The 72,089-nt window shown below is 44.7% G+C and overlaps 1 protein-coding gene across 3 annotated transcripts; it reads left to right on the top strand.

The window, feature by feature from the left end:
• The first annotated feature begins 23,505 nt into the window (after positions 1 to 23,505).
• Positions 23,506 to 65,987, top strand: arl11 (ADP-ribosylation factor-like 11). Of its 3 annotated transcripts, XM_034179909.1 has the most exons (6): positions 23,526 to 23,626; positions 23,818 to 23,883; positions 34,455 to 34,570; positions 38,657 to 38,663; positions 38,698 to 38,868; positions 59,382 to 59,906. In XM_034179909.1, exons 1-6 carry the CDS (start codon positions 23,588 to 23,590, stop codon positions 59,508 to 59,510), a joined length of 528 nt encoding a protein of 175 aa, XP_034035800.1. In that variant the 5' UTR covers positions 23,526 to 23,587; the 3' UTR covers positions 59,511 to 59,906. The 3 variants fall into 3 exon arrangements, with proteins under 3 accessions (XP_034035808.1, XP_034035800.1, XP_034035789.1); XM_034179917.1 differs by lacking the exons at positions 38,657 to 38,663; positions 59,382 to 59,906 and adding an exon at positions 65,249 to 65,987 and having other exon boundaries at positions 23,506 to 23,626; positions 38,691 to 38,868; XM_034179898.1 differs by lacking the exon at positions 38,657 to 38,663 and having other exon boundaries at positions 23,529 to 23,626; positions 38,691 to 38,868; positions 59,382 to 59,905.
• The last annotated feature ends 6,102 nt before the right edge of the window (positions 65,988 to 72,089 follow it).

The following is a 72,089-nucleotide window of genomic DNA, read 5'->3' as shown; positions in this document are numbered from 1 at the left end:
CACAACATTAAATTGTTACTTTTTGGCTTATCCATTGTCCGTTCATTAACGCCCCCTGTTGTGGGTCCGTGTCACGTCACTTTCACAACAGGATTTCTCGGCCAGCGTCATGGATCCCAAGGGGCGTCAACCATCGCTTGAACAGCCAATGGGAGAGCGAGGTGCACAGGCAGGAGGCGTGTTGGGTGAGCTGCAGCACATCTTAACCGCCTTCGCCACTCGGTTGGACTTAGTTGCCGAGCAGAGCAGTGTTCTCAATCGCAGGATAGAGGCTCTCACCGCCCAGGTGGAAGCGCGTGCTCAGGGCGCTGCTGCAGCACCTCCTCCTGCTGATCGTGTGCCAGAAACAGACATTCCGCTGGTCGTTCAACGACCCCCCCCACCTTCCCCTGAAGCATACATAAGCCCTCCGGAGCCGTACGGAGGCTGTGTGGAGACGTGCGCGGACTTCTTGATGCAGTGCTCGCTCGTCTTTTCACAGCGTTCCGTCATGTACGCGGCAGACGCCAGCCGGGTGGCTTACGTTATAAATTTGCTTCGAGGAGAGGCACGCGCCTGGGCTACGGCGCTTTGGGAGCAGAATTCACGGCTCCTAACGGTTTATACTGAGTTTGTGAGGGAGTTCAGACAGGTGTTCGATCACCCTCATAGAGGCGAGACCGCTTCAAGTGTGCTGCTGTCGATACGGCAGGGGCGTCGGAGCGCAGCTAAGTATGCAGTCGACTTCCGCATCGCGGCAGCGCGAGCTGGCTGGAATGCTGTTGCGCTCCGCGCGGAACGGACTGTCTCTGGTTCTTAAGGAGCACCTGGTGGCGAAGGACGAGCCGCGGGATTTAGACGGGCTTATCGACCTGGTTATACGGTTAGACAACCGATTAACAGAACACCGACGGGAGCGAGACGAAGGGCGTGGTCAGGCACAAGCCGTCCCTCTTCCTCCCGGGTCTGAAAGGGAGCCGACTTCCCCACGCTCCACTGCCAGGGCTCTCCACGTGACAACAGCTCCCCCTGCTGACGTTGCTATGGAAACGAGCAGGGCCAAAAAACGATCAGATCAGAGACAAAGGAGGCTGATCCGTGGAGAGTGTTTTCTCTGCAGCTCTACTGAGCACACACAGAGAGAATGCCCCAAACGATCAAAACAGCAGCACTCGTCCTTAGAGACTGGGCTAAGGGTGGGTCACAATACCCACGCAGGGAGACCCCGTAAATCTGCACGAATCCCAGTCACGATCCTGAGTGAGGATTTAACCCTTCACGCCCCAGCACTGGTGGACACGGGGTCGGAGGGAAATCTGCTGGATAGCAGATGGGCAAAGGAAGTTGGGCTCCCTCTAGTGGCCTTACCGTCACCATTGTCGGTGCGGGCACTAGATGGCACCCTTCTTCCACTAATCACACACCAGACTCAGCCAGTGACATTGGTGGTGTCTGGGAATCACAGGGAGGAGATTGTGTTTTATGTAACACCTTCTACCTCCCGAGTGATTTTGGGTTTTCCATGGGTGTTAAAACACAATCCCCGGATTGATTGGCCGTCTGGGGTTGTGGTTCAGTGGAGCGAAACCTGCCACCGGGAGTGTTTAGGATCCTCGGTTCCACCCAGTGTGACAGCTAAGGAGGAGGTTTTAGTCCCCCCCAGTCTGGCGGCGGTGCCAGCCGAGTACCATGACCTTGCTGACGTCTTCAGCAAGGATCTGGCACTCACGCTGCCCCCGCACCGTCCGTACGATTGTGCCATTGATTTGATACCGGGCGCTGAGTACCCGTCCAGCAGGCTGTACAACCTCTCACGTCCGGAACGCGAATCAATGGAGACCTACATCCGGGACTCGTTAGCTGCCGGGTTGATCCGGAACTCCACCTCCCCGATGGGTGCTGGTTTCTTTTTTGTGGGCAAGAAGGACGGCGGACTCCGTCCATGCATTGATTACAGAGGGCTGAACGAGATCACGGTTCGCAACCGATACCCGTTACCTCTGTTGGATTCAGTGTTCACGCCCCTGTATGGAGCCCAAATTTTTACAAAATTGGATCTTAGGAATGCTTATCACCTGGTTCGGATCCGGGAGGGAGACGAGTGGAAGACGGCATTTAACACCCCGTTAGGTCACTTTGAGTACCTGGTCATGCCGTTCGGCCTCACCAATGCGCCCGCGACATTCCAAGCATTGGTTAATGACGTCTTGCGGGACTTCCTGCATCGGTTTGTCTTCGTATATCTAGACGATATACTCATCTTTTCTCCGGATCCTGAGACCCATGTTAAGCATGTACATCAGGTCCTACAGCGGTTGTTGGAGAACCGGCTGTTTGTGAAGGGCGAGAAGTGTGAGTTCCACCGCACTTCTTTGTCCTTCTTGGGGTTCATAATCTCCTCCAACTCCGTCGCCCCTGATCCGGCCAAGGTTGCGGCGGTGAGAGATTGGCCCCAACCAACGAACCGTAGGAAACTACAACAGTTCCTCGGTTTTGCAAATTTCTACCGGAGGTTCATCAAGGGCTACAGTCAGGTAGTTAGCCCCCTGACAGCCCTGACCTCCACAAAAGTCCCCTTCACCTGGTCGGATCGGTGCGAAGCCGCGTTTAGGGAGTTGAAACGCCGGTTCTCGACTGCACCGGTTCTGGTGCAGCCCGATCCCAAGCGCCAGTTTGTTGTTGAAGTGGATGCCTCTGACTCAGGGATAGGAGCCGTGCTATCCCAGAGCGGGGAGTCTGACAAGGTTCTACATCCATGTGCCTACTTTTCCCGCAGGTTGACCCCAGCTGAACGGAACTATGACGTCGGCAATCGGGAACTTCTTGCGGTGAAGGAGGCTCTTGAAGAGTGGAGACACCTGTTGGAGGGAGCATCGGTACCATTTACAGTTTTCACGGACCATCGGAACCTGGAGTACACCCGGACCGCGAAGCGTCTGAACCCCAGGCAAGCCCGCTGGTCGCTGTTCTTCGGGCGTTTTGACTTCCGGATCACCTACCGCCCCGGGACAAAGAACCAACGATCTGATGCCCTGTCCCGGGTGCACGAAGAGGAGGTCAAGACCGAGCTGTCAGACCCCCCTGAAACCATCATCCCCGAGTCCACTGTCGTGGCCGCCCTTACCTGGGACGTGGAGAAGACCGTCCGGGAGGCCCTGACACGGAGCCCGGACCCGGGGACCGGTCCGAAGAACAAACTGTACGTCCCACCAGAGGCCAGGGCTGCGGTCCTTGACTTCTGTCACGGTTCCAAGCTCTCCTGTCACCCAGGGGTGCGAAGAACCATGGCAGTGGTCCGGCAGCGCTTCTGGTGGGTGTCTATGGAAGCCGACGTCCGGGAGTATGTCCAGGCCTGCACCACCTGCGCCAGGGGCAAAGCTGACCATCACAAGGCCCAAGGCCTCCTCCAGCCTCTGCCAGTGCCTCGTCGCCCCTGGTCTCATATCGGCCTGGACTTTGTCACGGGCCTCCCGCCGTCTCAAGGAAACACCACCATCCTAACGATAGTGGACCGGTTCTCCAAGGCGGCCCACTTCGTGGCCCTCCCGAAGCTCCCGACGGCCCAGGAGACTGCAGACCTCCTGGTCCACCACGTCGTGCATCTGCATGGGATTCCATCAGACATTGTCTCGGATCGTGGTCCTCAGTTCTCCTCCCAGGTCTGGCGGAGTTTCTGTAGGGAACTGGGGGCCACTGTCAGTCTCTCGTCTGGGTACCACCCCCAGACGAACGGGCAGGCAGAGCGGACAAACCAGGAACTGGAGCAGGCCCTCAGTTGCGTGACCTCCGCGCACCCGACGGCCTGGAGTGACCATCTGGCCTGGATCGAGTACGCTCATAACAGCCAAGTCTCGTCTGCCACCGGCCTCTCCCCATTTGAAGTGTGTTTGGGGTACCAGCCCCCATTGTTCCCGCTAGTGGAGGGAGAAGTCGGGGTGCCCTCGGTCCAGGCCCATCTGAGAAGGTGCCGTCGGGTGTTTCGTACCGCCCGCTCTGCCCTGCTCAAAGCCCGGACGAGGGCCAAGAACCATGCAGACCGCCGGCGTGCCCCGGCCCCTGCGTACCAGCCTGGGCATGAGGTTTGGCTTTCCACAAAGGACATTCCCCTGCAAGTGGAATCCCAAAAGTTGAAGGACAGATACATCGGACCTTTCCCCATCCTCAAGGTCCTCAGTCCAGCCGCAGTGAAGCTGAAGCTTCAGCTTCACTGCGGATCCACCCGGTTTTCCATGTGTCCCACATCAAACCTCACCAAGTATCACCCCTCTGTACCCCCGGACCGGCGCCGCCTCCTGCCCGGATCATCGACGGGGAGCCGGCTTGGACCGTGCGCCGGCTCCTGGACGTCCGTCGGAAGGGCCGGGGGTTCCAGTATTTGGTGGACTGGGAGGGGTATGGACCCGAAGAACGCTCCTGGGTGAAGAGGAGCTTCATCCTGGACCCGGCCCTCCTGGCCGACTTCTACCGGCGGCACCCGGACAAGCCTGGTCGGGCGCCAGGAGGCGCCCGTTGAGGGGGGGTCCTGTTGTGTGGGCCGCTGAAGAGGAGGTACTGCTGGCCCACCACCACAAGATGGCGCCCTGCTTGAAGTGCAGGCTTCAAGCACGAGAGGGCGTCGGCTTTGCTGGAGGTGACAGCTGTCGACAATCAACACAAGCTGTCACCCATCATCACCACTACAAAGACCGGACTGCAACTCCACCTCCTCGCCGAGAAATCAACTACCATTCAGGTAATTTCTCTGCTGCCTGACACTGTGTGTGTTTAACCTGAACTTCTATTTGCAGCCGTTTTCCTGGAGTGTTTCCTTATCTGGAGGATTGGCGTTTGGTGTGACAGCGACGGCTTCGCCTCACACCCCAACTCAGATAAGTGGTTGACCAGGAGCTGCACGAGTGTGTGTGATTGGAGGTGGAGGTTTTCCCTCCTTTACTTAAGACAGACTGTGGATTACTGAGTGTGCGAACTCACACTCATCTGGACTGTCTTTGTTCTCTGCCAGCAGTACTGGGTCTGACTGCTGAAGACAGCGGCCACCTGGGGCGCAGGGCTTGGCGGCTCCGGTGTTCTTCAGCTCCGTTGGTGGTGGAAGCTGTGTGGGGATCCGGCTCTTCTCTCTCCAGGCGTCTTCTATCGTCGAGCCTGCCCACACGTCACCTGGTGTATGATTGACAGTCACCATATTGTTATTGTCTGTACGTTGTTGTGCGATTCACAACATTAAATTGTTACTTTTTGGCTTATCCAGTGTCCGTTCATTAACGCCCCCTGTTGTGGGTCCGTGTCACATCACTTTCACAACATTAATTCTAGAATAGAATTTAAAATTCTTCTTCTTACTTATAAGGTTTTGAATAATCAGGTCCCATCTTATCTTAGGGACCTCATAGTACCATATCACCCCAATAGAGCGCTTCGCTCTCAGACTGCAGGCTTACTTGTAGTTCCTAGGGTTTGTAAGAGTAGAATGGGAGGCAGAGCCTTCAGCTTTCAGGCTCCTCTCCTGTGGAACCAGCTCCCAATTCAGATCAGGGAGACAGACACCCTCTCTACTTTTAAGATTAGGCTTAAAACTTTCCTTTTTGCTAAAGCTTATAGTTAGGGCTGGATCAGGTGACCCTGAACCATCCCTTAGTTATGCTGCTATAGACTTAGACTGCTGGGGGGTTCCCATGATGCACTGAGTGTTTCTTTCTCTTTTTGCTCTGTATGCACGACTCTGCATTTAATCATTAGTGATTGATCTCTGCTCTCTTCCACAGCATGTCTTTTTCCTGGTTCTCTCCCTCAGCCCCAACCAGTCCCAGCAGAAGACTGCCCCTCCCTGAGCCTGGTTCTGCTGGAGGTTTCCTCCTGTTAAAAGGGAGTTTTTCCTTCCCACTGTCACCAAGTGCTTGCTCACAGGGGGTTGTTTTGACCGTTGGGGTTTTTACGTAATTATTGTATGGCCTTGCCTAACAATATAAAGCGCCTTGGGGCCACTGTTTGTTGTGATTTGGCGCTATATAAATAAAATTGATTGATTGATTGATATACGGTCAACATAGTCACTGGTCTGCTTTTGAGCAGTTTCATGAGGCGATGACACAATGTCACCTGTCCTTTCATCCAGTTCCAACTCTGCTGCTGCTGACTCCAGAATTTCAGCTTCTGCTGTGGCTGCTGCAACTACTTTTTCATGCTGCAGCTTGTGTAGCTCTGCTTCCAATCTGGCCTTTTCTAGTATTACCTCAGTCTGTCTCTTTACGAGTGTGGCGCATGCTTTTGCAGCTTCTGCTTTTGCACACGCTCTAGCTGCTTCCATGATCGCTGAGGTCTTTCTTGAACTTGATGAACGGCTGGATAAGACTGACTTGGTTTCCAGATGATGAGAGGAGTTGGTGGATCTCACCTCTGTATTCTCTTCCATCTTAGCTTTGTCACAAAGGGACATGATATAAGACTGAAGAGGGGGGAGGATGAGAGATAGCAGTAGTCTTCCTTTATCAAATCAAATCAATTTTATTTATATAGCGCCAAATCATAACAAACAGTTGCCCCAAGGCGCTTTATATTGTAAGGCAAAAGCCAAACAATAATTACAGAAAAACCCCAAAGGTCAAAACGACCCCCTGTGAGCAAGCACTTGGCGACAGTGGGAAGGAAAAACTCCCTTTTAACAGGAAGAAACCTCCAGCAGAACCAGGCTCAGGGAGGGGCAGTCTTCTGCTGGGACTGGTTGGGGCTGAGGGAGAGAACCAGGAAAAAGACATGCTGTGGAGGGGAGCAGAGATCAATCACTAATGATTAAATGCAGAGTGGTGCATACAGAGCAAAAAGAGAAAGAAACACTCAATTCATCATGGGAACCCCCCAGCAGTCTACGTCTATAGCAGCATAACTAAGGGATGGTTCAGGGTCACCTGATCCAGCCCTAACTATAAGCTTTAGCAAAAAGGAAAGTTTTAAGCCTAATCTTAAAAGTAGAGAGGGTGTCTGTCTCCCTGATCTGAACTGGGAGCTGGTTCCACAGGACAGGAGCCTGAAAGCTGAAGGCTCTGCCTCCCATTCTACTCTTACAAACCCTAGGAACTACAAGTAAGCCTGCAGTCTGAGAGCGAAGCGCTCTATTGGGGTGATATGGTACTATGAGGTCCCTAAGATAAGATGGGACCTGATTATTCAAAACCTTATAAGTAAGAAGAAGAATTTTAAATTCTATTCTAGAATTAACAGGAAGCCAATGAAGAGAAGCCAATATGGGTGAGATATGCTCTCTCCTTCTAGTCCCCGTCAGTACTCTAGCTGCAGCATTTTGAATTAACTGAAGGCTTTTCATGGAACTTTTAGGACAACCTGATAATAATGAATTACAATAGTCCAGCCTAGAGGAAATAAATGCATGAATTAGTTTTTCAGCATCACTCTGAGAACAGACCTTTCAAATTTTAGAGATATTGCGCAAATGCAAAAAAAGCAGTCGTACATATTTGTTTAATATGCGCATTGAAGGACATATCCTGATCAAAAATGACTCCAAGATTTCTCACAGTATTACTAGAGGTCAGGGTAATGCCATCCAGAGTAAGGATCTGGTTAGACACCATGTTTCTAACTTCAGTTTGATCTGAATTTAAAAGCAGGAAATTAGAGGTCATCCATGTCTTTATGTCTGAAAGACAATCCTGCAGTTTAGCTAATTGGTGTGTGTCCTCTGCTTCATGGATAGATAAAGTTGGGTATCATCTGCGTAACAATGAAAATTTAAGCAATACCGTCTAATAATACTGCCTAAGGGAAACATGTATAAAGTGAATAAAATTGGTCCTAGCACAGAACCTTGTGGAACTCCATAATTAACTTTAGTCTGTGAAGAAGATTCCCCATTTACATGAACAAATTGTAATCTATTAGACAAATATGATTCAAACCACCGCAGCGCAGTGCCTTTAATACCTATGGCATGCTCTAATCTCTGTAATAAAATTTTATGGTCAACAGTATCAAAAGCAGCACTGAGGTCTAACAGAACAAGCACAGAGATGAGTCCACTGTCCGAGGCCATAAGAAGATCATTTGTAACCTTCACTAATGCTGTTTCTGTACTATGATGAATTCTAAAACCTGACTGAAACTCTTCAAATAGACCATTCCTCTGCAGATGATCAGTTAGCTGTTTTACAACTACCCTTTCAAGAATTTTTGAGAGAAAAGGAAGGTTGGAGATTGGCCTATAATTAGCTAAGATAGCTGGGTCAAGTGATGGCTTTTTAAGTAATGGTTTAATTACTGCCACCTTAAAAGCCTGTGGTACATAGCCAACTAATAAAGATAGATTGATCATATTTAAGATCAAAGCATTAATTAATGGTAGGGCTTCCTTGAGCAGCCTGGTAGGAATGGGGTCTAATAGACATGTTGATGGTTTGGAGGAAGTGACTAATGAAAATAACTCAGACAGAACAATCGGAGAGAAAGAGATCTTTTATGAGATCTGTTGTTGTATGTAGCCCCCTGTGTTGCTGCTTTTTCACTATTCTGTCCTCCAACGTGTGTGCCTCCCATGCACGAGTCGACAGATAGCTAAACAGTCAGTAATTGCAGGTTGAATGATGAGCCAGATGAGGGGAATAAAGTTCAGTCTTCTTTACTCTGGAATGTCTTGGACACAGCTTCTGAATTACTGAATCTGTGAAAAAGCAATGCTTCTCAAAGGTGTCAAAGAAGCAAATGGTTCAAGAATGCACAGGTATTAAAATGCTCTCCAGTGTATCTAAACCATGTGGCCGAACAGGATGTTGACTCAAGATCATCTGACCACTCTCAGCCAATGAACTGGCGGTTTCTTACAGGAACTACCTGTGCTGCTATGTTAAAAATGATCACCTGGTGTCACTATAAAACCATGACAAATTTCTTACTGATAAAGATAAAGATAAACTTTATTGATCTCACAGTGGAGAAATTAACATGTTACGTCAGCTCTTAAAAAACACACAAGGTGGGTGCAAGTAGAAGAAAATGTTCATCAAACAGTGTGTACAAGGATAAGCAATAATAATAATACTTGTAACAGTACAATAAAATAAGAAAATGAGGTAGAAATAGAATATGTGTGTATATATACACACACACACACTACACATATGCACACACATACACATATACATATGCATATATACACTCAACAAAAATATAAACGCAACACTTTTGGTTTTGCTCCCATTTTGTATGAGATGAACTCAAAAAAACTCTAAAACTTTTTCCACATACACAATATCACCAATTCCCTCAAATATTGTTCACAAACCAGTCTAAATCTGTGATAGTGAGCACTTCTCCTTTGTTGAGATAATCCATCCCACCTCACAGGTGTGCCATATCAAGATGCTGATTAGACACCATGATTAGTGCACAGGTGTGCCTTAGACTGCCCACAATAAAAGGTCACTCTGAAAGGTGCAGTTTTGTTTTATTGGGGGGGGGGATACCAGTCAGTATCTGGTGTGACCACCATTTGTCTCATGCAGTGCAACACATCTCCTTCGCATAGAGTTGATCAGGTTGTCAATTGTGGCCTGTGGAATGTTGGTCCACTCCTCTTCAATGGCTGTGCGAAGTTGCTGGATATTGGCAGGAACTGGTACACGCTGTCATATACGCCGGTCCAGAGCATCCCAAACATGCTCAATGGGTGACATGTCCGGTGAGTATGCCGGCCATGCAAGAACTGGGACATTTTCAGCTTCCAAGAATTGTGTACAGATCCTTGCAACATGGGGCCGTGCATTATCCTGCTGCAACATGAGGTGATGTTCTTGGATGTATGGCACAACAATGGGCCTCAGGATCTCGTCACGGTATCTCTGTGCATTCAAAATGCCATCAATAAAATGCACCTGTGTTCTTCGTCCATAACAGACGCCTGCCCATACCATAACCCCACCACCACCATGGGCCACTCGATCCACAACATTGACATCAGAAAACCGCTCACCCACACGACACCACACACACTGTCTGCCATCTACCCTGGACAGTGTGAACCGGGATTCATCCGTGAAGAGAACACCTCTCCAACGTGCCAAACGCCAGCGAATGTGAGCATTTGCCCACTCAAGTTGGTTACGACGACGAACTGGAGTCAGGTCGAGACCCCGATGAGGACGCCGAGCATGTAAATGAGCTTCCCTGAGACGGTTTCTGACAGTTTGTGCAGAAATTCTTTGGTTATGCAAACCGATTGTTTCAGCAGCTGTCCGAGTGGCTGGTGTCAGACGATCTTGGAGGTGAACATGCTGGATGTGGAGGTCCTGGGCTGGTGTGGTTACATGTGGTCTGCGGTTGTGAGGCTGGTTGGATGTACTGCCAAATTCTCTGAAACGCCTTTGGAGACGGCTTATGGTAGAGAAATGAACATTCAATACACGAGCAACAGCTCTGGTTGGCATTCCTGCTGTCAGCATGCCAATTGCACTCTTCCTCAAATCTTGCGACATCTGTGGCATTGTGCTGTGTGATAAAACTGCACCTTTCAGAGTGGCCTTTTATTGTGGGCAGTCTAAGGCACACCTGTGCACTAATCATGGTGTCTAATCAGCATCTTGATATGGCACACCTGTGAGGTGGGATGGATTATCTCAGCAAAGGAGAAGTGCTCACTATCACAGATTTAGACTGGTTTGTGAACAATATTCGAGGGAAATGGTGATATTGTGTATGTGGAAAAAGTTTTAGATCTTTGAGTTCATCTCATACAAAATGGGAGCAAAACCAAAAGTGTTGCGTTTATATTTTTGTTAAGTGTATAAACATGATTGGGATTGAAAAAAAGAGATAGGAGTATCTTCTTTACAATATGTGAAATGGAGTTTAGATGTGATAAGGTGACATTAGTGCAGGGATTTGTAAACGAGTTGTTATTGCACATGATTTGTGGACATATTAATATTGCACATGATTTGTGGACATATTATTGCATGTGGTTATTTCACAGTGTTATTGTACAGTCTGACAGCAGCAGGGAGGAACGACCTGCGGTACCGTTCCTTCTTGCACTGAGGGTGCCTCAGTCTGTCACTGAACGAGCTGCTCAGCTCCACTACAGTCTGGTGCAGAGGGTGAGAGGAGTTGTCCATGATGGATTTGAACTTGGCTAACACCCTCCTCTCAGCCACCTCTTCCAGAGAGTCCAGAGGACAGCCCAGGACAGAGCTGGACTTCCTGACCAGCTTGTTCAGTCTCTTAATCTCCCGCTGTGTGCTGCCCGGGGCCCAACAGTCGACAGCATAGAGGAGAGCAGAGGCTACAACAGAGTTGTAGAAGGTCTTAAGCAGAGGCCTGCTCACTCCAAAGGATCTCAGTCTCCTCAGGAGGTGGAGGCGACTCTGACCTTTTTTGTACAGGGCATCGGTGTTGTGAGTCCAGTCCAGTTTGCTGTTGAGGTGAACACCCAGGTATTTGAAACTGTCCACAGTCTTTATGTCCTCCCCCTGGATGTTCACCGGTGGGTGAGGTGGTGGTTTCCTCCTGAAGTCGATCACCATCTCCTTCGTCTTACTGGTGTTGAGACACAAGTGGTTGCGCTCACACCAGTCCACAAAGTCTGTGATGACCGACCGGTACTCCAGCTCGTTCCCCTCAGACACGTCACCCACAATGGCGGAGTCATCAGAGAACTTCTGGAGGTGGCAGCTGTCTGTGTTGTAGGTGAAGTCCGAGGTGTACAGGGTGAAGAGGAAAGGTGAGAGGACGGTGCCCTGGGGGACCCCGGTGCTGCACCTTACCACCTCAGACTGACAGCCGCGCACGGCTGCATGGATCTTCCACTGGAGCTCCTGTTGGACTCTATGCTGCTCCTCTCTGTGTCCCGAGTTGAAAGCCCTCTTCTTCTGGTTCATCAGGACCTTCAGCTCGGGGGTCACCCAGGGGTGGTTGTTTGGAAAGCACCGTACCCTCCGGGTGGGAACAGTGCCCTCCACACAGAAGTTCATGTAGTCAGTGACACACTGGGTCAGGCCGTTGATGTCTTCACCATAAGAGTTTTGAAACATGCTCCAGTCTGTGGTTCTGAAGCAGTCCCTCAGCCTCTCAGTGGTCTCTTCAAGTCCAGAGTTTCACTGACCTTTTATGTATTGGTTCTTTCCTCACCCTGGGTGTGTATTGGGGGAGCAGATAGATGAGACTGTGATCAGAGCGTCCCAGCGGGGGGTGGAGGTGTAAGCGTCCTCCACATTAGCGTAAAAAACGTCCAGTATTCTATTGTCCCTGGTTTTACATGTGACGTACTGGGTGAACGTGGGCAGGGTAGCGGAGAGGGAGGCATGATTAAAGTCCCCGGTGATGACATCACTAATTGAAGAAAATAAGAACAACCCCAGGTTTCTTTTCAGCACTGTAGCCAGGCTGACAAAGAGTCAGAGTTCTATTGAGCTGAGTATTCCATTAACTTTAACTAGTAATGACTTCATGACTTTCTTTGCTAACAAAATTTTAACTATTAGAGAAAAAATTACTCATAACCATCCCAAAGACGTATCGTTATCTTTGGCTGCTTTCAGTGATGCCGGTATTTGGTTAGACTCTTTCTCTCCGATTGTTCTGTCTGAGTTATTTTCATTAGTTACTTCATCCAAACCATCAACATGTTTATTAGACCCCATTCCTACCAGGCTGCTCAAGGAAGCCCTACCATTATTTAATGCTTCGATCTTAAATATGATCAATCTAGCCACTTGACCCAGCTATCTTAGCTAATTACAGGCCAATCTCCAACCTTCCTTTTCTCTCAAAAATTCTTGAAAGGGTAGTTGTAAAACAGCTAACTGATCATCTGCAGAGGAATGGTCTATTTGAAGAGTTTCAGTCAGGTTTAGAATTCATCATAGTACAGAAACAGCATTAGTGAAGGTTACAAATGATCTTCTTATGGCCTCAGACAGTGGACTCATCTCTGTGCTTGTTCTGTTAGACCTCAGTGCTGCTTTTGATACTGTTGACCATAAAATTTTATTACAGAGATTAGAGCATGCCATAGGTATTAAAGGCACTGCGCTGCGGTGGTTTGAATCATATTTGTCTAATAGATTACAGTTTGTTCATGTAAATGGGGAATCTTCTTCACAGACTAAAGTTAATTATGGAGTTCCACAAGGTTCTGTGCTAGGACCAATTTTATTCACTTTATACATGCTTCCCTTAGGCAGTATTATTAGACGGTATTGTTTAAATTTTCATTGTTACGCAGATGATACCCAGCTTTATCTATCCATGAAGCCAGAGGACACACACCAATTAGCTAAACTGCAGGATTGTCTTACAGACATAAAGACATGGATGACCTCTAATTTCCTGCTTTTAAACTCAGATAAAACTGAAGTTATTGTACTTGGCCCCACAAATCTTAGAAACATGGTGTCTAACCAGATCCTTACTCTGGATGGCATTACCCTGACCTCTAGTAATACTGTGAGAAAGTCATTTTTGATCAGGATATGTCATTCAAAGCGCATATTAAACAAATATGTAGGACTGCTTTTTTGCATTTACGCAATATCTCTAAAATCAGAAAGCTCTTGTCTCAGAGTGATGCTGAAAAACTAATTCATGCATTTATTTCCTCTAGGCTGGACTATTATAATTCATTATTATCAGGTTGTCCTAAAAGTTCCCTAAAAAGCCTTCAGTTAATTCAAAATGCTGCAGCTAGAGTACTGACGGGGACTAGAAGGAGAGAGCATATCTCACCCATATTGGCCTCTCTTCATTGGCTTCCTGTTAATTCTAGAATAGAATTTAAAATTCTTCTTCTTACTTATAAGGTTTTGAATAATCAGGTCCCATCTTATCTTAGGGACCTCATAGTACCATATCACCCCAATAGAGCGCTTCGCTCTCAGACTGCAGGCTTACTTGTAGTTCCTAGGGTTTGTAAGAGTAGAATGGGAGGCAGAGCCTTCAGCTTTCAGGCTCCTCTCCTGTGGAACCAGCTCCCAATTCAGATCAGGGAGACAGACACCCTCTCTACTTTTAAGATTAGGCTTAAAACTTTCCTTTTTGCTAAAGCTTATAGTTAGGGCTGGATCAGGTGACCTGAACCATCCCTTAGTTATGCTGCTATAGATGTAGACTGCTGGGGGGTTCCCATGATGCACTGTTTCTTTCTCTTTTTGCTCTGTATGCACCACTCTGCATTTAATCATTAGTGATTGATCTCTGCTCCCCTCCACAGCATGTCTTTTTCCTGGTTCTCTCCCTCAGCCCCAACCAGTCCCAGCAGAAGACTGCCCCTCCCTGAGCCTGGTTCTGCTGGAGGTTTCTTCCTGTTAAAAGGGAGTTTTTCCTTCCCACTGTAGCCAAGTGCTTGCTCACAGGGGGTCGTTTTGACCGTTGGGGTTTTACATAATTATTGTATGGCCTTGCTTTACAATATAAAGCGCCTTGGGGCAACTGTTTGTTGTGATTTGGCGCTATATAAAAAAATTGATTGATTGATTGATTGATTGATGAGGAGGAGGGCATGGGGGTGTTGTATCTGCAGCCGTGTGACTTTGCTGTGAATCCGCTCACAGGCAGCGGTGGCGTCTGCAGAGGGAGGAATATACGCACAGAGCGTGATCACACTTCCAAACTCCCGTGGGAAATAGTACGGCCTCATGCTCACAGCGAGTAGCTCCACGTCTGAGGAGCAGATCGGATCTTTCACATGAACATGAGCTGCGCTGCACCATCTCTCATTCACATAAACGGCGAGCCCCCCCTCCTGTCTTTTTACCGCTCTCCACCAGCGTTCTGTCTGTGTGGATGAGTGTGAAGCTGTCCATGTTGATTAAAGAGTCCAGTACATGTTCATCCAACCACGTCTCTGTGAAGCACATGAGACTGCAGCCCTTATACAGCCTCTGTATAAGCCTCTGTTAGCGGTGCTAGCTCCTCCGTCTTGTTGCGGAGAGACCTTACATTCCCCGTGACCACAGACAAAATATAAGTCCTTCTCCGCTTTGTCCGGCTGCCCCTGCAGCCCCTAGATTTCTTCCGTATGTCTGCAGGTATGTCCGGGTGCTCAGCATAGTGGTGACCCGGCCCACTGTACATAGAGTCTTAGTCCAAGCAGCTGATCCTGGCTGTAAACAATGGGACGTCTGGAGCCGGAAACAAAGGGATTTCCCCGCGCTGCCTCAAAAAGTACCAAAAGAAGCAGAAAACTAATCACAAGAGTTACAAAAGTGGGTTTCCCATGTGCATACCTGCACAGGGTACCACCCACTGCAAATAAAGACAAATAAGCACCATTAAAAATATTAAAAATAGTGAAAGTAGGAAAAGAGGGGGGAGAGCTGAAATAACAGGCTGCTGCGTCGGCAAGCAGGATTTGCAAATCATTGTATTCTGTTTTTATTGACATTTTACACAACGTCCCAACTTCATTGGAATTGGGGTTGTAAAAAGAGAGACAGAACGCAGCGCAGAGGGACAAAAAGGAAAAAAAGAGAGCGCGATCCCTTCTCATGTCCACAGACAAAGCGAATAAAAATGGGATAAATTGTATTAATTATCAGGTCTTCTTAAAAGGTTCCACTGGGACTATTGATTTCTCGTGGGAACATTTTTGTTCACAGATTTTGTTCACATATTTCCACATACCTAGCGGCGGTTTCCCAGCGTACTGAAGGTCATCAGACTTGCGCAAGTCCAAACATTAAGGGGGAATTCATAGCAACGCGTGGACAGAGAACGAGCAAGAAACCAAAATATATTTTTCTCACCCATCACATATAACTGACTTTTACGCATCAGATGTTCAAAAAGAAACAAACAATTGATTATATATATATATATATATATATATATATATATATATATATATATATATATATATATATATATATATATATACACGTGGTCTGTCCATAAATTAACGGTCCTTTTTATTTTTTTTTAAACTATATGGATTTCATTCATATGTTTTTACATCAGACATGCTTGAACCCTCGTGTGCATGTGTGAGTTTTTCCATGCCTGTCGGTGACGTCATTCGCCTGTGAGCACGCCTTGTGGAAGGAGTGGTCCCGCCCCCTCGTCGGATTTTCATTGTCTGGAAATGGCGGAATGAAAAGGACTTTTTCACCATCAGAATTTTTTCAGAAGCTGTTAGAGACTGGCACCTGGAAACCATTCGAAAAATGTATCTGGCTTTCGGTGAAAATTTTACGGGCTTCAGAGAGAATAAGGACTTTAACTACAGCTTTAAGGACCCCTTTAAGGACGGTCGGTGCGCCGCGCTCCAAGCTGCGACGTCGCAGCACAAACCACTGGATCATTTCTAAGCTGATGGTTCTGTGGATACGAGACCGTCGTGTGCTCTTTCTCTGGTTATCACAAGACCTGGACATCAGCCATTTTCCGGCAGATTTCACTTTTAACAAGAGATTTTGTCATGGAAAGCCGCGCGGAGGCTTCGCTCGTAAAGACCCATTCGCTTTGGAAGCGAGACAAAGGAACACCTCCGTTTCGGAGTGTTAGAGGACAAGTTGGGACATGTCTATCTTGGCTTTCAATGCTTACCAGTCGAGTGAGTATAAAAGACTTGTGGAGAGCTGGACATGTGCGTTTCTCCGTTGCATACAGTTAAGTTTTAACCAGAAAAAAGTGACAGTGTGAATAACTGTAACAGGAGATGATCTATTATTAACTCCAGGGTGATTATAACTTAGAGTTTCTTAATATGACATGTCTCACAATAAAATCATTTTTTTGAGTTATTTCAACTTCAGAGTATGTGATTGCCTTTCGTGTTGTGATCAAGATAGACTAATTATAAAAATGTCTTGACTGCACTTGATTTGAATTTCAATTCAATTTCAGTTTCAATTTATTTTAATTTAAAAACCACCAAATCACAACAAAGTTTCCTCAAGGCACTTCACACAAGTAAGGTCTAACCTTACCAACGCCCAGAACAAGAACACAGGCAACAGTGGTAAGAAAAAACTCCCTCTGAGGAAGAAACCTCAAGCAGACCAGACTCAAAGGGGTGACCCTCTGCGTGGGCCATGATACAGACATAAATTACAGAACAATTCACAAAACGAATATACAGGAAATGTTGGTCCACAGGACGGTAGGGTTACAGAAACAGACACCACACCATCTCTGGATGGAGCTGCACCTCAAACAGAGAAAGACAAGAAATACAGTATAATTTGTCAGCATTAAGCAACAAGAAAAACAGAAGAAATACTAAGGTGATCACCAGCCAGGAGCTCTAAGCTTCACTGAAAGACCCAGAATTTAGATGAAGTTGAGGCTGTGGCACGCTCCAATTACTAATAAAATGAATTAAAAGAGTAAAAAACATAGTAACATACTATACCAGTATGATCAGGGCTGGATCCAGAGTGAAAATCTGACAGATGCATTTTTGCCCAATGATAAAATAAAAATCGTACGCGTCTTGTTATTCAATAATCTTCATTCTTTTATTTGTGTTCAACATACACTGTCACACTTCTTTTAATATATTTATTATACTTCATGGACCATAGTGAACACTTCTTATTTGTATAAATATGATGTCCTAAAAAAACAACACTGTAACAAAAATTGACATGGTGGATCCTTGATCTCTGGACATAAATAGGAATAAACAAAATCTGTAGTTTTTGTCAAACGCATTTCCTTTCTTACATTATTGGCATGAACGTCTTTTCATATATCTGAGCTGAGCTCTTACAGCTGCTGTGCTTCACATCAGGATGTAATTTATAAAGAACGCAGCACGTCTGTATTACGTTTGTAAGAGGTGTCACTTTATTTAAAGCGGCAATTCGTTTTGAAGTTATTAATTCTGACTGGACTCTGTCTCAGCAGAGAGCCGCGCAGCGTTTGAAGCTGTGGCAACGGAACGGAGGACGATTCTCGTTTCTTCACTACAACAAGACAAGAGTCACAGTTAGTGACTTTAATCCACACAAAAGTGACTCACGGTATTTTAATGGCTGTGAGAGGAGTTAAGAAGAGGACTTGCCGTTTCTGAAGAGCAGCGAATCAAAGAACCAACGAGCTTAGTAGATCGAAGCATTGCTTCAATGGTTCAAGTGGAGTCGCACTGCAGAAACGGTTGATTACAGACCCGCTGCAGACCAAACCCTGAATATCCTGAATGTGGGTGTGGAATCCATTTGCGTACCGGGGAAATTAGTGCAGAAAATCCACTATGGTGATAGTGCACTTTATCTGCCAGGGAGAGAAATTGATCAAGTTGACACTGTGGCCTGTTTCCATAGACGTGTCCATAAAAATCATAGAGGGATATGCTTTGCAAACTTAATACCCATTACTACATTGGATGATGTTCAAATTGAGGATGGCCCGTTGGTTGTTCCAGCAATATCAAAGATTTCATGTCTGCTACCTACAACCCACGTGGAATGTCTCAAACCTAAACCTACTTCTAGACATCTTATATATGCTACTCTGGAACCACCCCTAAACCCAAACAGTTCAACTGTCAACCCCACTGAGATCCTTTAGTCTGGGTCTCATTAACATAAGATCACTCTCTTCAAAATCCTTGTTGATTAATGATCTAATTATGGATCATCACTTAGATATGATTGTGTTATGTGAAACCTGGCTTAAACCTACAGCTGTCCTCCCTTTAAATGAGTCCTGCCCACCAGCGTACACATTTAGTCACATCCCTCGTGATGCAAAGCAAGGTGGGGGTGTTGCTCTTATTTATAAATCTAGGTTTAGCTTATTAGCTGTTGGGGGTCACAAATATAACTCGTTTGCACATCTGATTCTCTGCTCTGCCCATGATGCTACATATTGCCAAAGTCAGAAGAATAAAAATCAGCTGTATTACTTTGTCACTGTATATAGGCCTCCTGGCCTATACGCTGAATTCTTAGATGAATTTGGTGCATTTATCTCTAACTTGTCAACTAGTGCAGATAACATTCTGATTATTGGTGACTTTAACGTTCATATAAATAAGCCTTTGATCCCCTCTGCATGTTGGGGTTGGGGTCATTTTGGATGCATCCCTTGTCCCTGTGTCCTTTAGTGTCTTAGTGCTCTCCTGTTCTGTTGTTTTCTGGTTGAAGGTTTGTGAGTGAACATGCCTCTCGCTCTCTCTTCTGTTCATTGTCTGCATTAGTTGTCGTGACTGTGAAGTCGATGCATGTGCTGTATGTGGAGTCTGGTAACTGTGTGTGTGTGTGTGTGTGTGTGTGTGTGTGTGTGTGTGTGTGTGTGTGTGTGTGTGTGTGTGTGTGTGTGTGTGTGTGTGTGTGTGTGTGTGTGCACGCACATGTGCCTTAGTAGGTGTGAATGTGTGCGTGGTTGATCCAGTGTACTGTTATGCGTATGTAAGAATGCGTGTCTATGATGTTCGTGTGTGGCGTGATTCTTACTTGTTTCTGGGGGACCGGGGTTTCCATTCATTCATGCTGGCAGCAATTCCAGCCTCAAGTCTTCTTGAATATGATGCCACAAGCTTGGTGCACCTATCTTTGGGCAGTTTGGTCCATTCCTCTTTGCAGCACCTCTCAAGCTCCATCAGGTTGGATGGGGAGCGTCGGTGCACAGACATTTTCAGATCTCTCTAGAGATGTTCAGTCAGATTCAGGTCTGGGCTCTGGCTGGGAAAGATGAACCGTCGCCCCAGTCTGAGGTCAAGAGCGTTCTGGAGCAGGTTTTCATCCAGGATGTCTCTGTACATTGCTGCATTCATCTTTCCCTCAATCCTGACTAATCTCCCAGTTCCTGCTGCTGAAAAACATCCCCACAGCATGATGCTGCCACCACCATGCTTCACTGTAGGGATGGTGACTGGTTTCCTCCAAACATGACACCAAAGAGTTCAATCTCTGTCTCATCAGACCAGAGAATTTTGTTTCTCCTGGTCTGAGTGTTGGGAAAGTGTCAGTACACGGACCCACAACAGGGGGCGCAAATGAACGGACAATGGAGAAAGTCAAATAACAAGGCTTTACTGTTGTGAACGTGCACAACGAATACAACCAATCACGAAATGGACAACAGTCAATTCACAAAAGTGTCGTATGGGCAGGCTCGAAGATAGGAGACGCCTCTCCAAGGTAAGACCCGAACCACACGGCTTCCTCCGCCACAGGACCCCGGAAATACTGGAGCCACCAAGTCCCGAACTCCCAGGTGGCCACTGCCTCCGCGTGTCGGACCTGGTACTGCTGGCGAGGAACAAAGAACAGTTAGATGGGGGCGCGTTTGCACCCAAGACTCCGAACAGCAGGGAAGTTACCTCCTCCTCTCGTTGGAACAGTAATCCACAAGCTATACACTAATCCAAAAGGATACACTCCGTCAGCTTTGATACGTTACCTCGTAGGTAGAAACGATATCTCGGCAATGAGGTGGAGGTGCCGTCCTGCTGATATACCCCACAGATGATTGCCGTCAGCTGTCTCAGGTGATGGGTGACAGCTGTCACCGTAGCTGCTCACGTGAGGCGGCGGCGCCCTCTGGTGCCTGGAGCCCGCACTCCAGGCAGGGCGCCCTCTGGTGGTGGTGGGCCAGCAGTACCTCCTCTTCAGCAGCCCACACAACACTGAGACTCCTTCAGGTGCCTTTTGACAAACTCCAGGTGGGCTGCCATGTGCCTTTTACTAAGGAGTGGCTTCTGTCTGGCCACTCTACCATACAGGCCTGATTGCTGGATTGCTGCAGAGATGGCTGTCCTTCTGGAAGGTTCTCCTCTCTCCACAGAGGAATCCTGGAGCTCTGACAGAGTGACCATCGGGTTCTTGGTCACCTCCCTGACTAAGGCCCTTCTCCACCAATCGCTCAGTTTAGACGGGCGGCCAACTCTAGGAAGAGTCCTGGTGGATCTGAACTTGTTCCATTTACAGATGATGGAGGCCACAGTGCTCATTGGGACCTTCAAAGCATCATAAATATTTTTTTATCCATCCCCAGATTTGTGCCTCCAGACAATCCTGTCTCTGAGGTCTACAGACAATTCCTTTGACTTCATGCTTGGTTTGTGTTCTGACTGTCAACTGTGGGACCTTATATGTAGACAGGTGTGTGTCTTTACAAATCATGTCCAATCAACTGAATTTACCCCAGGTGGACTCTAATTAAATTGTAGAAACATCTCAAGGATGATCAGTGGAAACAGGAGGCACCTGAGCTCAAGGCTGTGAATGCTTATGTACATGTGATTTCTTAGTTTTTAATTTTTAATAAATTTGCAAAAATCTAAAAAAAGAAAAGAAAAAAGTTTTTTTCATGTTGTCATTATGAGGTGTTGTGAGTAGAATTTTGAGGGAAGAAATGAATTTCATCCTTTTTGGAATAAGGCTGTAATATAAAAAATGTGAAAGCGCTGTGAATACTTTCTGGATGCACCGTAGACGTAACTCCTCTCCCTGTGATTTAAGTCATGTTTTTTCTTTGTGCCAAACGTCAGTCATGTAGGAGTTCGTATTCTGATGTTTTCTCTCATGCTCTTGGTGTCAGGGTGGAGCCTTGTCTACTGCTTGCTATTTTTGGAGTTCCTGGCGTCCCCACTGTGTCCCTTACTAACTCACAGGCGGATGCAATTGCCTTGACGTCATTGCTAGCACGACTCAGAATATCATTAATTGGAGTTGAATCTTTATTTAACCAGGTTAGTCCCATTGAGACTGAGACCTGTTTTACAGGGGAGGCCTGGACAATTTTTTTAGGTTTCCAGGATGTGGGAGGAAGCCGGAGCACCTGGAGGAAACCCACACACAGGGAGAACGTGCAAACTCCACACAGAAAGGCCACAGATGGGAATCGATCCCACGACCTTCTTGCTATGAGGCAACAGTGCAAACCACTAAGCCACCGTGCTGCCAGTTATTATCTTGTTAAGTTCCATGTCCTCCATCTATTTTTTTTATGGTTGAAAGATCTCATGTTTTTTTAAAACTTGAAAAAAATCAGGTTTAGGCTCAGAGGGCTGAAGGGTTTCTAAAAGTGCAGCAACGTTGTACCGCTTGTCGCATCGCTGAAAACGTTTGGACCTGATTGAAGCGATTATCAGGGGTGTGTGTGTGTGTGTGTGTGTGTGTGGTGTGTGGTGTGTGTGTGTGTGTGTGTGTGTGTGTGTGTGTGTGTGTGTGTGTGTGTGTGTGTGTGTGTGTGTGTGTGTGTGTGTGGTTTTTTTTAATTCATTATTATGTCGTATATGGTTAGTTTGTTGGCGGTGGATGTTCAGGAATGTTGGGGTTCTGGTACATGTTTGATTGTGGTTCTGGTACATGTTTGATTGTGGTTCTGGCACATGTTTGATTGGGGTTCTGGCACATGTTTGATTGTGGTTCTGGTACATGTTTGATTGGGGTTCTGGCACATGTTTGGGGTTCTGGCACATGCTTGATTGTGGTTCTGGCACATGTTTGATTGGGGTTCTGGTACATGTTTGATTGGGGTTCTGGCACATGTTTGATTGGGGTTCTGGTACATGTTTGATTGGGGTTCTGGTACATGTTTGATTGTGGTTCTGGCACATGTTTGATTGGGGTTCTGGTACATGTTTGATTGGGGTTCTGGCACATGTTTGATTGGGGTTCTGGTACATGTTTGATTGGGGTTCTGGTACATGTTTGATTGGGGTTCTGGCACATGTTTGATTGGGGTTCTGGTACATGTTGATTGGGGTTCTGGTACATTTGATTGGGGTTCTGGTACATGTTTGATTGTGGTTCTGGCACATGTTTGATTGGGGTTCTGGTACATTTTGATTGGGGTTCTGGCACATGTTTGATTGTGGTTCTGGCACATGTTTGATTGTGGTTCGGGCACATGTTTGATTGGGGTTCTGGTACATGTTTGATTGGGGTTCTGGCACATGTTTGATTGGGGTTCTGGCACATGTTTGATTGGGGTTCTGGCACATGTTTGATTGGGGTTCTGGTACATGTTTGATTGGGGTTCTGGCACATGTTTGATTGGGGTTCTGGTACATGTTTGATTGGGGTTCTGGCACATGTTTGATTGGGGTTCTGGCACATGTTTGAGCCAGGCAGCATGTCTTCAACTGGAATTTGGGCACCGGGGGCCTGACTGTGGCAGTGCAGTGACGTGGTTCCAGTGGTACCAGGGCCATTAACAGCTGTGAGCCGCAGCATCAGAGCTCTCTGTCCAGGAAGAGCTGGGACACTGATCAGGATCCTCAAAGTCCCAGGGTTCTGGAAGAGGACCACAGCCCCCACCTTCACCCCAAACCCTAACCCACCACAAGAAGGACCAGAGACACACCCAAGAACAGAGTGTTTGGTTCTTTTGAAGAAATGTCTCGATAAATGATTAAATTCTTGTTGTAGCTTTTTAGTAATTCTGTTAAAACTGCTTCAGACACACTGACTTTATTGGAGGAAATAAAAATATTAATGTTTATTAAAGGTCACTATTTAACAGAGTCGGAAAGTATCAGGAGAACTACAGACTCAGTGATCTGCCTCACAAAGAAATGCAGTCAGACCTGCTGCACGGCCACGTGACCTGATACTGGCCTCCTATTGGCTGACAGCATGAATGAACGCAAACACGCCTGAACCGAGAGTTTCGTGTGAATCCAGGTTTAGGTGCTATTTTGAAGAAAAACTTTGTGATGGGTCTGCTTCAATCCAGGAGTCACGAGAGTCCTCAGGTAAATATTTCTGCTTTATCCTCATGGTGAGACATTTCAAAATAAGAGCCTCTCATTGTTGCACCTGTAAAATGTAAGCTTTTTATTTATTTGTGTGTGTGTTTTTAATGAGACATTTGCAGGTTGGAATTTTATTTTTATCAACTTTACTGGAGTGGATTTATTTATTTCTTTATTTTGGTGATGTTCAGGTGATCCTGGTGGGTTTGGATTCAGCAGGAAAGTCCACCTTGCTGGCCCGGCTGCTGACAGGACAGGTGAGAAACTTAGTGCAACTTTACCAGTGGCTCAGCGTCATGGTGGAACAGAGGAGGATTCTCCTCAAAAACACACAAGAAGTTTTGTCAAGGCACAGTGAAAACAATTTGGACTGATATTTACTTGAAAAAACTATTAAAGTTTTTTCACTCAGAAATTCCAAGTAAATTTTACAAGAATTCTTCAGTATATTTTACTTGCATATATTAGTTTTTCTAAAAAAAAAATAACTCAAGTAACATTTACTAGCAGTTATCAACTAAATATTTTCATTGAATTTTACTCTGTCTTTATTCATAAAACATCAAACTTTTCAGCTGCTCTCCTTGTCTTCACTCAAGGTCGCCACAGCAGATCCACTTTGGAGCTGCATGTCGATTTGACACAAATTCTACACTGGATGCCCTTCCTGACGCACCTCCACATTACACGGACAAATGCAGCAGGGGTGGGGTTTGAACCAGGAACCTTTTGCACTGAAACCAAGTGCACTAACCACTTGGCCTCTAACCTCTCTGCTGACTATGGACTGTTAAAAATACTTAAATGAGACAAAACAGGTCAAAGAAATTCTGTTTAGAAAAAAGATGCATAAAGATCAATCAATCAATCAATTTTTTTTTATATAGCGCCAAATCACAACAGACAGTTGCCCCAAGGCGCTTTATATTGTAAGGCAAAAGCCATACAATAATGATGTAAAACCCCAACAGTCAAAACGACCCCCTGTGAGCAAGCACTTGGCTACAGTGGGAAGGAAAAACTCCCTTTTAACAGGAAGAAACCTCCAGCAGAACCAGGCTCAGGGAGGGGCAGTCTTCTGCTGGGACTGGTTGGGGCTGAGGGAGAGAACCAGGAAAAAGACATGCTGTGGAGGGGAGCAGAGATCGATCACTAATGATTAAATGCAGAGTGGTGCATACAGAGCAAAAAGAGAAAGAAACACTCAGTGCATCATGGGAACCCCCCAGCAGTCTACGTGCAAGTAAAACTTACTTAAGAATTCTCCTTGTAAAATTTACTTGGAATTTAAGAGTGAAAAAACTTTCCGAGGTTTTTTTCAAGTAAATATTACTCCAAATTTTTTCAGTGCACAAGGGAGACTTGAGCGTAGATTTGATTCCTGGTTTATCATCTGTTGATGGCACCAATTCATCATCTTCTCAGGTCTGGTTTTAGCCTCCATCTCCAGTCTCCCTCTTCCACATGCTCCTCTGATCTGTGCCTTCAGTTGTAGATGTTACTATAATAATAAATATGTTGTTTTGTTGTTGTTGTTCTTGGGCGGCACTGTGGCTCAGTGATTAGCACTGTTGAAGGTTCCAGGTTCTCTTCCCACTTGGTTCTTTCTGTGTGGCATTTGGATGCTCTCCCCGTGTTGTTCCCTCTGGGTTTGCCGTCTTGCTACCACTTCCAAAGACACGCAGGTTCAGTGAACTGGTGACTCCAAACTGACCGTAGATGTGAATGAGTTTGTCTGTCTGTGTGTGGCCCTGCGACAGTCCGGTGTACCGTTTCGGGTGAACCCCGTCTGTCTCCCAATGACCACTGTGATCCAGCTCCCTGTGACTCTTAACTGGAATAAGCAAGTATAGAAAATAAAGAGGGCTTTTTTTCACCATTGTGCTCTGTGTGGGTGATTGAATGAGTTATATAGTACTTCCAAGTTTAAAAAAATGTACAAAGTTCTCCACATAATGAAATAAAATCAAGACAGACCAACAAAACAGTGGTCTAGAATCTAGGAATATGCTTGTATTTTTAGCTTCATTTTGAATAGAAGGCAGTCTGAGCAGCTGACAACATGGTTGTACTCAGCCAGGTCATAAGCTTCCTCCAACCTCGAAGGACACCACACAGGCTCCAGTCTCATTTAGTCTAAAGTCCTGGAGATCATCTGTAATCCAGGACATTTTCCTTCACAGTCAACATCTCAGCTTCATGGGCACAGCAGAATCCACCAAACCACAATCATCAACTCAACCTTTATTTCTAAAGCACGTTTAAAAGGACAGCAGTCAACCAAAGTGCTGTACATATTTAAAAATGGGCACCAAGTCACCATAAATAATCATAAATAAATGAATTAAAAATGACAATAAAATTGCAACAGGCAATCATAGTAAAAAGCAGCAGGAAACAATTTAATTAATTTCATTTACATAGCACCAAATTACAACAAAGCTGCCTCACTGATTGACGTCAGGACGCATGCCCACGCAGCGACCAGCAGCGTGAAAAGTGGCATCTCTGAGTGAATGTTGATGTATGTTTTAAACGTTGGTTTATGGTTTTAAAGTGCCGGTTTTGGTTGTTTTATGAAGAGTGTGTCCAAGTGTGGAGATCAATCATGGATCTGAGGCAGTTTGTTGTGTTGGAGACTTTTATGTGGTTGCTGTTAGCAAGTCCAGCCAAGCTAGGACGCAGTACGCACGCGAGAAGCTGTTGGAATTAAAGTCTTTCAGCCAGATCAGAAGGTCTGAAGTTCTGCGGGACATACCAGACTTTCTACTGAGACCTCTCCCTCATACCTGTGGAGGATCAACGATTAAAGGAAGGAAAAGAGGCAAGCGAGGAGGCGTTATACAGCGCTTCAAGAGACAGCAGCTACGACGGATTCCTCTACCCTCTGTCATTCTGGGAAATGTTCGCTCACTGAGGAATAAACTTGACGAGTTACAGGGCAACACTCGTTTCCAAAAGGATTTTAAAGACTGCTGTATCCTGATGTTCTCTGAGACTTGGCTCATGGAACGGGACCGAGATGCCAATCTGGCTGTGGGGGACTTTGGTGCACCCATTCAACTTGACCAGGACCCTGAAGTTACGGGGAAAAGACAAGGAGGAGGAGTCTGTGTGTACATCAATATCTGTAACTGTCAGGGCCCATAGCTGTACGCCCGACATTGAGCTCCTGTGCGTATCCCTGCACCCCTTCTATCTGCCCCACGAGTTCCCCCAGCTGTTTCTGTGTATTGTGTACATTCACCCCAAAGCGAACGCGGTGTCAGCATGTAGCACTATATTTGAAACAGTGCAGAAAATGCAGTCTATTTCCCCCGATGCACCAATGCTCTTAATGGGAGACTTCAACCAGACGTCTCTCAAAAAGACATTACCGAATTTCCAACAGTAAGTCTCCTGTCCTACCAGGTGGGATAAGACGCTGGACCTATGTTATGGGTCCATCAAAGACGTGTATAAATCCGTCCTGCTTCCCCCGCTTGGACTGGCGGATCACAACTGCGTGCATCTTATTCCAACATATAAAAATATGTTGCGAAGAGAAAAGGTTGAGACAAAGGAGGTGAAAGTGTGGACTGAGGACTCTATACAATGCCTCCAAGAATGTTTTGAGTGCACAAACTGGGATGTTTTTAAAAGCTCCTGTGACAGTCTTGATGAGCTGACAGACGTCTGTTGTTCCTATGCAACATTCTGCAGGGATATGATTATACCTGTGAAAACAGTAAGGATGTAGCCTAACAACAAACCCTGGGTTACTAGGGCAGTTAAAGGTGCCTTGGACAAAAGAACTCGGGCTTTTAAACAGGGAAGTGGGACAGCTCAAAAAGAAGCTACCAGTGAACTTAGAGCTGAAATTGCTAAAGCAAGACGAGCCCATACAGCCAAACTGGAGGAGGATGTGGCTGCTAACAGGATGGGCTCCGCATGGTCTAGCATGAAAACCATTGTAGGCCAGGGGGGCACTAAGAATAAGAGCCATCTGTGGTTGGAAGCTTTTAGCTCTGACACTGAGTTAGCCAGTGCTTTTAACAGTTTTTATAACCGTTTTAACACTGTGGATTTTAACTCTGAGATTCAGGAACTGAAGGATGAGCTTGTGGACACTCAGCACTTTAATACTGAACTAAAAGACGTAGAAAAAGCCTTTTACAAAATTAAAGTTAACAAAAGTCCAGGTCCTGACAGAGTGCGTGGGCGTCTGTTAAAGACATGTGCATCAGTACTCAGCCCTATCTTTCATTCAATTTTTGATATGTCTTTGAAGGAACAAACTATTCCAAAAATATGGAAAGAAGCTGATGTAGTCTCTGTCCCCAAATCTAGTTGCCCAAAGACCTTGAATGAATATAGGCCTGTTGCACTTACATCAATTGTAATGAAAATCTTTGAAAAATTTGTACGAACTGAAATCTTACGGTTGGTGGAGGGGGAGCTTGACCCTTTACAGTTTGCATACAGGCCGCACAGGGGAGTTGAGGATGCCACAGCCACTTTATTGAATCTTGTTTTGAACCACCTGGATGGGCACAGAGCCCATGCCAGGCTTTTATTTGTGGATTTTACCTCAGCTTTTAACACCGTCCAGCCCCATATTTTAACTAATAGGCTTTTAGATCATTTTAACTTGAGTAAGAATCTAGTGGGGTGGATTCTGAACTTTTTATCTGACAGGACACAGAGAGTGAGAGTCAGTGGTGTTTTAGCTGATCCTGTTTGCACTTCCACTGGTTCACCACAAGGGTGTGCTCTTTCACCACTGCTGTATATTTTGTATACAAACATGTCAAAGCAAGTATGAGAACAGATTCATTTTAAAATATGCAGATGACTCTGTCATTGTGAGCTTGCTGAGGGATGGGAAAAGTGGCCATGGGCCGATTGTCAATGACTTTGTTGAGTGGTGTGAGGTCTCTCACCTCATATTAAATGTGTCCAAAACCAAGGACATGGTCATGGACTTCAGGAAGAGTGGTCAAACTCATAGCATGACCACCTCAATCAAAGGTGAGACTGTGGGGCAGGTCACCACATACAAATACCTTGGAACTGTAATTGACTCTGGACTGACCTTTGTAGCCAACTGCGAGGAAGTCTTCAAGAAAGGACAGCAGCGCCTGGACTGTCTCAGGAAACTGGCTGTTTTTAATGTTGATCGAACGCTTATATCCTTGTTCTATCGTGCTTTTATTGAGTCAGTTTTATCATTTTCTTTAGTGGTTTGGTTTGGGTCATTATCTATGACAAACAGGAACTCTCTAAACAAGATAGTTACATGGGCGAGTAAGCAGACTAGGCATCCACAGCTGAGCCTAGACTCACTGTACATCAGACAGTTACAGCGGCTCGGCTCTAGTATCAGCCAGGACCAATCCCACCCTCTGAACTCTTTGTTTGTGCTCCTGCCGTCTGCTCAGAGATTTTCTGTTCCAAAATGTAGAACAAAGAGATTTAAAAACAGTTTTGTTCCTGCAGCAATATCTGTGCTAAACAAAAATCAGCACCACTAAGAACAATTGACTCTGAACACTTTAAGTCCTGGTTTGTTTTTACTGTTTATTTATTCATGTTATATTGTATGTATGAGTGCATGGTTTGGGGATGCCCCTCTCTTCTGAACTGCAAACCTAATTTACCTACGGGTACGAATAAAGGAACCTGAACCTGACCTGACCTGACCTCAAGGTACTTCACACAAGTAAGGTCTAACCTTACCAACCCCCAGAGCAAGAACACAGGAGCCAGTGGTAAGAAAAAACTCCCTCTGATGATTTGAGGAAGAAACCTCAAGCAGACCAGACTCAAAGGGGTGACCCTCTGCTTGGGCCATGATACAGACATAAATTACAGAACAATTCACAGAACAAATATACAAGAAATGCTGTTGGTGCACAGGACAGGAGGGTCTCCAGCACAAATACACAGCAGTGCTTTGCGCCATGCGGCTCCGCCGCGACGCGCGGAGTTCCACCGCACGTCTGTCTCAATGTGCCGAAAAAGTGCTGATGTCCACGTCTTCCGCAATTCCTGTGCTAGTCAGACGACATACCGGATGAAGACAGCGTCCAGTTTAGAAATGAACGGCACATTCCACTGTTACAGGAGTTTTTGTCATGAAAAGAGGAGCGGAGGAGCGGAGGAACTCCGCGCGTCGCGGCGGAGCCGCATGGCGCAAAGCACCGCCGTGATGAAGCCTCACAGGACATGTTGGGGCATGTACAGCTCATGCACAATTTCTCGGATACTCACACGACTGAAAAGCAACCGGAAGCCATCTGAGCCATCTGAAAGCCGTCCTGTGAGACCAACACGGAGGTGGTTTTGTCCCGCGCCATGAGCGGCATGGTGGCGCAATCCTCCACTTCTCTTTCCATGAAAAAAACTCCTGTAACAGTAGAGTGTGCCGAAAAAGTGCTGATGTCCAAGCCTTCTGCCTTTTTGTGAAAGTTAAACGACATCCCGGATCAACAAAGCCTTCACGTTGGAAATGATCTGCTTGTTTCAGCGGGGTTTGAGCCTGACGATCGGCGCTCGGAGCGCGCCGCGCTCTCAGACGCTGTGGGCGGTCTTTAAACCGGCTGGAGCACTTAATCTGTATAATCCCCATAAAATTGTCCCTGAAAGCCATCTGAATTTTCTGAATGGTGTCCACCTGGAGGTGTCTCATAGTTTCTGGAAAAATTTGATGCAGCAAAGCTCCAAATCGTTCAGACATTTATTCGCAATAAAAATCCGACGAGAGGGGTGGACCACTGCTCACTCAAAGCCTGCTCACAGGCGAATGACGCAACCGACAGGCGTGAAAAAACTCACGTATGCGCACGAAGGTTCAAGCTTGGCTGATGCAATCACACGTGATTCAAATCCATATGGTTCTTGCAAAAAATAAAAAGGTACAATACTTTTTGCACAGACCTCGTATAGGCTCCAGGACTTTGCAGGCTGGAAAACCTGGAAACTGGAGCAAACAATTACTCTCCCACATAACACCAGGACAGGAGACCTGCAGAAGAAGACACCACCCCCATCTCTGGATGGAGCTGGGGGGGGGGGGGGGGGAGCTCCATTTAACTCTGTGGACTCATAATGATCAACGGCACCATCCACACCAGAAATTTGCCTCCAGTACTCTAACATCAAATTCCAGTTCAACCTGGGGATCCAATAAATCAAGTTGATGACAAAAATGCTGCTTCAGCACTTTCGACAGGAGAGAGAAATCATCCATCCATCCATCCATCCATCCATCCATCCATCCATTTTCTTCCGCTTTATCTGGAGTCGGGTTGCTGGGGCAGCAGCTCAAGCAAAGCCGCCCAGACCTCCCGATCCACACACACCTCCCCTAGCTCCACCGGGGGAACCCCAAGGCGTTCCTAAGCCAGCCGAGAGATGTAGTCCCTCCAGTGTGTCCTGGGTCTTCCCCAGGGCCTCCTCCCAATGGGACGTGCCCGGAACACCTCTCCAGCGAGGCGTCCAGGGGGCATCCGGAAAAGATGCCCGAGCCACCTCAACTGACTCCTTTCGACATGGAGGAGCAGCAGCTCGACTCCGAGCTCCTCCCGAGTGACCGAGCTCCTCACCCTATCTCTAAGGGAGCGCCCAGCCACCCTGCGGAGGAAACTCATTTCAGCTGCTTGTACTCGCGATCTCGTTCTTTCAGTCATGAGCCAAATCTCATGACCATAGGTGAAGATCGGAACGTAGATCGATCGGTAAATTGAGAGCTTTGCCCCCCTACTCAGCTCTCTCATCACCACGACGGTCCGATACAGCGACCGCATCACTGCAGATGCTGCACCGATCCGTGTATCAATCTCACGCTCCATCCGTCCCTCACTCGTGAACAAGACCCCGAGATACTTAAACTCCTCCACTTGAGGCAAGGACACTCCACCGACCTGAAGAGGGCAAAGCACCTTTTTCCGGTCGAGAACCATGGCCTCAGATTTGGAGGTGCTGATTTTCATCCCGGACGCTTCACACTCGGCTGCAAACCGCCCCAGTGCACGCTGAAGGTCATCAGCGTGCACAAACAGCATCGTCCGCAAACAGCAGAGACGAGATTCTGTGGTTCCCAAACCAGACCCCCTCTACACCCTGGCTGCGACTAGAAATTCTGTCCATAAAAATAATGAACAGAACTGGTGACAAAGGGCAGCCCTGGCAGAGGCCAACGTGCACTGGAAACAGGTTTGACTTACTACCGGCAATGCGAACCAAGCTCCTGCTGTGGTCGTACAGGGACCGGATAGCCCTTAGCAAAGGACTCCGGACCCCGTACTCCCGGAGCACTCCCCACAGGGTGCCCCGAGGGACATGGATGAACGCCTTCTCCAGATCCACAAAACACATGTGGACTGGTTGGGCGAACTCCCATGAACCCTCGAGCACTCAATGGAGCATGTAGAGCTGGTCCAGTGTGCCGCGACCAGGACGAAAACCACATTGCTCCTCCTGAATCCGAGGTTCGACCATCGATCGAATTCTCCTCTCCATTACTCTGAAATAGACCTTACCGGGGAGGCTGAGGAGTGTGATCCCCCTATAGTTGGAACACACCCTCTGGTCCCCCTCGGTCTGCCAATCCAGAGGCACTGTCCCTGATCACCACGCGATGTTGCAGAGGCGTGTCAGCCAAGACAGTCCCACAACATCCAGAGACATAAGGTACTCAGGACGGATTTCATCCACCCCAGGAGCTTTGCCACCGAGGAGCTTTCTAACCACCTCGGTGACTTCGGCCTGGGTATTGGATGAGTCCGCCTCTGAGTCCCCAGTCTCTGCTTCTTCTTCTGAAGACATGACGATGGGATTGAGGAGATCCTTGAAGTACTCCTTCCACCGCCTGACAACATCCCCAGTCAGGGTCAACAGCTCCCCACCCGCACCGTAAACAGTGCTGGTGGAGAGCTGCTTCCGCCTCCTGAGGCGTTGGACGGTTTGCCAGAATCTCTTCGAGGCCAACCGATAGTCCTCCTCCATAGCCTCCCCGAACTACTCCCAGACCTGAGTTTTTGCCTCTGCGACTGCACGGGCTGCGGCACGCTTGGCCTGCCGGTACCTGTCAGCTGCCTCTGGGGTTCCATCTACCAACAAAGATAAGTAGGACTCCTTCTTCAGCTTGATGGCATCCCTTACTTCCGGTGTCCACCACCGGGTTCAGGGATTGCCACCGTGACAGGCACCAGAGACCTTGCGACCACAGCTACGAGCGGCCGCATCGACAATGGAGGTGGAGAACATGGTCCACTCGGACTCCATGTCTCCAACCTCCCCCGGGATCTGGGAGAAGCTCTCCCGGAGGTGGGAGTTGAAGACTTCGCTGACAGAGGGTTCCGCCAGTCGTTCCCAGCAGACCCTCACGATACATTTGGGCCTGCCAGGTCTGACCAGCTTCCTCCCCTCCCAGTGGATCCAACTCACCACCAGGTGGTGATCGGTCGACAGCTCTGCCCCTCTCTTCACTCGAGTGTCCGAGACACGTGGCCGAAGGTCAGATGATACGACTACAAAGTCGATCATCGACCTCCAGCTTAGGGTGTCCTGGTGCCACGTGCACTTATGGACACCCTTGTGTTCGAACATGGTGTTCGTGATGGACAAACTGTGACTAGCATAGAAGTCCAACAACTGAACACCACTCGGGTTCAGATCAGGGAGGCCGTGCTTTCCGATCACCCCCCTCCAGGTCTCACTGTCACCGCCCACGTGGGCATTGAAATCCCCCAGGAGAACAATGGAGTCCCCATTCAGAGCGCTATCTAGTACCCCTCCCAGGGACTCCAGGAAGGTCGAGTACTCTGCACTGCCGCTCGGCCCATAGGCCGAGACAATGGTGAGAGACCTGTCCCCGACCCGAAGGCGTAGGGACGCGACCCTCTCATTCACCGGAGTGAAATCCAACACAATGTGACTGAGCTGAGGAGCAGTAAGCAATGCGACCCCAGCTCTCCGCCTCTCCCCGTGGGCAACGCCAGAACAATGAAGCGTCCAGCCCCTCTCCAGGAGTTGGGTACCAGAGCCCAAGCTGTGCGTGGAGGTGAGCCCGACTATCTCTAGTCGGTATCTCTCAACCTCCCGCACAAGCTCAGGCTCCTTCCCCCCTAGCGAGGTGACATTCCACGTCCCAACAGCCAGGGGCTGTGAGCATGAGCCGGGCCACCAGGCCACCCACCCTCGACCGCCACCCAATCCTCTCTGCGCCCAACCCCCATGGCCCCCTCTGCAGGTGGTGAACCCACAGGAGGGCGAGAGAAAACACCACCTTCAAAATATACCAGCTTCAGAATATATAGATGAAAGGAGAAACATCAAGACAGCAGAAACCCGAACCCTATCCAACAGGCCAAAACCAAATCCAGAATGTCTGCACCCCTGTGCATAGGACCACCCAAACGTGCACTGTGGAGACTTTTAAATCGAAATTTAAGACCCACTTGTTTTCCCTGTTTTATCATTAGTATTTTATGTAGATTATATTTTTTGTACCTTTTTATGGGTTGCTCTTTTATCATGTTTTAACCTTTTAGTTTTCTGTGCTGTGTGAAGCACCTTGACCCGATATTATCATGAACTGGCACTATATAAATGAATAAATTTGATTCTGATTTTTGTGCCCAGCACCATGAAAATCGATCTTCACAAAGGTATTCTGCATTTGGGTCGTGTTTTTGATTATCATTCAGTTCACTTCATTTATATGGCGCTTCATTAAAGCTGCCTCCAGGTGCGTCACACAGGTAAAGTTGAACCTCACCTTTTTGCTTTTCCTTCACCTTCCTGCAGATGTGAAGGTGATGTGTTTCTGTCTTTAATCCTTCAGGTGATGGAGACGTCACCAACAATCGGCTTTAACGTCGGAACGATGAACCTGGACAAAAAACATTCTCTGACTTTGTGGGATGTTGGAGGACAGAAGGACATGAGACCAAACTGGAGGTGAATGAAATAAACTGTCTGCTGTGTCTTCAGCATGAGATTTCCTGTTTCATCAGCACACATTGTTACGATCTGAGCTGGAGCTGAGTCAAATAGAACCCCAGTAGCAGGCAGTGTGTGACGAAAACCCAAGGTGCTTTAATAATCCAGGTGAGAAGAGAGAGTCCAAAGCAGCAGGTGCAGGGAGATGGATACAAAATGAGTCCAACCCTAAGCACAGGGCGGAGAACAAACAGGAGAAAAACTACTGACGTACTGCAAAAAAGTGACAATGACACTTACAAAGAACAGCGCACGCAGATGAGAACAGATCAGAACATCACAAGAAACGTTAATCGACCTGCAACGACAAATGGGTGGGGCTTTAAAGCAAAAGGGACTAAAAATCAAAGTGAACAGGAAACAACCGAGACACGTGAAATTCAGAGGAACACAAGGTGACTGAACAGGCATCAAAAAGTAAAACCTGAGACTTGAAAACATCCAGAACACAAAATACAAAAAAACAGCAAGATAAATAATAAAGAACTCAAACACTGAGAAATGACAAAGCAGGAGACAAATGCCAACAAATATAGAACTCAATAAAGTTCATAAAGAAACTGATGAACAAAACCACAAAAACACAGGGAACTGTGGACACAGTAGAAACAGAGACATGACAGGAGCAAAAACAGACGCGACGAACTGGGAATGTAAGGATGCACAGGCAGCGGGAGACACACACACACACCCACACACACACACACCCACACACAGAAGACTCAGACATGAAGCAGGCGCACGCACACACAACCTGGACCCATACGAATGACAAAACACACACACTGAAAACCAAAAGGGGGCGAAGGACAGGACTGAACCACAAATCCAAAACCAACAGGCACAGACAGGCCAAGTGGGTGCACACACAACAAACATCACATTTGTGTAGGAAAACACAGCATGTGTTGGGATTTGATTTAGTTCTCCTGGTGACCCTTGTCAAACGTCACTTCTGAGTTTCTAAATATCACCAAATCGATCCCTCAGAATATTGTGTCTATGGCATGTGATCTTCTTCAAATTCCTGACTACAGAACCCCTGTACTTCCTTATTTTTTGGTAAATGGGCACAAGATTACTGCTAACAAATTCCCTAATTATAAAATTAGGACATTCTTTACTAATGCCCTTTACCCCTACAGAACAAATCCAAATTCTATTTCCCAATTGTTTTCTTTTGAACAAATGATCTAAACCGTCCCATTCCCCTCAAAGCTAAGGAAATCCATTTCAAAATTTTCTCAGATGTTTATCCCTCAAAAGAATTTCTCAGACATTGTTTTGCTGCTGATAGTAGCATTTGTTCATGTTGTGATGGGGACAATGAGTTGACAGAGCATTTATTTTATGATTGTATGTATAGTAAAGCCCTGTGGGATGATGTGCACTACTGGCTTTTCCCCAAAGTTCCAAACCTACATGAATCTTCTAAAAACAACATTATCTTTGGAACTCTAAAAAAAGAAAAGAAACTTGAAAATGTCATTAATGTAATAATTATTCTGGGTAAATTTTTCATTCACAAATGTCATTTCATGAAAACAAAGCCATCCTTCTTCACTTTCCACAAAGAACTTTGCCACTTCTTCTTATCTGTAAAATTTGTGGATTAACAAACAAGCTGTAGAACTATATCAAATGATTAATGAATTGAACCTTTATGAAGTTTTTGAGTTTTTTGTTTTCTGAACCTGTGAGTTTTTCCTTACCACTGTTGCTCTGGGGGTTAGTAAGGTTAGACCTTACCTGTGTGAAGCACCTTGAGGCAACTTTGTTGTGATTTGGCGCAATATAAAGGAAATAAAGGAAATGAACACCCCTAGTTGATAATTTGATTTTTCTCTATTTGTGTTTTTTTTTTCTTTCTTATTTTCCCATTTTTGCTTCTTTGTTTTGAAATAGCCTGTTCTGGCACTATGTCAAACTGGAGAACTAACTGTTTTTTTCTCGCCATATTTGTCGTAAATGTTATTTGCATAATAATAATAATAATAATAATAATAATAATAATAAACTTTAAAAATGGTAAATATTCCTTATCGGCTGAGCCAAATGTCAGACATGTTAGAGTGACTTAAACAGAGTCTGATGTCACAGTTTTGAACCTGATCCTTCTTGCCTTCCTGAATGGAAAGTCCAGCCACCAAAGAGATTCAAAGCTCGCATTCATACTGAACATTGAGCGAGGCAGAAGGTCCCCAGAAGCTGAAGGGTTTTAGCCATGCTAATGCTCCCCAGAGCCATTTTACTGAAACAAGTCTGAAGGAGATGGTGAGGAGCTTCACTCATTAATGTTGGCGACATAAACATATTATTTACTGTTATTGTAAATTACATTGCTCATTCAATAAATCTATCTATCTCAAGAATACAGAAGTTTCTCTTCTTGATATTGTACTTAGTGATGATATTTTCATGAATACCTTTAATAAACCCACATGTATGTACCATTAAAGCCCACAATAATTTATCATTAACAAATCGTGTCAGTCTGTTTAAAGTACCTTCATCTCAAGACCTTCATAACCCCAAGAAATTTTGAACTATGGTGTGTCACATACAATCGACACAATATATTTACATCAACCTACGTCGATGTTTGGTCCAAGACTTTGCCTTAGTTATATTACTGTCTTATCAGAAATGACCATTTGTGAGACTCTTGCTGTGCTTGTGTTTTAAGCCTTGCACATGGTTCTGATTGGTTTAAATTTGTCAGGCGTGGCTCAAACTGGGTGGACACAATTGCAAACTCACACGGCTTAATGAGGTTTAATGACTTCAAAAGGCAGGGGGTCGGTACACGCGAGATCCAGCAGCGAGGCAAAGGTACCAGACAGACGTGAGGCTGAGGGGGGGTCCAGAAAACAGGCACAGGTCAAAATACACAGTGTGGTGGTGTTCAGAGGCAAAGACAAACTCGAGGTCAAAGACAAGGCAAAGTCAAAACACTAACAGGCAGAAAATGGGACAAAACAGGGCTTGGAATGCAGGCTGGAAAGTTACACGAAATCAACAATCTGGCAGACAGTGAGGGCTTAAATAAGGGGCTGATTAATCAGGGCCTGAATGTGGGACTGTGTGAGGAAGGTTCTGGAAGGGGTGTGACTGAGAAACACAAAAGCAGGTGCAAGATGGTGCAATGAGACAAAAAGCAAAGCAGACGAAAGCAAGATAAATCAGTGACAGAAAAAACAACAGTAAAATACATGATGTGCCCAAGACAAGTCTAAAAAGAGGATAACAAGAAAATGAATGATTATAACCAAAACTAGAACAGAACTGATATTGACTAAAGTATAAAAGTAAATGCAATAACCGATAATGAGATGGCAACTATGACTACACCAAAAATAAATGAACAGAAAAACAAAACCAGAGACTACAGAATAATGCAATGAAGAACAAAACAAATAAATGATAAACAGAGAACGCAATAAATAACTAACGGAACATAGTCAGATTACAAAACACAGAAGGTAAATGAAACAAAACCGGAAACTACAAAATCATCAACAGAAAGCCACCAACAGAAGACCGCAAGAACATGAATGATGAACAGAAAACAAAACCTATGATAAAAGGAATATGATAAGAATATAATTACAGACGTTCAACCCCAGGAAGCTGACAAGAGTCCAAAACTATGACAGGAGCCCAACATGGCAGGATCATGACAAAATTTGCACATTTATGTTACTATGACTACTGGATGTGTGCTGCAGAATGTGAATTCTGGTTTCTTTTGGTCTGGTTTTGACTCTGAGTGCAGTGACTTGAGCTCCATTTAACCCAGTGGACTCAAAATGATCCTGGAAAATTTTTTATCTGTGATAGCTGATGATGTAACTGGTCAAAATGAAAAGCTGCAGCTTCTTTCAGGGGCATCTTTGAGGACAATGATTGGTTCTGACAGGTGCCCAGACTGGGCTTTCCCGGTCTGGAGGAGGGGAGCATTCTGTGCTACCCTTGACTGCCCCAGATGATATATTTGTCCAGGGAAGTCCAGATTGTAAGTTTGAAAGATTTTCAGACATTCAGGCTCTTCATAGCAGGAAATGTAATCTGTCTACAGGTATTACCTGGACAACTGTAAGGCTCTGGTTTTCATGGTGGATAGCAGTGACCGGGCTCGGATGCCTGAGGCACAGAAGGCTCTGAAGAAAATTCTGAGTGATGAGAGGATGCGAGATGTTCCTCTGATGGTTCTGGCCAACAAGAAAGACCTGCCCAACTCCATGACCATTCGAGAGGTACAACACATCCCACTGTACCCTGCAACACCACCAAGAAAGACCTTCAACAGCTCCCAGAGCTGAACATGCAAACTTTGACTGAAAATAATATGGCACATTGACAAAACTGCTGTTACCTTTGGAAGCTTAACTGAGTCAAATTGAAGGCCAGAAGCAGGCAGCCAGGAGACAGGAGTGAAGGACAAAAATCAGGTTGCTTTAATGATCCACAGCAGTAACGGGGTGATCCGCAGTGACAAACAATCCGATACGTCAAAGACTGGGTGAGGAACAGAACAAGGAGGAAACCAAACAAATGTCAAAAAAACACAGCAGGGTGCAAAGTACTTACTAACAGGTGATCACAGTAGAGACAAATAATACGCATAACTAATACAATCAATCAGCAAAGGAGGAAGCAAACAGGAGTGACTTATAAACAAATGAACAGATGAACAACAGGTGCTGAATCAGTGGAAACAGAAAAGCCAAGACACGAGGGGAAATAATGAAACACAGAGGTAAAAGATAAAATGGACATCCCAAGGTAAGTGGACAAACCCAAAACATAAGGTACATAAAATACAAAAACAAACGTGGAACTAAAGTGAGAGTGTAACAACAGGCAAACTGACAAAAAAGGAACCAGAATGCAGTCCGAACCTAAATAAGAACTAAACCAATAAACAGACAAACAGTGACAATTTGGGACTCCAACAGATTAAAAAAAGTGCCACAGGGAAGAACCAATATAACAATGACATGAGTACTAGATAAAACATGGAACTCAGGGAGACGTGACATTCACAAAACGTAATGATGACAGAGGAATACAAAAACCCAGAACACGGACGGATGACACAACAGACTGATCAACAAAGAGACAGTGACGGACATTGATGACAAACTGCATGGGCATGAGGAAGTGACAACGGAGCACCAACACACATAACCACACAGGACTCAGACACAAAGCAGGAAAGCCAACACACTCACACATCCACCAGACAGACATGAACAAGGAGGGCACACACACGCACGCACATGACTGACAGATGAGGAGGACATAATGCACAGACAAAAGACACAGACAGGGACCATGGGTGCAAATGCAACTAACAGGGCACGCCCCCAACAAATGCACCTTGACATCCAGTGAATCTGGAAAGTATTCACAGCACTTCACTGTTTCTACATTTTGTAAAATGGAGTAAATTCATAGTTTTCCTCAAAAGTCTACTCACAGAACCCCATAATGACAACATGACATAAGATTTTTTTCATTTTTGCAAATTTATTAAAAATAAAAATCTAAGAAATCACGTGTCCATAAGTATTCACAGTCTTTGCTTAATACTTTGTTGATGCACTTTTGGCAGCCATTACACCCTCAAGTCTTCTTGAATATGATGAAACAAGCTTGGTGCACCTATCTTTGAGCAGTTTGGTCCATTCCTCTTTGCAGCACCTCTCAAGCTCCATCAGGTTGGATGGGGAGCGTCGGTGCACAGCCATTTTCAGATCTCTCCAGAGATGTTCAGTCGGATTCGGGTCTGGGCTCTCTGGCTGGGAAAGATGAACCATCACCCCAATCCAAGGTCAAGAGCGTTCTGGAGCAGGTTTTCATTCAGGATGTCTCTGTACATTGCTGCATTCATCTTTCCCTCAATCCTGACTAGTCTCCCAGTTCCTGCTGCTGAAAAACATCCTCACAGCATGATGCTGCCACCACCATGCTTCACTGTAGGGATGGTGCCTGGTTTCTTCCAAACATGACACCAAAGAGTTCAATCTTTGTCTCATCAGACCAGAGAATTTTGTTTCTCCTGGTCTGAGAGTCCTTCAGGTGCCTTTTGTCAAACTCCAGGTGGGCTGCCATGTGCCTTTTACTAAGGAGTGGCTTCCATCTGGACACTCTACCATACAGGCCTGATTGGTGGATTGCTGCAGAGATGGTTGTCCTTCTGGAAGGTTCTCCTCTCTCCACAGAGGAATGCTGGAGTTCTGACAGAGTGACCATCAGGTTCTTGGTCACCTCCCTGACTAAGGTCCTTCTCCTTCAATCACTCAGTTTAGATGGGCGTCCAGCTCTAGGAAGACTCCTGGTGGATCTGAACTTCTTCCATTTACAGATGATGGAGGCTGTGCTCATTGGGACCTTCAAAGCAGCAGAAATGTTTCTGTACACTTCCCTAGATTTGTGCCTCTAGACAATCCTGTCTCTGAGGTCTACAGACAATTCCTTTGACTTCATGCTTGGTTTGTGTTCTGACTGTCAACTGTGGGACCTTATATGTAGACAGGTGTGTGTTTCCAAAACATGTCCAATCAATTGAATTTCCCCAAGGTGGACTCCAATTAAGCTGTAGAAACATCTCAAGAATGATCAGTGGAAACAAGAGGCAGCTGAGCTCAATTTTGAGCTTGATGATGAATACTTTATTGAGCAAGTTAAAAACATTTATACATTGCGCACATTCATCTTTGAAAATCCGTACATTACTCAAAGGGAGTAGAATGAAGTAAAACTTATATTTTCTACCCCCTTTCACATGTTTTATTTTCGACTACACAGACAAGAATAAATAAAAAAAATTTTGAGATCATATATACCTATATAAACACACACCTTGCATTATACATATCAACATGTATTTACATAAATACACTACCTCTATACACAAATACCCTTACATACACCAATACACACACTAGATTCAATGAGATTTGACAGTATAACACTTTTAACCCACATACATGTACCCATGGGCACCCAGCCCATGGGTACATGCACGCACATTTACCTATATTCGATTAAACTTGATGATATAATAATTTATTTTTTTTTCCCACACACATGTATCATGGGCAACTCGTGTGCATTCATATTTCCCATACGTTCGTCATGCCCAAATAATATAACAGTTTAGATCCACAAACATGCACACCTGTATGTATACTAAGAATTATGTTATTCAGTTTCATATTTTTTTAATATTTTGAGTTTTAAATTTCTTTTGAATTGATGTACTGTAGTACACACTTTGATGTCCTCAGTTAGGTTATTCCATAAATCCACCCCATGTCTCGTAAGGCACATCTGTTTCATTGTTGTACGAGCACACTGTTTTTTTAAATTATATTTCCTTCTTAGATTGTAATCTCCCTCTCTTTCACTAAACAATTTTTGGAGGTTATCTGATAGTAGGTTTTGTTTCACTTTAAAAATAATTTGTAAAGTTTTAAATTCTGCAAGATCTCAAAATTTTAGTATTTTGGATTGTAAAAACAGTGTCCTCGTATGATCTCTGAACCCTACATTATGGATGATTCTTATTGCCCTTTTCTGTAACTTAAAAAGTGTGTCTACATTACTTTTATATGTATTACCCCATACCTCAATACCTTAGCTAATTTATGGTAATATTAATGTGCAATAAATAATATATAAGGACTCCTGATCTAAGAAATGTTTGGCTTTCCCCATTATGGAAATACTTCTGGCCATTTTGGATTGTATGCTAGCAATGCTTCATGGCAAAGGCTGTGAATACTTATGTGAACATGAATACTTTGTTTTGTTTTGTTTTTATAAATTTGCAAAAATTTCCAAAAAATGTTTTTCACATTGTCATTATAGGGTATTGTGTGTAGAAGTTTGAGGAAAAAAATTAATTTCATTCACTTTGGAATAGGGCTGTAACATAACAAAATGTAGAAAAAGTGAAGCTCTGTGAATACCTTCTGGATTCACTCTACTGTGGAAATTGTGCTGGATGAAATAAGGTGCAACAGTTTCACATTTCGACAATGCACTTGCGCATCACTTTATTTCACTGAAAAAGGTTCACACACTTATAGACTTTGAAGCATAACTCGACCCTGCCCATTAACAACACAGGTGTCCCGAGAGTAAATCATTAAAGAGTCAGCATTTTGTCACACACATGACCAGGAACAAACATTACAGGGGGTGAAAGGCTTTGACATAGATTTAACCTGTCAATGTGTTAGCAGAACAGGAATACACATCAACAAGCAGCCGTCTCTGCTGGGATACATCAAAGGGACCAAAACACTCTTGAGAACGGGACTCTCACAGTAATCACAGATGACCACCTTGTATGGTGAATTATGTCTGTTACGTGCTGTCTGCCAGCCACAGTATACTGTTGGATAGACTTCAACATTATTCAAAATCTATCCAACAATATACTGTGTAAGACTATGTATGAAATCAACTTCATACAGTGTTGGGCTTCAGACCAGAGGATCCTTGGTTCAAACCCCAGCCTGACCGGAAAATCACTAAAGGCTCTTGGGGAAGGTCATTAATCCCAGAGTTGCTCCCAGTGTGTAGTGAGCACTTTGCATGGCAGAACCCTGGCACCATTGTGTGAGTGTGTCTGTGTGAATGGGTGGATGTGAGGCATCATTGTACGCTTTGTGCGCTTTGAGCTTCTGATGCAAATGGAAACATGTTATAAATGCAGTCCATCCATCCATCCATCCATTTTCTTCTGGTGAAGAGAGAGCTGAGTAGGGGGGCAAAGCTCTCAATTTACCGATCGATCTGCATTCCGATCCTCACCTATGGTCATGAGATTTGGCTCATGACCTAAAGAACGAGATCGCGAGTACAAGCGGCCGAGATGAGTTTCCTCCACAGGGTGGCTGGGCGCTCCCTTAGAGATAGGGTGAGGAGCTCGGTCACTCAGGAGGAGCTCGGAGTCGAGCCGCTGCTCCTCCACGTCGAAAGGAGTCAGTTGAGGTGGCTCGGGCATCTTTTCCGGATGCCCCCTGGACGCCTCGCTGGAGAGGTGTTCCGGGCACGTCCCATTGGGAGGAGGCCCCGGGGAAGACCCAGGACAAGCTGGAGGAACTACATCTCTCGGCTGGCTTGGGAATGCCTTGGGGTTCCCCTGGAGGAGCTGGGGGAGGTGTGTGTGGATCGGGGTGTCTGGGCGGCTTTGCTTGAGCTGCTGCCCCCGCGACCTGACTCCGGATAAAGCGGAAAGCGGAAATGCAGTCCATTTACCATTTATTTTGGCATTTCTGGTCAGGTTGCCTCATTTTTGACATCACATTTATCTAATGATCACAATGTGTTAAATAACTTTACTTCTAAATATCGATGTCCCCATTCGATTGTTGTTTATTTACCCCTGATCCCAATCTGAGACATTTAATATTGAGTAGCTACTGATACTGAGCCCCAATCTGATACTTGTATTTTGCTAGATATTGAACTTGCATAGAGCACATTGCACAAACTCTCTGGGGTGCATCCCAATCAATTCTCCACCATATTTCTATTAATAACTCAGCAATGGAATGTCACAGATCAAATCAAATCAATTTTATTTATATAGCGCCAAATCACAACAAACAGTTGCCCCAAGGCGCTTTATATTGTAAGGCAAAAGCCATACAATAATTACGGAAAAACCCCAACGGTCAAAACGACCCCCTGTGAGCAAGCACTTGGCGACAGTGGGAAGGAAAAACTCCCTTTTAACAGGAAGAAACCTCCAGCAGAACCAGGCTCAGGGAGGGGCAGTCTTCTGCTGGGACTGGTTGGGGCTGAGGGAGAGAACCAGGAAAAAGACATGCTGTGGAGGGGAGCAGAGATCAATCACTAATGATTAAATGCAGAGTGGTGCATACAGAGCAAAAAGAGAAAGAAACACTCAGTGCATCATGGGAACCCCCCAGCAGTCTACGTCTATAGCAGCATAACTAAGGGATGGTTCAGGGTCACCTGATCCAGCCCTAACTATAAGCTTTAGCAAAAAGGAAAGTTTTAAGCCTAATCTTAAAAGTAGAGAGGGTGTCTGTCTCCCTGATCTGAATTGGGAGCTGGTTCCACAGGAGAGGAGCCTGAAAGCTGAAGGCTCTGCCTCCCATTCTACTCTTACAAACCCTAGGAACTACAAGTAAGCCTGCAGTCTGAGAGCGAAGCGCTCTATTGGGGTGATATGGTACTATGAGGTCCCTAAGATAAGATGGGACCTGATTATTCAAAACCTTATAAGTAAGAAGAAGAATTTTAAATTCTATTCTAGAATTAACAGGAAGCCAATGAAGAGAGGCCAATATGGGTGAGATATGCTCTCTCCTTCTAGTCCCCGTTAGTACTCTAGCTGCAGCATTTTGAATTAACTGAAGGCTTTTCAGGGAACTTTTAGGACAACCTGATAATAATGAATTACAATAGTCCAGCCTAGAGGAAATAAATGCATGAATTAATTTAACAGCATCACTCTGAGACAAGACCTTTCTAATTTTAGAGATATTGCGTAAATGCAAAAAAGCAGTCCTACATATTTGTTTAATATGAGCTTTGAATGACATATCCTGATCAAAAATGACTCCAAGATTTCTCACAGTATTACTAGAGGTCAGGGTAATGCCATCCAGAGTAAGGATCTGGTTAGACACCATGTTTCTAAGATTTGTGGGGCCAAGTACAATAACTTCAGTTTTATCTGAATTTAAAAGCAGGAAATTAGAGGTCATCCATGTCTTTATGTCTGTAAGACAATCCTGCAGTTTAGCTAATTGGTGCGTATCCTCTGGCTTCATGGATAGATAAAGCTGGGTATCATCTGCGTAACAATGAAAATTTAAGCAATGCTGTCTAATAATACTGCCTAAGGGAAGCATGTATAAAGTGAATAAAATTGGTCCTAGCACAGAACCTTGTAGAACTCCATAATTAACCTTAGTCTGTGAAGAAGATTCCCCATTTACATGAACAAATTGTAATCTATTAGATAAATATGATTCAAACCACTGCAGCGCAGTGCCTTTAATACCTATGGCATGCTCTAATCTCTGTAATAAAATTGTATGGTCAACAGTATCAAAAGCAGCACTGAGGTCTAACAGAACAAGCACAGAGATGAGTCCACTGTCTGAGGCCATAAGAAGATCATTTGTAACCTTCACTAATGCTGTTTCTGTACTATGATGAATTCTAAAACCTGATTGAAACTCTTCAAATAGACCATTCCTCTGCAGATGATCAGTTAGCTGTTTTACAACTACCCTTTCAAGAATTTTTGAGAGAAAAGGAAGGTTGGAGATTGGCCTATAATTAGCTAAGATAGCTGGGTCAAGTGATGGCTTTTTAAGTAATGGTTTAATTACTGCCACCTTAAAAGCCTGTGGTACATAGCCAACTAATAAAGATAGATTGATCATATTTAAGATCGAAGCATTAATTAATGGTAGGGCTTCCTTGAGCAGCCTGGTAGGAATGGGGTCTAATAGACATGTTGATGGTTTGGAGGAAGTAACTAATGAAAATAACTCAGACAGAACAATCGGAGAGAAAGAGTCTAACCAAATACCGGCATCACTGAAAGCAGCCAAAGATAACAATATGTCTTTGGGATGGTTATGAGTAATTTTTCTCTAATAGTTAAAATTTTATTAGCAAAGAAAGTCATGAAGTCATTACTAGTTAAAGTTAAAGGAATACTCGGCTCAATAGAGCTCTGACTCTTTGTCAGCCTGGCTACAGTGCTGAAAAGAAACCTGGGGTTGTTCTTATTTTCTTCAATTAGTGATGAGTAGTAAGATGTCCTAGCTTTACGGAGGGCTTTTTTATAGAGCAACAGACTCTTTTTCCAGGCTAAGTGAAGATCTTCTAAATTAGTGAGACACCATTTCCTCTCTAACTTACAGGTTATCTGCTTTAAGCTGCGAGTTTGTGAGTTATACCACGGAGTCAGGCACTTCTGATTTAAGGCTCTCTTTTTCAGAGGAGCTACAGCATCCAAAGTTGTCTTCAATGAGGATGTAAAACTATTGATGAGATACTCTATCTCACTTACAGAGTTTAGGTAGCTACTCTGCACTGTGTTGGTATATGGCATTAGAGAACATAAAGAAGGAATCATATCCTTAAACCTAGTTACAGCACTTTCTGAAAGACTTCTAGTGTAATGAAACTTATTCCCCACTGCTGGGTAGTCCATCAGAGTAAATGTAAATGTTATTAAGAAATGATCAGACAGAAGGGAGTTTTCAGGGAATATTGTTAAGTCTTCAATTTCCATACCATAAGTCAGAACAAGATCTAAGATATGATTAAAGTGGTGGGTGGACTCATTTACATTTTGAGCAAAGCCAATTGAGTCTAATAATAGATTAAATGCAGTGTTGAGGCTATCATTCTCAGCATCTGTGTGGATGTTAAAATCGCCCACTATAATTATCTTATCTGAGCTAAGCACTAAGTCAGACAAAAGGTCTGAAAATTCACAGAGAAACTCACAGTAACGACCAGGTGGACGATAGATAACAACAAATAAAACTGGTTTTTGGGACTTCCAATTTGGATGGACAAGACTAAGAGTCAAGCTTTCAAATGAATTAAAGCTCTGTCTGGGTTTTTGATTAATTAATAAGCTGGAATGGAAGATTGCTGCTAATCCTCCGCCTCGGCCCGTGCTACGAGCGTTCTGGCAGTTAGTGTGACTCGGGGGTGTTGACTCATTTAAACTAACATATTCATCCTGCTGTAACCAGGTTTCTGTAAGGCAGAATAAATCAATATGTTGATCAATTATTATATCATTTACTAACAGGGACTTAAAAGAGAGAGATCTAATGTTTAATAAAAGGGAGTTTTTCCTTCCCACTGTCGCCAAGTGCTTGCTCACAGGGGGTCATTTTGACCGTTGGGGTTTTTACGGAATTATTGTATGGCCTTGCCTTACAATATAAAGCGCCTTGGGGCAACTGTTTGTTGTGATTTGGCGCTATATAAATAAAATTGATTGATTGATTGACTTAGGTGGAGCAAGGAGGGTTTTCAATGGTTTGGCTTTGCTGGCAAAGTTGGGGATGAAGGAGCAATAATAAGCCTTGTGAAGCCTCACATCTGACACAAGCCCTCCACAGTTGTGGGCATTCACTCTTTCAGAGCCATCACAGGCACAATGTCTGGTGAGTCCATTGTATAGCCTTCTCCTGTTCCCATCTTTCAAGAACCTCACTTTCCATTTGAACAGTTCACTTTTCTTTGGTGTCAACTTTGTATCCTGTTCCTTGTAACGGTGGAGAACGAGGCAGACATGTTCCTGATGTTTACTGAAACTGCCACTGTGTACCAATTTATTGTCCTGGTTAGGGTTAGGGTTAGGGTTAGGGTTACGGTTTAGGGTTAGGGTTTAGGGTTAGGGTTAGGGTTATGTGGGGGAGGCAAACAGTGTCCCTCAGGCCAGCTAAACAGTAATCCATTCTGACCCATTAATAGAGCCCACAGGGTGCGATGAAGGCTGTTAACATATGGCTCTCTTCATCCAACGTATGGCGCTCTTCATCCAGGAAGCCTTTGTGGTATGCTTTATCCTGGCCCAGTACAGAAAACAACCAGCTCCCACCAAGTGTGTCCAGCATGTCATGTATTCTTGGGATTAGATGGTGGTCAGGCACTGAATTGCAGTTCAGTTCTCTGTGATCACAGCAGAGGCGTAGGCCGCCATCTTTCTTGCGGACACATACCACCGGTGATAAATAAGGGGATAGTGAAGGTGTTATCCAACCCCTGTTCCACAAATCCAGCAGGTACTCCTTCACCTCTTTATGAAGGGGTTTTGGGACTGACATGTAAGTCTTCTGTACTGGGTTGGTATCGTGAAGTGTAATGTGATTGATGCCTGGAAGCCAGGTACCAGATTGTGTTGACTGCTGCTGCTGTGTCTTTGTGCATTGTCAGTGGTGATGTCAAGCTGACAGGTCTCTGCTGGCTTTGGGGCCCTCTGTCCTGAACACCTGGTGGTCCCGCCCCTGTAGTCCTGGCCTGTTTCCCGGGAACTGTCTCGGTAATCTGCATCCACTGAAGGAAGTGGCCCTTTTGCCCACACTTGAAGCAGTGTGGACAGTTTTCACCTGCTAGCAACCTCTCAGTCTTTGTTCTAAAGGTTGGTCTCCATGACTGTGAGCAACATTTGCTTCATGGTAAATGGACTGCATTTATATAGCGCTTTTCCATCTGTATCAGATGCCTGATGCCTCACATTCACCCTGATGTCAGGGTGCTGCCATACAAGGCGCTCACTACACACTGGGAGCAACTAGGGGATTAAAGGCCTTGCCCAAGGGCCCTTAGTGATTTTCCAGTCAGGCGGGGATTTGAACCCATGATCTTTTGGACTCAAGCCCAACACCTTAACCACTAGACCATCACCTCCATCTCAGTGTGCAGCACTTCCATCATCTGTTGTGTGCTCATAGTGTACTCGGTTTTCTATTTGTTACCAGCTTTGACAATCACTGTTGTACTGGGTTCCTTAAGAGGCCATTGGAAGGGCTGAGCTGAGCTCTTGTACCTCGGGGCCTTTAGCAGTAGTGAACTGCTTTTGTTTTTCTTGTTGCTTTATAGCTCATTTTTACTCTTATTGGCACCACGTTGCCACCTTGAGTTGCCACTACTTCCTACAGGCTCACACATCTCGATTCAAAGTTCACGTTACAAACCACTATACATCACTGTCACAGTCCAAGACTTACACACGGTACATTATTCTCAGATTTCTTTCTGGTCATGATTTATGGGCATCTTACCTGCAGAAATGGTGACAAAAAAAAAACATATCAGTCTTCTTGTCTGTGTTGCTTCACCTCACTCGCACTCTATCTCACTCTATTAGTGACTGGAGTCCACTTTTGATACCTAATTCACACAGCTCCACCAACTGGCCGAGTACTGCAGCTATGTGAAATGTAACCACACATGCTAGAAAATGAATGAAATCACACAGAAAATACAAATACAGTAATTTTAACATATTTTGAAGTCCTTGGCTGTTTTTCATGAGTCCATTTTAAATGGGGGGGGGGCAAGAAATTTTAATCAATTTCAGTTCAACTTATTTTCATTTATGTAGCGCCAAATGACAACAAATGGTAAATGGACTGCATTTATATAGCGCTTTTCCATCTGCATCAGACGCTCAAAGCGCTTTACAATTATGCCTCACATTCACCCCAATGTCAGGGTGCTGCCATACAAGGTGCTCACTACACTAGTAATAGGGGATTAAAGGCCTTGCCCAAGAACCCTTAGTGATTTTCCAGTCAGGCGGGGATTTGAACCCATGATCTTCTGGACTCAAGCCCAACATCTTAACCACTAGACAGTCACCACCTCACCTCCTCCTTCACACAGTAAGGTCTAACCTTACTAACCCCCAAAGCAAGAACACAGGCGACAGTGGTAACAAAAAACTCCCTCTGATGATTTGAGGAAGAAACTCACTTATTAGGTTTACAGTGTCACTGTTTACTGGAACAGCAACCTCATTTATCACTGCGACAACACATCAACTCCTCAACTATGACTAAATTTGAAGCTAGACTGCCTGATGTCTTAGCTTCACATTTGACAAATACCCAGTCAGTAGACAGACTTGTGGACAGTTTAAACTCAGTGCTCAAAACTACACTCGACATGATTGCGCCACCTTTATTAAAACCACACCCCCCAAAACACAGTCACCTTGTTTCAAAGATTACTTGCGTGACCTCAAGCATAAGGCTAGAGGTCTAGAACGAAAATGGCGTCGTTCAAAATTAGAAGTATTCCACCTCGCGTGGCGTGATGCTGTCTTAGACTATAATCATGTATTACTGGCTACAACGTAGACTTACTACTCTGATTTGATCAACAAAAACAAGCATAACTCAAAGTTCTTGTTCCACACGGTGGCAACACTTATTCATGGACAACCACCTGTAGTTCACTCTCCTTTTACAGCACAAGATTTCCTGGATTACTTTGAGAAGAAAATAGAAGACATCAGGTTAAACATATCCCAGCATGCCTTAATCCAGCCACTACACCCTGCTATTGAGGTGGGCGCCACTACTGAGGTATTACCTAGATTTACAGAATTTGATAGTATCCCACTAGGCATGCTGACAAACTCGTGACGTCAACAAAAAGCACAACCTGTTTATTTGATCCTATACCAACAAAACTGTTTAAGGACCTGTGGCCCACTCTTGGGCCGACTGTGAATAAATGAATGAATTCTTTAATGTCATTGCACAAAATACAATGAAATTGGATAGCAATCCTTTTGGTGCTCTAAAATAAATAAATAAATAAATAAATAATAATAATAATAATAATAATAATAATAATAATAATAATAATAATAATAAAGAAAGAAAAACCTGAACCTACATCTCCCCTCACTGCCCTCCCCTATCCCCCTATCCCTATTTCTGACTTTTTTTCTGGAAAATCCATGATTATTTCTTTTGTTTTGGAAGTATTAAGGATAAGATTGCAGTCCTTGCACCACCCCACCAGTCTGCGGACTTCCTCTCGGTAGGCAGCCTCGTCTCCCCCTGAGATGAGACAGACGACAGTTGTATCGTCCGCATACTTGACAATGGTGTTTGTAGGGTGGGTGGGGGTACAATCATAAGTGTACAGAGAATACAACAGAGGACTCAGTACACAGCCCTGGGGGGAGCCAGTACTGAGTGTAAGTTGAGATGAGATATGTTTGCCTATTTTCACTGTTTGAGGTCGGTTGGTGAGGAAGTCCATAATCCACTGGCAGATGGATGGGGAGAATTCCAGGTTAGTGAGTTTGGTGATAAGTCGCCCCGGTATGATAGTGTTAAAAGCCGAGCTGAAGTCAACAAAGAGCATCCTCACATAGCTCCCCTGGTGTTCAAGGTGGGACAGTGCACTGTGGAGACCAGTGATGATGGCATCTTTTGTAGACCTTCTTGCTCTGTATGCAAACTGATGTGAATCAAAAATGGGTGGGAGACTAGGTAGGATGTGCTGCTGAATCAACCGCTCAAAGCACTTGCTGATCACTGGTGTGAGTGCCACTGGGCAGTAGTCATTTAAGCTAGTGATGGAAGGTTTTTTAGGCAGGGGAATTATTATAGCAGATTTGAGGCATGGCGGAACAGTGGCTTTGGACAATGACAGGTTAAAGAGTCTTGTGAAAATGGCCGAAAGCTGTGACACACATACTTGTAGCACCCTTCCTGTGACGCCATCTGGGCCAGCAGCTTTCCTAGGATTTACGCTAATGAGCACGCCTCACCTCATACTCCTGTACAGTGAGCGTATGGCTGTTGTTGCAAACAGGAGAGGGTATGATAATGTCCCAGCTGTTGCTAGTGCTCACCTCAAAGCAGGTGATGAAGCAGTTGAGTTGTACCGCCAGTGAAGTGTCACCTTCTCCTGCGGTGCACCTGCTGCCTTTGTAGTTGGTAATCTGCTGGATGCCCTGCGTGGGTTGTTGTTGTTGTTGTTGAAGTGGTCCTCTATCCTCCTCTTGTGAGCTGCTTTGGCATCTCTGATGCCTCTCTTCAGTCTAGCTCTTGCAGTGCTGTAACATTCACTGTCACCAGACCTGAAGGCGGCGTTGTGTTCTTTAAGGAGAGTGTGGACCTCTCCTGTACACCAGGGCTTTTGATTGGGGAACATCCACACTTGTTTGCTGACTGTGACGTTGTCAGTGTAGGTGTTGGTGAAAGCCTCCAGGTCCTCATCCTCGAAGATGTCCCAATTAGTTCTTTCAAAGCAATCCTGCAGCTGTGATGTGGCATCTTCAGGCCAGGTCTTTACAGTCTTTGAGGTGATTGGAGTTTTTCTTCTGAGGGGGGTGTATGCAGGGGTGAGTAGTATGGATAGGTGATCTGACTGACCTAAGTGTGGTAATGGTGTAGACCTAAAGCCCTTGCTGATGTTAGAATAGGCTTTATCAAGTATTTTAACTCCCCTTGTAGCACATTTAATGTGCTGTGTGAATTTGGGAAGGACCAGTTTAAGATCTGCAAGGTTAAAATCCCCAGTTACAATGTGGGCAGCATCAGGGTATTTGCTCTGTTGTTTGCTGATAGTGCCATGCAAAATATCTAAAGCAGTATTAACATTAACATCTGGTGCTATGTAAACAGCGGTGACAATTACTGCAGAAAACTCACGCGGAAGATAAAATGGTCTGCATTTAACTGTGAGGTATTCTAGATCGGGGGAACAATGTGTATAAATGATCTGAGCGTTGGTGCACCAGCCGTTATGGACGTAAATACATAACCCCCCTCCCTTCCTCTTACCGGAGTTTATATTTCTGTCCCAGCGGAATAGCATGCGGCCTGCTAGCTCCATGCTAGCATCTGGGACTGACGAGTGCAGCCAAGTTTCAGTGATCACCAGCAAGCAGCAGTTCGTAATAAGTTTGTCTGAGGAAATCCACAGCTTCAGTTCAACGATTTTATTCACAATGGATCTGGCATTTATGAGTAGCATCCTGGGCAGTGGTGGCTTGAGCAGTCATTTTTTTAGCCTTGTAAAAATTCTAGACCGGCAACCCCGCTTCTGCTTCCAGTATCTTCTCCACCTTCAATGCTTATTGGAGCCGATAACAATCCACGGAGAGCCCGGTGGTCTGGTGATGTCGTCCGGTATGTTATGAAGGTGCTCAAAGTCACTCGTGACTGCTTGCTCGTGCTGTAATCCAATTTGTAACAGCTCCTGTCAGCTGTAGTGATGTTACCCACGACTAACTCGGCAACTGACAAGTAAACATAAAAGTAAAAATACGTTTAAGAAGCACCAAATGTGATAGCCTTTAGCTGCTGCGACTATGCACGCTGATATCTTGCCTGTGATTTTCTACAACTCAAGTGTCAAGAGACACTTTTCTGATTGGGTCTGAAGAACGCTGAGGATCTGCTGGTTGGTCGCTGCTCAGGAACTCCTGCAGCCAGTCAGTCAGAGCCAGAGTGAGCACCATCTCAGGGCTGTAGAGCGGCTCCTGGTCCTCATCACTCATGTCCACGTCCTTCGTCCTGCCATCAGGTGCAGACTTGCACCATGTAGCCAGAGTGTGCACAGCCACAAAGTTTGGGTAGAACTCACAGTTAGGATTCGTGAGCACGCCGCCGAGTTTTGGAATCAGCTCAGTGGGACGGTCTTTATAGGGTCCAATGAAAAGCCTTTTGGGGTCGTAGTCGTTGGCATTGATGTTGTCCCAAATAACTGGCGCCCTCTTCAGGACAGCAGACACTTCCTCTATGGACTCCACAGAGATCTGGTGGGACACCACGTTAGAAACAGTACACAGTATGTGGAAAGGTAATTTTTTGACTTGTTTACATTGTCAAGGCTTGATAAAACAGTTGCATGTTTTTTCCTTCTTGTCTGCAGCTGTTACAGTATTTATTCCTGTTTATAACAGATTTAACTTCTTGTTATAATTGTTCAGACGAGCTGTGCTCTGATGTGATCCGCTGATGTCACCACTCACCCTGTTCACTGCTTCTTTACTGCAATCAACTTGTCCAAGTCCAGCAAATGCTCCAGAGGTTGTATTGTTGGTGTGAATAGTGATGCCGATGACCCGAGTGCACGTCTTTTATGATCGCAATGGAGATGCCCTGCACATGCAACACGTGCGCAATACATTCATAATACACCCGTAATACTGCCGTGATAATCTCAATGCATCGGATCCGTTTCCTCACTACATGCGTTATACAACAGTGATTGTTCATCATATATTCGCTATACGAGGGCTGTCCATAAAGTATAGGTCCTTTTTATTTTTTTCAAAAACTATATGGATTTCATTCATATGTTTTTACGTCAGACATGCTTGAACCCTCGTGCGCATGCGTGAGTTTTTCCACGCCTGTCGGTGACGTCATTCGCCTGTGAGCACTCCTTGTGGGAGGAGTCGTCCAGCCCCTCATCGGAATTCCTTTGTCTGAGAAGTTGCTGAGAGATTGGCGCTTTGTTTGATCAAAATTTTTTCTAAACCTGTGAGACACATCGAAGTGGACACGGTTTGAAAAATTAAGCTGGTTTTCAGTGAAAATTTTAACGGCTGATGAGAGATTTTGAGGTGACACTGTCGCTTTAAGGACTTCCCACGGAGCGAGACGTCGCTCAGCGCTCTCAGGCGGCGTCATCAGCCTGTTTCAAGCTGAAAACCTCCACATTTCAGGCTCTATTGATCCAGGACGTCGTGAGAGAACAGAGAAGTTTCAGAAGAAGTCGGTTTCAGCATTTTATCCGGATATTCCACTGTTAAAGGAGATTTTTTTAATCAAAGACGTGCGGACGGGTCCGCGCGTCGGCTCGCAGCCGCCACGACGCTCCGCCACAGGAAAAACACCTCCATTGGAAGCCTTAAGGACAAGTTGGAACATGTCCAGCTGTTAAACAATTTCTCATATACTCACTCCACTGAAAGCCATCAAAAGCCGCCTGGATTTTACAAATGGTTATCAACACGGAGGTGTTTTTCCTGTGCCGCCGCACCGCGTCGGCTGCGTCCCGACGCGCGGACCCGTCCGCACGTCTTTCATTAAAAAAATCTCCTTTAACAGTGGAATATCCGGATAAAATGCTGACACCGACTTCTTCTGAAACTTCTCTGTTCTCTCACGAAGTCCTGGATCAATAGAGCCTGAAATGTGGAGGTTTTCAGCTTGAAACAGGCTGATGACGCCGCCTGAGAGCGCTGCACGACGTCTCGCACTGTGGGAAGTCCTTAAAGCGACAGTGTCACCTCAAAATCTCTCATCAGCCGTTAAAATTTTCACTGAAAACCAGCTTAATTTTTCGAACCGTGTCCACTTCGATGTGTCTCAGGTTTAGAAAAAATTTTGATCAAACAAAGCGCCAGTCTCTCAGCAACTTCTCAGACAAAGGAATTCCGACGAGGGGCTGGACGACTCCTCCCACAAGGAGTGCTCACAGGCGAATGACGTCACCGACAGGCGTGGAAAAACTCACGCATGCGCACGAGGGTTCAAGCATGTCTGACGTAAAAACATATGAAACATATGAAATAAAGGGACCTATACTTTATGGACAGCCCTCGTATATTATTAATATATTCATAATTCATACTGGGACATTTGTCATTTTTGGCCATTTTTGTTGTGGATGACAACGAATGCCCGTACGTTGTGTACTCAATACATGCGCAATTAATCCTGTCCCCAGTGCGACAGGGCCCTAAGACAGCCAGCGCTGACACAAAGTGCTGTACACTAAAAGGGGAGGTGATAGTCTAGTGGTTAAGGTGTTGGGCTTGAGTCCATAAGATCATGGGTTCAAATCCCCGCCTGACTGGAAAATCACTCAGGGCCCTTGGGCAAGACCTTTAATCCCCTATTGCTCCAGGTGTGTAGTGAGCGCTTTGTATGGCAGCACCCTGACATCGGGGTGAATGTGAGGCATAATTGTAAAGCGCTTTGAGCATCTGATGCAGATGGAAAAGCGCTATATAAATGCAGTCCATTTACCATTTACCATTTCATTTACTAAAAACATAAGACAAGTTAAAATACAATAAAATAAAAATAAAAAGAACCATCCATCCATCCATCCATCCATCCATTTTCTTCCACTTTATCCGGAGTCGGGTCACTGGGGCAGCAGCTCAAGCAAAGCCGCCCAGACCTCCCGATCCACACACACCTCCCCCAGCTCCTCTGGGGGAACCCCAAGGCGTTCCCAAGCCAGCCGAGAGATGTAGTCCCTCCAGCGTGTCCTGGGTCTTCCCCGGGGCCTCCTCCCAATGGGACGTGCCCGGAACACCTCTCCAGCGAGGCGTCCAGGGGGCATCCGGAAAAGATGCCCGAGCCACCTCAACTGACTCCTTTCGATGTGAAGGAGCAGCGGCTCGACTCCGAGCTCCTCCCGAGTGACCAAGCTCCTCACCCTATCTCTAAGGGAGCGCACAGCCACCCTGCGGAGGAAACTCATCTCGGCCGCTTGGACTCGTGATCTCATTCTTTTGGTCATGAGCCAAATCTCATGACCATAGATGAGGATCGGAACGTAGATCGATCGGTAAATCGAGAGCTTTGCCCCCCTACTCAGCTCTCTCTTCACCACGACGGTCCGATACAGCGACCGCATCACTGCAGATGCTGCACCGATCCGTCTATCGATCTCACGCTCCATCCGTCCCTCACTCGTGAACAAGACCCCAAGATACTTAAACTCCTCCACTTGAGGCAAGGACACTCCACCGACCTGAAGAGGGCAAAGCACCTTTTTCCAGTCGAGAACCATGGCCTCGGATTTGGAGGTGTTGATTTTCATCCCGGACGCTTCACACTCGACTGCAAACAGCCCCAGTGCACGCTGAAGGTCCTGATTTGACAAAGCCAACAGAACCACATCGTCCGCAAACAGCAGAGACGAGATTCTGTGGTTCCCAAACCAGACCCCCTCTACACCCTGGCTGCGCCTAGAAATTCTGTCCATAAAAATAATGAACAGAACCGGTGACAAAGGGCAGCCCTGGCGGAGGCCAACATGCACGGGAAACAGGTTTGACTTACTACCGGCAATGCGAGCCAAGCTCCTGCTGCGGTCGTACAGGGACCGGATAGCCCTTAGCAAAGGACCCCGGACCCCGTACTCCCAGAGCACCACCCCACAGGGTGCCCCGAGGGACATGGTTGAATGCTTCTGAGTCGCCGGACGGTTTGCCAGAATCTCTTCGAGGCCGACCGATAGTCCTCCTCCATGGCCTCCCCGAACTCCTCCCATACCCGAGTTTTTGCCTCTGCAACCGCACGGGCTGCGGCACACTTGGCTTGCTGGTACCTGTCAGCTGCCTCCGGGGTCCCACCTACCAACAAAGATAAGTAGGACTCCTTCTTCAGCTTGACGGCATCCCTTACTTCCGGCGTCCACCACCGGGTTCGAGGATTGCCGCCGAGACAATAATTAAAACACCATCATAATTAAACATGATCTCAGCTAAAAAGACCGAAAAGTCATTAATTCAATTCTCATTGTACTTGGGAGGGTGATAGGCAACAGCACAGAGAACAGAATCAGTCTGACCCATCTCAAATGAAATACATTCAAAGCTGGGAAAGGAAGACTGGGACAAACACAACGAGATCACCGGAATCCCCAGCCACGTCTCAGTTACACATAACAAATCCAGATCACGGGAACTAAAAAAGTCCCGAAGAATGCCAAAGCTGGGACTGGAACTGGATCGTTGACTTCAACCAGCCGAGGAACCCGGTGAAGCAGACCCAGGTTTCTAGAGCACCGCTGGCATAAATCAATCACCACACAGGCTTCGACCGGATCCGCAATGCGCCAGGGCAACATAGATCCCACCAGAATTCTGCACACAGATCGTCCAAACGCCAAACAATGAGCAAAACGAAGCTTCAGCTTCACTATCCGGACGCTTCGTCTCCTGCGGCAGTGATTGTGCTTTTGGCCAAAAGGCAGCGCAGGAGCCCGGCACAGAAAACCTGGAACCTCTGATAAGAACGGGGGACAAAACTTCTCTCCACTCGCTGACAAAAGGACTGCACCCTGGACCGAGGGTCTGAGATCCAGCAGTGTTTGGCGATCATACACCGGCAGGGACTCAGTTTCATAAATAGCACAAGTTAAAAATAATAAAATAACAAACAAACTGGAGAGTGACAGATGAGCAGCCACACAACAGTGCCATCTTCACTGTTATATGAACAAGGCACAAGAAAGTGAAACACGTATTTCCATTGTGGCCCATTTAAAAATCAAATGACAAAACAGAAGTAAAAAAATAATAATAATAACAATAATAGTGTATATATGATAACAAGAACCTAAACAAATTATAAATACATTAAGACAGTAAATTAACATAAAAAATATAAGTATAAATGGTTTTAGTTCTTCTAAAAACTGTTGAGGTCTAAAGTTCTAAAAACATTCTGAAATCACACATCATTCCAGCTTATTATAGAAACTTTGCACATTTTATTGCCACTCTTGAAAATTTCAGCTACCTATTTCATAAATATGACCCAGTCGAGAGCTAATCACTCTCATATTTGAAAGTGAGGTGCAGACTGGCACTCACTGTCATCTGACAAAGTTTGATCTGGATCTGATCCAGATTGTGGTTTTTGTGGACATTTGAATTTAATATTAAAAAGCCCATTTGGTGTACATTTGCATTATACCTCAATCAAAAGTGCCTCAGTCACTAACATTTGTGACAGTGAGGTGCAAACTGGAGCTCTCAGTGAATAGTCTTAAGTTTGATCCACATCTGATCCATATTGCAGATTTCGCGAACATTTGATTTGAACATTCAAAAGCCCTTTTGATCTATATTTTGCATTATATTTTAGCTTATGAAAACTCACTTTGAACAGGACTTTGACTTTGAATTGTGTTACTGAGATTTGAACCTTCACCTCCTGGTTGTCGGCACTGTTTGTGGTCATTTAGCTGCAACATTTCTGTCACTGTTCTATTTTATTTGTTCATTTGACCAAAACAGATGGTCACCCCATTGAGTCTGGTCTGCTTCAAGTTTCTTCCTGAAATCAAAAACCCTGGGGGAGTTATTCTGTCTACTCTCTCCAGTGTGCTTGCTCCTTGGCCGGGAAGGTTTAAGCATTGCTTGTGTGTGACCTATGTTGTGACTCTGGGGGAGCTGTTTTGTTTGTTTTTTTTATGACTCTTCTTCTTCTCATGTTGGTCACTTCCCCAGATATCTACCCAGTTGGACTTGGACAGTTACACCGACCGGCCCTGGGAGATTCAGGCCTGCAGTGCTCTGAAGGGACTTGGTCTTCAGCAGGCCATCATGTCTGTAGCCAAACAGATCAAAAAAAGCTGAGAGGAGGTGAAGTTCATGGCTGTGTCCCAATTCAGTGGCTGCATCCTTTGAAGGCTGCTTACGGTGGCCCCATTTCAAAGCCTCCTTGAAAAGTGGCCGACGTGTGCAGCCATCTTTCCCCCCAAAACAGAGGGTAAAACAGGCGCCTCCTTTGCAGCCCAAACAGTCCCATGACTCATTGTGAAATTTTGGGAAGGAAAAAAGACAAAATGGTTGGTAAATTAAAAACACACAAAAGGACACCTTTAGGCCACATATGTACAGTACTATTGTAAATAATTAATATTTATAAGTCAAATACAACCCCAGTTCCAGTGAAGTTTGGACGTTGTGTAAAATTAAAATAAAAACAGAATCCAATGATTTTCAAATCCTCTTCAACCTATAGTCAATTGAATACACCACAAAGACAAGATATTTAATGTTCAAACTGATAAACTTTATTGTTTTTGTGCAAATATTTGCTCATTTTGAAATGGATGCCTGCAACAGGTTTCTAAAAAGTTGGACAGTGGTATGTTTCCCACTGTGTTACATCACCTTTCCTTCTAACAACACTCAATAAGTGTTTGGGAACTGAGGACACTAATTGTTGAAGCTTTGTAGGTGGAATTCTTTCCCATTCTTGCTTGATGTACGACTTCAGTTGTTCAACAGTCCGGGGTCTCTGTCGTCATATTTTCGCTTCATAATGCGCCACACATTTTCAGTGGGTGACAGGTCTGGACTGCAGGCAGGCAAGTCTCGTACCCGCACTCTTTTACTACGAAGCCACGCTGTTGTAACACGTGCAGAATGTGGCTTGGCATTGTCTTGCTGAAATAATCAGGGACGTCCCTGAAAAAGACGTTGCTTGGATGGCAGCATGTGTTGCTCCAAAACCTGGATGGACCTTTCAGCATTGATGGTGCCATCACAGATGTGTAAGTTGTCCATGCCATGGGCACTAACACACCCCCATACCATCACAGATGTGTAAGTTGTCCATGCCATGGGCACTAACACACCCCCATACCATCACAGATGTGTAAGTTGTCCATGCCATGGGCACTAACACACCCCCATACCATCACAGATGTGTAAGTTGTCCATATCATGGGCACTAACACACCCCCATACCATCACAGATGTGTAAGTTGTCCATGCCATGGGCACTAACACACCCCCATACCATCACAGATGCTGGCTTTTGAATTTGGTGCTGGTAACAATCTGGATGGTCTTTTTCCTCTTTTGTCCAGAGGACACGACGTCCATGATGTCCAAAAAAAAAATTTGAAATGTGGACTCATCAGACCACAGCACACTTTTCCACTTTACATTTGTCCATTTCCAATGAGCTCGGGCCCAGAGAAGGTGGCGGCGTTTCTGGATGCTGTTCTCTCCGATTGTCCTGTCTGAGTTATTTTCATTAGTTACTTCATCCAAACCATCAACATGTTTATTAGACCCCATTCCTACCAATCAATCAATCAATCCATTTTTTTATATAGCGCCAAATCACAACAAACAGTTGCCCCAAGGCGCTTTATATTGTAAGGCAAAGCCATACAATAATTATGTAAAACACCAACGGTCAAAACGACCCCCTGTGAGCAAGCACTTGGCTACAGTGGGAAGGAAAAACTCCCTTTTAACAGGAAGAAACCTCCAGCAGAACCAGGCTCAGGGAGGGGCAGTCTTCTGCTGGGACTGGTTGGGGCTGAGGGCTGTTCAAGGAAGCCCTACCATTATTTAATGGTTCGATCTTAAATATGATCAATCTATCTTTATTAGTTGGCTATGTACCACAGGCTTTTAAGGTGGCAGTAATTAAACCATTACTTAAAAAGCCATCACTTGACCCACCTATCTTAGCTAATTATAGGCCAATCTCCAACCTTCCTTTTCTCTCAAAAATTCTTGAAAGGGTAGTTGTAAAACAGCTAACTGATCATCTGCAGAGGAATGGTCTATTTGAAGAGTTTCAGTCAGGTTTTAGAATTCATCATAGTACAGAAACAGCATTAGTGAAGGTTACAAATGATCTTCTTATGGCCTCGGACAGTGGACTCATCTCTGTGCTTGTTCTGTTAGACCTCAGTGCTGCTTTTGATACTGTTGACCATAAAATTTTATTACAGAGATTAGAGCATGCCATAGGTATTAAAGGCACTGCGCTGCAGTGGTTTGAATCATATTTGTCTAATAGATTACAGTTTGTTCATCTAAATGGGGAATCTTCTTCACAGACTAAGGTTAATTATGGAGTTCCACAAGGTTCTGTGCTAGGACCAATTTTATTCACTTTATACATGCTTCCCTTAGGCAGTATTATTAGACAGCATTGCTTAAATTTTCATTGTTACGCAGATGATACCCAGCTTTATCTATCCATGAAGCCAGAGGACACACACCAATTAGCTAAACTGCAGGATGGTCTTACAGACATAAAGACATGGATGACCTCTAATTTCCTGCTTTTAAACTCAGATAAAACTGAAGTTATTGTACTTGGCCCCACAAATCTTAGAAACATGGTGTCTAACCAGATCCTTACTCTGGATGGCATTACCCTGACCTCTAGTAATACTGTGAGAAATCTTGGAGTCATTTTTGATCAGGATATGTCATTCAAAGCGCATATTAAACAAATATGTAGGACTGCTTTTTTGCATTTACGCAATATTGCTAAAATCAGAAAGGTCTTGTCTCAGAGTGATGCTGAAAAACTAATTCATGCATTTATTTCCTCTAGGCTGGACTATTGTAATTCATTATTATCAGGTTGTCCTAAAAGTTCCCTAAAAAGCCTTCAGTTAATTCAAAATGCTGCAGCTAGAGTGCTGACGGGGACTAGAAGGAGAGAGCATATCTCACCCATATTGGCCTCTCTTCATTGGCTTCCTGTTAATTCTAGAATAGAATTTAAAATTCTTCTTCTTACTTATAAGGTTTTGAATAATCAGGTCCCATCTTATCTTAGGGACCTCATAGTACCATATCACCCCAATAGAGCGCTTCGCTGTCAGACTGCAGGCTTACTTGTAGTTCCTAGGGTTTGTAAGAGTAGAATGGGAGGCAGAGCCTTCAGCTTTCAGGCTCCTCTCCTGTGGAACCAGCTCCCAATTCAGATCAGGGAGACAGACACCCTCTCTACTTTTAAGATTAGGCTTAAAACTTTCCTTTTTGCTAAAGCTTATAGTTAGGGCTGGATCAGGTGACCCTGAACCATCCCTTAGTTATGCTGCTATAGACGTAGACTGCTGGGGGGTTCCCATGATGCACTGTTTCTTTCTCTTTTTGCTCTGTATGCACCACTCTGCATTTAATCATTAGTGATCGATCTCTGCTCCCCTCCACAGCATGTCTTTTTCCTGGTTCTCTCCCTCAGCCCCAACCAGTCCCAGCAGAAGACTGCCCCTCCCTGAGCCTGGTTCTGCTGGAGGTTTCTTCCTGTTAAAAGGGAGTTTTTCCTTCCCACTGTAGCCAAGTGCTTGCTCACAGGGGGTCGTTTTGACCGTTGGGGTTTTACATAATTATTGTATGACCTTGCCTTACAATATAAAGCACCTTGGGGCAACTGTTTGTTGTGATTTGGCGCTATATAAAAAAAAATTGACTGATTGATGTTTGACTTTCATTTTGCATGGTAGAGTTTTAACTTGCACTTATAGATGTAGCGACGAACTCTGTTAACTGACAATGGTTTTCTGAAGTGTTCCTGAGCCCACGCGGTAAGATCCTTTACACAATGATGTCAGTTTTTAATGCAGTGCCACCTGATGGATCGAAGGTCACGGGCATTCGGTGTTGGTTTTCGGCCTTGCTGCTTACATGTAGAAAGTTCTCCAGATTCTCTGAATCTTCTGATTATATTATGGACTGTAGATGATGGAATCCCTAAATTCCTTGCAACTGAACATTGAGAAACATTGTTCTTAAACTGGACTATTTTTCATGCAGTTGTTCACAAAGTGGTGATCCTCACCCCATCTATGCTTGTGAATGGCTTAGCCTTTTGGGGATGCTCCTTTTATACCCAATCATGACACTAACAATTAGTGTCCTCAGTTCCCAAACGCTTATTGAGTGTTGTTAGAAGGAAAGGTGATGTAACACAGTGGTAAACATACCACTGTCCCAGCTTTTCTGAAACCTGTTGCAGGCATCCATTTCAAAATGAGCAAATATTTGCACAAAAACAATAAAGTTTATCAGTTTGAACATTATCTTGTCTTTGTGGTGTATTCAGTTGAATATAGGTTGAAGAGGATTTGAAAATCATTGTATTCTGTTTTTATTTACATTTTACACAACATCCCAACTTCATTGGAATTGGGGTTGTATTTGTACTTAAAATTATTACTATGGGTATTGAAACTATGGGTTACACCCACAACACTACTGTGTGGCATGGCGCCATCAAGGTTGTCAGGTGACAGGAGGTAGAGGCGGGGAAACATAGTGATGCAACAGCAAAATGCTCCTTGAATGACACCGTCTGATTTCAAAATGGTTTGTTCTGGTCTCCACTGTGTCTGAAGGGCTGAGGCATTTTATGGAACACAAATCTAAAAAGGGTGCGAACCCTGAATTGGGACACAGCGTATGTCTGTCAATATCTCTTCTGGTGCAGTGAAGGACCTTCAGATAAGTCAGGAAAGTACAAATGTATGAAGTCAATCTAAATTATTCACATTGTTGGGTCATTTCTTCAGCAAGCTGTTGTGTAAAACTGTTTTTGTGTTGGTCTATTTTTGTGTAAATCTATTTTGTGTAAATCTGTTTTGTATAAGTCTATTTTGTATGTCTATTTTTGTGTGAGTCTGTTTTTGTGTGTTGTTGGGTTATGTTTTCCAGTTTTTCCTGGGATGACGAGAGTGGCTCCAAAAATCACAATAACGGACTTCAATTTTAGTTGTTGTATTATATAGACGCCTGCACTCCACAATTTGCCTCTACTTCAGCCTGCAAGCTGAGCACACACACACACACACACATACTCTACCCCCTGCACTCCAGCCCCGCCCCCAGGTGGGCGGGCCTTGCCCCTCAGTGTGGATCAATGAATTATGTGTTTATGGTTGAAAGATGCTGCATTTAGACTTTTATGTGCGCTGAGTGCACCCGTTGTATTAAATGGTATGTGCAAAAGTAAAACTGTGTTCTGTTCGTGTTGCGTGATAAGCAGAAGGACAGCATGTATCATGACACACAACATAAAGTTATTATTATTATTATTATTATCATCTGTAGAAGGAGATATGAAGTTATTCATAGCATTATATATTATCATTATTATTATATAAAGCTAGCAATTTTCAAACTGAAGAACTCCTGGGGTTCTTCAGGGGCGGGGTGCACAAAAATAACTGTAAACAGTGTTAACCAACAAAAAAGAAGGGGAAAAAGGAAAAAGGACATTGTTAGCTAACATTCCAGGAGCAAAATGGATACATTTTTAGTGCATAAATCTACCAGTGAGAAGACAGAGTTTGGGGCAACCAAAAAAGAAGGAAGTAGAGGATTATCTTGGATTGCTGGTCTCCACAGTGCATCCACACATCAGGCGCCTGTGTGCGTCAAAGACCCAGACTCAGTACTCTCACTAAACAAGAGGTGAGACTAGACGAGAGACGAAATATGTATCAAAGTTGAATTAATATTTGAATTAATAAGAAATTTGAATTATTAAGAAATTCAGTGTCTCTTGCGTGATCATTTTCTGTGTGTGTAAACTGAGTTGTTCTTTCCAGGTCCAACTCTGAACGACTCTGACATCTTGGTCCTTCGAAAGCCGGGTGCCAATAGACTGGAAACTCGTCGACCCGTGACGGAGAACACCCGTGGAAGTCCGTGGCCGCGGCGCAGGAACCAGTTCCTGCAGACCCTTTTCCAGGGGACGGTCTTCTCCATAACGGGTCGATGCTTACCGGGGTGAAGGCATTTGAATTCAGCGGCAAAGTCTGATCACGGGTGAGAACTGAATTTCTTTACATGCACGTGTGTGCGTGTGGCCAGGACCACTGCGAGGAAAAAAAACCCCGTAATGTCTTTTTGGTTTGTCTCTTGGCTTGAACACTGTAAGGTGTGAGGCTAACGCCTGGCTGTAAAGTGTTAAATTTTACTCTCTGAGAGAGAAAGAGAAAAGTCAGGTGGCTCAGTGGTTAAAGACCATCTGTTACGGAGACACATGCTCGTGCTGCATCTCCCGCTGTGTCAGATTGAGCCGCAACACTGACAACTGGCAAGAGACAACTAAAAGACCACTTTTGGGTCCAGAACAGCGCGTAAACAACTGTACAATGTTTAGGTCAGTGAAAAACCTTCGGTGGGCGAGCCGTAAAATTCTGATATATATTATATAAATATATTACATAAATTCTGATATAAAAACTGGTTGGAGCTAAAACGTGATAACAGCTGAAGCACAGCGGTGTGAATGTGTGTGAATGTGTGTGAATGTGTGTGAATGTGTGTGTGTGAATGTGTTTGTGTGAATGTGTCTGTGTGAATGTGTGTGTGTGAATGTGTCTGTGTGAATGTGTCTGTGTGAATGTGTGTGTGTGAATGTGTGTGTGTGAATGTGTCTGTGTGAATGTGTGTGTGTGAATGTGTCTGTGTGAATGTGTCTGTGTGAATGTGTGTGTGTGAATGTGTCTGTGTGAATGTGTCTGTGTGAATGTGTGTGTGTGAATGTGTCTGTGTGAATGTGTGTGTGTGAATGCGTGTGTGTGAATGTGTCTGTGTGAATGTGTGTGTGTGAATGTGTCTGTGTGAATGTGTTTGTGTGAATGTGTGTGTGTGAATGTGTGTGTGTGAATATGTGTCTGTGTGAATGTGTCTGTGTGAATGTGTGTGTGTGAATATGTGTCTGTGTGAATGTGTTTGTGTGAATGTGTTTGTGTGAATGTGTGTGTGTGAATGTGTCTGTGTGAATGTGTTTGTGTGAATGTGTGTGTGTGAATGTGTCTGTGTGAATGTGTGTGTGTGAATGTGTGTCTGTGTGAATGTGTTTGTGTGAATGTGTTTGTGTGAATGTGTTTGTGTGAATGTGTGTGTGAATGTGTGTGTGTGAATGTGTGTGTGTGTGTGAATGTGTCTGTGTGAATGTGTGTGTGTGAATGTGTGTGTGTGAATGTGTGTGTGTGTGAATGTGTCTGTGTGAATGTGTGTGTGTGAATGTGTTTGTGTGAATGTGTTTGTGTGAATGTGTTTGTGTGAATGTGTTTGTGTGAATGTGTGTGTGAATGTGTTTGTGTGAATGTGTGTGTGAATGTGTTTGTGTGAATGTGTGTGAATGTGTTTGTGTGAATGTGTTTGTGTGAATGTGTGTGAATGTGTTTGTGTGAATGTGTTTGTGTGAATGTGTGTGTGAATGCGTTTGTGTGAATGTGTGTGTGAATGTGTTTGTGTGAATGTGTTTGTGAATGTGTTTGTGTGAATGTGTGTGTGAATGTGTTTGTGTGAATGTGTTTGTGTGAATGTGTTTGTGTGAATGTGTTTGTGTGAATGTGTGTGTGAATGTGTTTGTGTGAATGTGTTTGTGTGAATGTGTTTGTGTGAATGTGTGTGTGTGAATATGTGTGTGTGAATGTGTTTGTGTGAATGTGTTTGTGTGAATGTGTTTGTGTGAATGTGTTTGTGTGAATGTGTTTGTGTGAATGTGTTTGTGTGAATGTTGTGTGGAATGTGTTTGGGAATGTGTTTGTGTGAATGTGTTGTGTGAATGTGTCGTGTGTGAATTGTGTTTGTGATGTGTGTGTGAATGTGTTTGTGAATGTGTTTGTGTGAATGTGTTTGTGTGAATGTGTTTGTGTGAATGTGTCTGTGTGAATGTGTTTGTGTGAATGTGTTTGTGTGAATGTGTTTGTATGAATGTGTTGTGTGAATGTGTTTGTGTGAATGTGTCTGTGTGAATGTGTTGTGTGAATGTGTGTGTGTGAATGTGTTGTGTGAATGTGTTTGTGTGAATGTGTTTGTGTGAATGTTTTGTGTGAATGTGTCTGTGTGAATGTGTTTGTGTGAATGTGTTTGTGTGAATGTGTGTGTGTGTGAATGTGTTTGTGTGAATGTGTCTGTGTGAATGTGTTTGTGTGAATGTGTTTGTGTGAATGTGTTGTGTGAATGTGTTTGTTTGAATTGTTGTGTGAATGTGTTGTGTGAATGTGGTTGTGTGAATGTGTTTGTGTGAATGTGTGTGTGAATGTTGTTGTGTGAATGTGTTTGTGTGAATGTGTGTGTGTGAATGTGTTTGTGTGAATATGTTTGTGTGAATGTGTTTGTGAATGTGTTTGTGTGAATGTGTTTGTGTGAATATGTTTGTGTGAATGTGTTTGTGTGAATGTGTCTGTGTGAATGTATGTTCTGTGTGACTGTGTTTGTGTGAATGTTGTTGTGTGAATGTGTGTGTGAATGTGCTTTGTGTGAATGTTGTTTCTGTGGTGAATTGTAATGTGTTTGTGTGAATGTGTTTGTGGTTGAAGTGTGTGTGAATGTGTTTGTGTGATGTGTTTGTGTGAATGTGTCTGTGTGAATGTGTGTGTGTGAATCTGTGTGTGAATGTTGTTGTGTTAATGTGTTTGTGTGAATGTTGTGTATGTGACTGTGTTTTGTGGTGAATGTGTTTGTGTGTGAATGTGTTTGTGTGAATGTGTTTTGTGTGGAATTGCTGTTGTGTGTGAATGTGTGTGTGTGAATGTGTCTGTGTGCAATGTGTTTGTGTGAAGGTGTGGTATGGTTGTTGTTGAAGTGTGTGTGTGAATATGTGTGTGAATGTGTTTGTGTGAATGTGTTTGTGTGAATGTGTTTGTGTGAATGTGTCTGTGTGAATGTGTGTGTGTGAATGTGTTTGTGTGAATGTGTGTGTGTGAATGTGTGTGAATGTGTGTGTGAATGTGTTTGTGTGAATGTGTTTGTGTGAATGTGTGTGTGTGAATGTGTTTGTGTGAATGTGTCTGTGTGAATGTGTGTGTGTGAATGTGTTTGTGTGAATGTGTCTGTGTGAATGTGTGTGTGTGAATATGTGTGTGTGAATGTGTGTGTGAATGTGTTTGTGTGAATGTGTGTGTGTGTGAATGTGTGTGTGAATGTGTTTGTGTGAATGTGTCTGTGTGAATGTGTGTGTGAATGTGTTTGTGTGAATGTGTCTGTGTGAATGTGTGTGTGTGAATATGTGTGTGAATGTGTGTGTGAATGTGTTTGTGTGAATGTGTTTGTGTGAATGTGTGTGTGTGAATGTGTTTGTGTGAATGTGTCTGTGTGAATGTGTGTGTGAATGTGTTTGTGTGAATGTGTCTGTGTGAATGTGTGTGTGTGAATATGTGTGTGAATGTGTGTGTGAATGTGTTTGTGTGAATGTGTTTGTGTGAATGTGTTTGTGTGAATGTGTCTGTGTGAATGTGTTTGTGTGAATGTGTATGTTTTTATGACTGAGGACGTACACGGAGGCCTGTCACCAGTTTTAACCCACTGGCAGAAACGAAGCCCTTTCTGTGAAGTAGGTTGTAAGCGTTCTATACGCACCACACCTGTTTGTGAGCCTACGAGTCTGGAAAGAAGCCCTAAGCAAGGTCAGCCACCTCTCAGAGGTCGAAGTGGTGACACTTTTCAGACTGATCGGTGACCAAACAGTGAAAAAAGAACAAGAGCCTGTTTGTTTAGATCTCCCTATGAGATAACCCCACCAACAGCTAAAATGGGTAAAACTGCTGTTGTTCTCACAGCCAACATGACACACAGTCAAATGATGTTAGGAACATGGAGACCAAAGATCCAGCATCACCTGAACACTTAAAAATGTGGAGAGAGACAGTTAATTTCTCGGGAAAATTACAGTTAAATTCCACAACAAAAGTCATTTGACACCATAAAAGAAGAACACCAGTTATTTTACAAAAAGGCAAGAGAGACGTGGAGTGAAAAATACAACAGACCATGTTTTTGTACCAAACACAGCAGGTTTTAAACCTGCTGGAGCAGTCATAATGATGTGTGAGGAAACAAGTGTATTTTGTAGGAAAGGGCAAAGGTCAGCGCTGCAGAGCGGCCAGAGGTAAAGCCTGTGAGCGTGAGATAAAGAGGAAATTGACATGTTGGAAATGTGGAAAAAAGGGACACTTTGCACGTGAATGTACACACTCACAGAGATAAGTTCTCTGTTTTCAACATGAATTTTGTTTCTGTACGTATAAGGTTACTGAAGTTTTTTCTAGCAGATTATAGTTGTCAGTTTTTCCTTACTTTTGTTCTGTTGTCGCTATATAGACAGATTGTGTGTAATTATTGTGAATTGTTTTAGATAAAACTGTCAAGGTCACAGTTTCTGGCTCCTCAAACATTTTAAAGTGTGGAGATACTGAGAAATAAGTGCACATTAATCATTTTTGTACATGTATATGAGTGTGAGTTGGTGTCCAGGGTAAAAGATAGAGTATTCTGAGGGAGAATTCTGAAATAGATCTGTTGATGAAATAAAACTTTTCAAATTGTTAAGATGATAACTCAAAGACAATAAATACTATCGTCTTCCTACTTTCCATATTGAATGATCATATAACTTGGATGAAGTGGTTAAAATATGGTTGATTTTTGTACACTGGATAAGGTGTAAAAGTTGGTTAGTTTTGCCTACTTAATGGATTTTAAGTAAAGCTGATCAAGATTATATTCTGGTAGAGTAATTAATAATTGGGTTATTGTTGTGTGATATATTTTTTGTGTGTTGTTGGTTTGAATGTGTGTGAGGTGATTCTTTTCTGTCTGGGGAAAAAGAAGAAAATTCAGATTGACTGCTTCAGTTGAACATTCCAGTATTTGGCCAATCTTGCCTCAGTAATCATGAATGAGCTACTGTGGAACTGATCACTTAGATCAATGAGTTCCAGCAGGTATTCATTGTCCGGAAACAGGCTCATGTAAGCATTGAAGACTTTGGGTTACAAAACATTGCTATGAATGAGTTATTAAATACTGCTAAAAGATTGAAAAATTGTTGATTGACTGATCCACTAATTTTTTGATGACATCTAACAGACAGAAGGGAGCAGTGGTTGTTGTAGATTCTCTGAGGACTATTAAAAACTGATTGTGAGACTATGATTACATACCCAGTTCTTGACCTCCGGGCCCCAAACAGCCTGACAGAAGGTTGGTGAAAGAGAAAAAAGGAAAAAAAAAAAAAGGTCTCCTATCAGTCCACTGTAATTAACAGTTCCGTTGAGTTCTACGTGTCTACATGTGTGTATAATATGTTGCGTGTAATGTAACACAGGTCTTCTTTGGACCTGTGGACATTTTTGGGGTTTTTATTTGAGAAGAGTTGGGTTATTTTGCTTGTTTGTTGGAGCAGTTGTGGTATTTTGTTCCTGGTCTGGGTTGTTGGAGGAGCGTGTACACACACAGCTGCTGAGGGAAGCTCTAAATGCTCACCTCCCTCCTCCTCCTCCTCCTCTCCCTGTCGCTCCTCACCCCACAACCTGAGAAAATTAGAAACACTGCAGCGATGTTTTCTTGTGCTTTAACACATGAAACACAGCGGTTTTACATGTAATTGATACTAATGTTTTAAAAGTGTTTGTTACTGTTAAACTTAGAGAGATATTGTTTATTTGATGTAATCAATTCCAGCTTTAATGTTGTTTTGTATTATGTTGCATTGACTTTACCAAATACATTCAGTGTTCTAGTTTTTGAAGCATGGTTTGTTTTGGGAACAGTGTTGGGAAGGTGTAGTGACACGGACCCACAACAGGGGGCGTTAATGAACGGACAATGGATAAGCCAAAGTAACAATTTAATGTTGTGAATCGCACAACGAAATACAGACAATAACAATAATGTGGATAGTCAATTATACACAAGGTGACGTGTGGGCAGGCTCGAAGATAGAAGACGTCTGGCGAGAGAAGAGCCCGATCCCACACAGCTTCCACCACCAACGGATCTGAAGAACACCGGAGCCGCCAAGCCCTGTGCCCCAGGTGGCCACTGTCTTCAGCAGTCAGACCCAGTACTGCTGGCAGAAAACAGAAACAGTTAATGGTGGGTGTGTGAATACACACCCAGCAGTCGTGTAAAGCTTAGTTCCTCCAGGACGGAGAACCTCCACCTCCAGATACAGAATCACCCGTGCAGCTCCTTTCAGTCACTTCCCTGGAAGGAGTGAGAGGTGAAGACGTCGTGCTCACACTATACGCCAATCCAGCTTCAGACTGTCACCACAGGAAAATGGCTGCACACAGAACAATATTCAGTCTCAGAAAATTCACAGCAGAGAAGGTTACCTGGAACGGTAGCTGATTTCTCGGCAAGGACGTGGAGTTGCAGTCCGGCTTATATGGTGATGAGTTGAACGAGTGACAGCTGGTGCTGATAAGTGACAGCTGGTGCTGATAAGTGACAGCTGTCAATCCCAGCAGCTCCAACGCCCTCTCGTGCTTGAAGCCCGCACTCCAAGCAGGGCGCCCTCTGGTGGTAGTGGGCCAGCAGTACCTCCTCTTCAGCGGCCCACACAACACAAAGTGTAATTTATCACTCCGAAGAGCAGAGCAGAAGGTTGTACAGTGTGCGAACAGTCAGACTGTGTTGATTATTGTA

This window comes from Thalassophryne amazonica, chromosome 1 (genome assembly GCF_902500255.1).
Source record: "Thalassophryne amazonica chromosome 1, fThaAma1.1, whole genome shotgun sequence".
NCBI lineage: Eukaryota > Metazoa > Chordata > Actinopteri > Batrachoidiformes > Batrachoididae > Thalassophryne > Thalassophryne amazonica.
Note: the sequence above shows the minus strand (reverse complement) of the source record. Positions and strands in the feature narration are given on the sequence as shown.

Bases quoted from the DNA above. Each gene is read 5' to 3' on its own strand.
- arl11 (XM_034179909.1), top strand. From the start codon at position 23,588: ATGGGTCTGCTTCAATCCAGGAGTCACGAGAGTCCTCAG. The intron at 23,884-34,454 runs GTGAGAAACTTA...TTAATCCTTCAG, and splicing joins CCCGGCTGCTGACAGGACAG to GTGATGGAGACGTCACCAAC. The intron at 38,869-59,381 runs GTACAACACATC...TCACTTCCCCAG, and splicing joins ACTCCATGACCATTCGAGAG to ATATCTACCCAGTTGGACTT.